Here is a 70101-nt window from a genome sequence, read left to right on the forward strand (position 1 = left end):
AAGGATGGACATAATAATCAAGTTTGTAGTACAAGAAAACTGAGGGACAAGTGACTAATTAAAGGAAGATTTTACAGGAATGTTGTATGTAACACGTTAGTTTAAGGTCTCACATAGTTGTTGAATTCGGTTGATTTTGATGCGTCTACCCAATGGATTACTGGAGGGATGTGGCATTTTCATCCTGAAGGAGACTACAAATTAAAAAAACAAAACAAAAATAAGATGTAACACTTCCCTCCAAGGGAACAAGTGTACCTGAAGTATATCACCAAAATACCCTATAACAGAAACACTGGGTCCTGACACTGTCGGGTTCAAGGGTTTCAGTCTTTCCTTTAATTTGTCACCCATGTTGCATCTATCTACCCATGCGCCCCCGCACACAGATACATATTTAGAGCGAAGCTTCCTTTGTTGCGCACTCACTACATTATTGATGGTTTCCTATTGAAGGAAGCAGAGACTGTAATCTATCAGAGTTTCCTGTGTTCCCTTCAATAAAACCCAGATGTTCAGCTCAGTTCAGAAAACGTACCTGGAGGCACGCACACTGAGGATCTTAGTGGTAAGCAGCTTTATGCGAACAATTTTTCCCCTGTTTTAATGATCTCATAATTACACGTCGCTTTCATTTTATTTTGATATGAATTTCTGCTGGGTCAGTAGATCAGCAGCTTGTTTCACTGGAGACTGACCTGTCAGTGTCAGTTACTTTGACTTAGTGACAGGTCAACTTGGCAGTGATGAGAGCTGAACTACTGAAGCGCAGTGCTGGACGGCTCTTTCATAACATCGCAGCACCATAATTAAAGTGCATTGCTGATCGTTTTACCTGGCATAAAATTAGTTGTGTATTAAGCAGCGGAACATATCCTGTATTTATGCATACTAAAATACATGTTACTACTCGTGGGTAAGTTGATCAGATTTATATTTGTGTCAACTTTTGCTTAATATCTTTTTTCTTTTATTTTGTCTTGTGTTTTTAAAGAGGTATTTAGCATTACTATCAGCTTACTATTTAGGATACATGGATTTTTTTGGTGCTCAATATATCCCCGTCATGAACAAGATTAATGGCTCTTAAAAAGAAACAGCAGCAGATTAGATAGTGGTGGCTGGATTTAGATTTATCATGAGCACAGAGGATGTAGCCAAGGCCAGAAATGGCTCTGACTGGAAGTCACAGATATAGGGACAAACATTCAGGAAATTAGTTGCCCATTGGGACATTTACCATATATCCTAGGCTGACAAGATTGTAAGTATGTGTGTGTGCATGTGTTCCTCACTGATGAAAACCTCAACAAAAACAGGATAATTTTTGAAGACACAAAGGAAAAAGGTGGGGCACATGTTCCATCCATCCCATCCGAACAGCAGGGATAATAATAACACATTATCTGTAGAGTAGCTTTTGTAATGTTGTTTGACTTCAGCTGTGTCAAATATACAGCCTGTGGACCAGGACTGGCCAACAAGCCAGAACTGTCCAGTCAGGTCAGCTGGATGGATTTGCAAAGCGTGAGAGGTGCAGTGCCTGAGGGGGGAGATTTTGCACGATTTTGCATGAGGAAACATTCTGTTGTAAATTAAAGATGGATCAGTCATTAGAGTGGTTGTGGTCGCTGTCAATTTAAACAGCCAGACGTCTGAATCTTCATCGGTTTTACAGCCTTATTACTGATAAAGACATTAACCACCTGTCTCATTATCTTTCCACCAAGTAGAAGCCATGAAACTAAGCGCCAGTAAACTGACTGATAAACATTGCAGATGGTTTTTCATTTGTTTTGTAAATTAATGGTTTGATAATACTGGCATTGGTGCTTTTGCTCACATTAAACTAAACTAAAAGGAGCATGATACCCCTTTTGTATCTAATTTCACTGACGGTTTCCTTCTTTGGCCTAGAGCCTGGAGGAACGGTGTAACCGTATCCTGAGAAACATGGAGGCCTCCCTGACAGCCCGGGATCGCGTTGGCATCCAGGATTTTGTTCTCCTAGACACCTACACGAGTGAGACTGCCTTCCTGGACAACCTGAGGAAAAGGTTCCACGAGAATCTAATTTACGTGAGTCTTTCCTGTGTAGCCTTTCACTTTCTCTTACTCTAATTAAACATTATGCCCTCAACCTTCAACCCCACAACGTCCTAATGCTGCGTTGTCTTCTGCTGAATCGGGCTCTGCGTGTTGCTGAATCAGCAGCTCTGGTTCTTTTCATTTGCAGAGTGAGCACTCTAAAGGTCAGTGCTACCCACTGGGTCATGACAAGTGATTAACTGAACTTATTTCTTTTGCTAAAATTACTTATCATTGTTAAGCTACATGGACAGCACATTGCCGGGAACCTTCTCATAATGTCACGTAATGTTCAAGGAAAACAATCACTATCATCAAAAGCAAGAGTTGCAGACCATAAGTTATTTTCCTTGTCTTTCTCCACAGACTTACATTGGGACTCTTCTCGTCTCAGTCAACCCATATAAAGAGTTAGACATCTACAGCAAGAAGCAAATGGATACCTACATGGGAGTCAACTTCTTTGAGCTGCCGCCTCACATGTAAGAGTTGTTTCTGGCATGTCATTTGTGTAGACTGTACATAAAAGATGTACTTAGTGGTTTGTGTATTAGCACTCTGAAACTTCAGATTGGCATTTTGACCTTTGACAACTTTGACTTGATGATGTTTTAGAGAACAGGGTGGTGTTTAAGGGATCAGCTAACGCTACCTAGTTTGGTTAGCAAGGTGCTTCTGTAGACTGGGTCGTAAACTGATATTGTTTCATTCATCAGAAAGAAAGGAGCACAGACATTTCAAACTGCAATCCATACTATTTATCACATAGTTAAGGTTACAGTTTAGACTCATCCACCCTGGTACTGTATATTCAAAAAGTTATCACAAAACCACAAACACTGCAGTGGTTCAGTAAAGTGGCTCCATTTAGCTGAAGGCAACAGCTAGAAGATATAGTCACTTGTGCTGACATCCACCATCATCCATCCATCTGTTCATCCATCCATCTGTTCATCCATCCATCTGTTCATCCATCCATCCATCCATCCATCCATCCATCCATCCATCCATTTTCTGCCACTTGTCTAGGCCTAGCAGTATAAACAGAGTCCAGACCTCCCTCTTCCTAGCCACAAGAGAGAAACCCAAACCATTTTTTGTTCCAGGCTGTAAACGTGTTTAATTCTGTTCTAAAGCTTCGTGTGAAAATTCAGTTTCTTAATGATCAGATTTATTTGGCATGCCTTTATTCCATATTAAAATATCTCAGCAAATGAAAGAACAGATGGATTCATGATTCCTAGCAAATGAATGAATCCTACTGTCTTTGCAAATCCCTGACCTACCAGTAAATCCTGCAAAGTTGACATTTGGTTGATAGACTTTAACCATCTTGACAATTACCGACTGGACATTGATGGTCCCCAGAAGACTGAACTGGATGATTGTAATACATTAATGTGAGATACAATATGACTAAATCAGCCTCAGTTATTGCATTTTGTGGTGATTAGTAAATACAAGTACGGTAAAATGAAAACTTGAGCACTGTTAACATGTAACTGGTAGAAATACCATGTTAGCAATATGACTGTGAATATGCTGACAATCACAAAAGCATTATAGCTCAGCTTCAAAGAACTCTTTGACTTGATGGATTGCCTCATCTTAAAAATAAAAAAATGTGATTTTGTTGGCCTCTGACCTCTCGCTCTGCTTTCAGTTATGCGCTGGCAGACAATGCCTTTCGCACAATGATGTCTGAGTTCAACAACCACTTCATCCTCATCTCAGGGGAGAGCGGGGCCGGAAAAACAGAGGCCTCAAAGAAAATCCTTCAGTTCTATGCTGTCAGCTGTCCAAGTACCAAAGTCCTCAACAATGTCCGTGACAGACTGCTTCTTTCCAATCCAGTGCTTGAGGTCAGTGTCCTGGATGTGCATGGTAAAGCTTCTGCTATGCAAGATCCTGTGCAGTTTTTTTAAAACACAATTTCTTCCTTGTTTTGTTTTCAAATTTCAGGCTTTTGGAAATGCCAAAACCTTGAAGAATGACAACTCAAGCCGCTTTGGAAAATATATGGACATCCAGTTTGACCACCAGGTAGACAAATCTAAATCATGTTGCAATGACTTCAGGTTTCACCTTAGGCATTTACTACATGTTAAAGATTACCTTTTCACTTTCAGGGTGGTGCAGTTGGGGGTCACATTCTCAGTTACCTTCTGGAGAAGTCCCGCGTGGTCCACCAGAACCACGGAGAAAGAAACTTCCATATATTCTACCAGCTGGTGGAAGGAGGAGAAGAAGATCTGCTCCGCTGGCTTGGTCTAGAGAGAAACTGCAAGCACTACTGCTACTTGGTGCAGGTCAGGGAAATAATGCACTACATTCATGCTGCTTATAACCCCCCCCCCCCCCCCCCCCCCCCCCGACATCTTTACTGAACTTTTTAATTTATTTTTTCAGGGGAATTGTGCCAAAGTCAGCTCTATCAATGATAAAAGTGACTGGAAGACGGTACGGAAGGCCCTGTCTGTTATAGACTTAAGCGAAAGTGACATTGAGGTGAGGATGCACATTAAATCTTTGTGCAGTCTTTGTGTTGGAGATTAATTTAAAACCATTTATCTCTGGATTTCATACAGAACCTCTTTGGAATAATTGCCAGCGTGCTCCACATGGGAAATATAAAGTTCGAGGCGGATGCTCGAGGATACGCCACGCTTAACAACAACCAGGAGATGCAATGGGTGTCAAAGGTAAAATCCAAGAAAACAGCAGGTAGTATAGACAATTTGTCCCCCTTCATGCAACTTTCTGATGATACCGCGAAGAAATTTGATGCCACATGATTTGGTTTTCTTTTCTGGTTGCAGTTGCTGGGGATTCCTAACCAGGTGCTACAACAGGGCTTAACCCACAGAAAGATCGAAGCCAAATCAGAGGAGGTAGCATATACATTAACTTATAAAATAATTTTAATTTGCTTGAAATGCTAAATTACCTTAATTGACATTATTCTGATCTTAAAGGTATTTAGTCCTTTCTCTGTGGACCATGCAGTGTATGCCAGGGACGCCCTTGCCAAAGCCATCTACGGCCGCACTTTCAGCTGGCTAGTCAACAAGATCAATGAGTCGTTAGCTAACATGGTGAGCAACAAAGCAACCCAACTTATTGTTCTCACAGAAAGAGGGAGTGATTTGAGCTAACAAGGTTAGGAAGCAGTCCGGAGGTAGTCTACTGACAGATTTTGAATCTGCAAACATCTGATTTGAATATCTGGCAGTCTTTTTGGGCACAGTGTAATTTTATTGGCTCAAAGTAAAGTCAGCACATGAGCTTGAAATGCTTTAGAAGTGCTTGTCTACAGCAAGTCTGATCTCAGTGTTAAAACCCTGTCCTATTATATGTGCACTTCTATATAAAGGACTCTTCCAGGAAGACCGTGATTGGCCTTCTGGACATCTATGGGTTTGAGGTTTTCAGTGTAAACAGGTGAGATCATTCACAGAGAGACTGATTCTTCAGTAGAAAAGGTGTCAAATTAAAGAAAGTGACAATGACTAATTTCTGTTTTATAGCTTTGAACAGTTTTGCATCAACTACTGCAATGAGAAGCTGCAGCAGCTTTTTATCGAGCTGACCCTGAAATCAGAGCAGGAGGAGTACGAGATGGAAGGAATCGAAGTAATAAGATTATTCAGTCAATTTGCTTCACATATGTGGGCTCAAGAACAGCTGATTTACAAGAAGAAAATAATGTTCTTCTGTTTTTTTTTCTCTCTTTTACACAGTGGGAACCTGTGCCATATTTCAACAACAAGATCATCTGTGATCTCGTGGAGGAGAAATTCAGAGGAATCATTTCTTTACTGGTAAAAAAATGCATCACATCAAATACTGTGCTGATGAACTAAAAGATGCCATAATTCTCGCTGTTCTCTCATAGGATGAGGAATGTTTACGGCCTGGAGAGGCCACAGATCTCACCTTCCTGGAAAAGATGGAGGACAAGATTGGTGGCCACCCTCATTTTGTCACGTGAGTTTTTACAGGTGACGTGGTGAATTAATGTTGCCAACAAACAATCAAACTACAAGTATAATACAAACCTACACTAACTACATTTCCTGCAGACACAAACTTGCAGACCAAAAGACGAGGAAAACTCTGAAAAGAGGAGACTTCCGCCTCCTCCACTATGCCGGGGAAGTTACATACTGTGTTGTTGGTAAGACGTTAAATACTATTGATATTTTTTTCTGTTATAATGCCACTGAATTAGTCAGTGTAACAACAGAAGAATGCTAAAATGTGTCAATAATGTCATAAACCCGGCGAACTGACTACATGCTTACAGACGTACTACAGAGCAAATAGCTTCATTCTTGAAGCTTCTTTTTGTTCTTCAAACTTTCAGGATTCTTGGACAAAAACAATGATCTTTTGTATCGAAATGGGAAAGAGGTAATTTAACTGTTATGTAATTTAACCCAGTAAAGATGACAGTTTGGTGGATGTTGATTCCTCATTACAAAAACGTGACTTCTAATAACCCTATTAAATAATGCAAACAGGAACTGAAATGATGCCTACATATGTGTAACTGCCTAACCTTTTAGATGCTCACAGTTTTCCTGTTCTCCTTAGGTTATGCGGCAGTCCAAGAACGGCATCATCAAACACTGTTTTCCTTCTACTGAACCGGATAGCAAGAGGAGACCTGAAACTGTAAGAGCAATACAAGATATAGAAACTCGGTGTCTCACCAATGTCAGTGAATTTAGCCGTAATCTGCCACTTTCCTGTGACTCCTCAGGTAGTGACTCAGTTTAAGAATAGCCTGGTGGGTCTGACTGAGATCCTAATGATGAAAGAACCCTGGTACGTCCGCTGCATTAAACCCAATGAAGCCAAGCAGCCAGGTGAGGCCTTGAGTATCAAAAATCTGGTATTTCTATAAAGAGACATCCTAGTCAGTCTAGATTTAATCAGCACATGCTGCTGCTGACCTCTTAGTGTTGTGGTGTCTCCTGCAGGACACTTTGATGACGTGTTGGTAAGGCATCAGGTGAAATACCTGGGACTGATGGAACACCTGAGGGTCAGGCGTGCTGGCTTTGCTTATCGTCGCAAATATGAAATCTTTCTCCAGAGGTAGCACGCTGACACTGCTCTAACCTTCAGTTAGTTACGTTAATGTTTTTCATGCAAAATGAAAAACAAAAACAAAAATCAGGATTCTTTTGTCTTTTGCTAACCTTCTGTGCTCAGGTATAAACCTCTGTGTCCTGACACTTGGCCCAACTGGAAAGGAACTGCAACAGAAGGTGTGAGGTGTCTGATCAAACACCTGGGCTATAAATCTGATGAGTACAAGATGGGAAGGTAGGCAGAACGGATGAGTATCATATTTCAGATGGGTACTGCTGACTAACCTGGAAAAAGACATTTTTGGAAATCTCTCTGTTTGCCTTCATCGCAAGGACAAAGATTTTTATCCGCCACCCGAGAACTCTGTTTGCAACAGAAGATGCTTTTCAAGTCTGCAAACACAAGCTGGGTGAGATATTGTGCTGAAATTTATTTTTGTTTCTATAGTAAACATCAACAACCTTTTCAACCTTTTAACCTTTACTGCAGCAACAAGGATTCAGGCAAAGTACAAAGGCTACAAGGTGAAAGGAGGCTATCTAAAACAGAGAGAGGCTGGTAGGCCATGACATTTGTTTATAACCTATTAGTTAATGGTCCAGAACCATCTTGATTTATCAGCTCCTACTACACTTAAAACACGTTAAACAAACAATGTCTTGTCTAATCAAAATAGCCACAAAGATTGAGACCTGCTGGAGAGGAATGATGGCTAGGAGGGAACGTCAGAGGAGAGCATGGGCTGTCAAGGTCATCAAGAAGTAAGTTAACATGTTTGACAGTTAAATGGCTGCTGATGCTTGCAGGTGGGTGTAATGGCTGTGAGAGAGCCATTTGGGAACTTTTATTAAGTGAGGTTACCGATCTATTGATTTGTTCTAGGTTCATTAAAGGTTTCATGAATAGACATCAACCGGCCTGCACTGACAACAGCGAGTACCTGGCCTATGTGAGGCACAGCTACCTCACGCGGCTCAAGGAAAACCTTCCCAAAACCGTCCTGGAAAAAGACTCTTGGCTCAATTCTCCTCCTATATTGCAGGAAGTCAGTGATATTTAAATGTCAGGCTGCATTTTTTGTAATCACATAACAGAGCCCGTTCAACACTCCTGTTCATCCTCCAGGTTTCCCAGGTCTTGAAGAAGATCTACATTCGCCACATGGTGAGGAAGTACGTTCGAGGAATCACTCCCCAAAGGAAAGCACAGGTACAATCCGTTGTACGTGAGCAGGAAGTTCAATAAATGTATAACATAACCTAAACTTGCTCTGCCTATCACCAGTGTTTTTATACCTACATTCTTGATTTCTTGATTTTCTACATATTTGTCACACTTAAATGTTTCAGATCATCAAAGAAATCCTAGTATTAGACAAGCATAACTTGAGTAAATACAATTTTTTTCCATTTATTAGGGCAAAAAATCTCTCCTTAATCCACCTGTCTCTATGTGACACTGCTCCCAAACCTAAAACTGGTTGGATTAAGGTTCAGGCTTTGACTAGACCACTCCAAAACCTTTATCTTGGTTACTTTTCTGAGCCACCCAGAGGTTGACATGCTGGGCAGTGGCTCTCACTGTGGTTCAGTGAAGTCCCAAAGCCAAAAAAATTGCTTTGTAATTCTTTCCAAACTGATACATGTCAATGACTTTGTTTCGCATCTTACATGATGTATTATTTCTGGAAGCAGTTTGTGCAACAGATTTCCAAGGTTGATCTTAAAATACTCTCTGTTTAACATCTTCTTTGCAGCTGCTGTTAAAAGCACAGACCAGCGCCTTGTTCAAAGGGAAAAAAGAAAACTATCCCTTCAGTGTGTGCAGACCATTCGCAGACACCAGGATCTGTAAGACTACAGTACTATTTTCTTAACATAAAGTGGACTTACATGCATAAAATAGATAAGACTACAGTAGTTTATGTGATTTTAAATGGAAGACAGAATATATAACACTAATCTGCTACAGTTTGACAAATGCATGGACTTGTTTCTGAAAACCTCTCCTGCTGCTAAATATATGATGAACTGAGCGATTGCTGTTCTCACTGATTGTTAAAATGTATTAATATTTGTTAAGGTGCAGAAGATATAAGCATCAAGGTGCTTCAGATGATTCAACATGAGAAAGTCAAGGTAAATTATAATATTAGTATTTAGTCAGCACACTGTCTTTGACGTGTGTGGTTGTCTGTTTGTTTGTTTTTTCACCTTCTCTGATCTTTGAGCGGGACCTCCACAGTACAGCGTACCTGTGGTGAAGTATGACAGGAACGGGTTCAGACCTCGACTCCGGCAGCTCATCTTCACCCAGGAAGCTGCCTACCTGGTGGAAGAGGCTAAGATCAAACAGCGGATAGATTACAGCTCACTGAAAGGTAACAAGTGAGGAAATAAAACAAAGAAAACATTGTTATCTGCAGTATATAAACATACAGTTATTTTATCAGTATTTTAAGGTTAACCTTGTTTTTTCAAGGTGTGTCAGTCAGCAACCTCAGTGACAACTTCCTGATTCTTCATGTCACGTGTGATGACAGCAAGCAAAAGGTACCTGCACACCGCTGTCCACAGCCATCTTAAAAGTTTTAACATTATACAGTTTATACTCTACAGATGGGCAACCAATAAAATGAAAAACAAAACTCAAATGTTAAACCCTAAAGTGAGTGGATGTGGAAGATCATGCTGTAGGGAGGGCCAGGGAAGGATTACCACAAATCAGTACAAAGTTGTTCTAAGTGGTCACTGTTATCCTTTGGTTAAACATTTCTGTACTAAAGCAGTGGTCTCTTCCAGCGTGATAATACCTCCAATTAGTAGGACACAAGAGTTCGCTAAATAGCTTAATGAATATGAAAATTATGTGAATCATTTAGTGTCTGGACTTCACAACCGCTGGCACCGTTATTAAAACACCAAGGACATTTAAAAACATTTTGGAGTGTTTTTCTTATAATGATCACTTTCAGGTCTTTAAATTTAAGATGAAAAATATAAACTATATGTACAAAATTACTGAGCTAACTACACATTACAGCTTGAGGGGCCATGGAAACCCTCACCATGAAGCTCCCAGTGCAGTTTTTGTGCTGATGTTAATACCAGAGGAGGTTTGGAGCGTTGCAGCTACTGAGTCAGGAGAACAATGGCAGATTTTATGGAACACGAGCCTCAGCAAACCTGCTCTGTAACTTAGAGGGGGGCCAGAGGGGCCGATGGTGCGATACGGCAGCCTCGCTTCTGTCAGTCTGCCCCAGGGCAGCTGTGGCTACAACTGTAGCTTGCCTCCACCAGTGTATGAATGTGAGAGTGAATGAATAGTGGAATAGTATATAGCGCTTTGGGTGCTTTGAAAAGCGCTATACAAATCCAATCCATTATTATTAATACAGTCTGTCATGGATGAGTCACTGTTGATCCTTATGGAAGCTTGTTTCTTCATCTGAATTTTTTTTTCTTTGACTCAAAAAACATTTTTCCTATCCGTAAGTCATAATTTTGTATTACTATCTCATAATTTTAATGTAAGAAACCCAAATTTTTATGGTTTTTGTCTGCTTTTTGGGGTCAGTTTAAAAAAATTTTCTCAGTAGTTTGAGTTAGTAATTCTCAGCCCAACACTCAGCCTAAATTTGAATTGGTAAGTCAAAATCTTAAAACAACAATCTGAAATTTTGACTTTTCAGTGACAAAAACAAACAGTCATATTTCCTAAACGCTTCCACTTTTGTTTAAATACTTAATAAAGCTGATTTTGGGATATCTAGGAAGAAAGAAATTTCACTACCTGACTTGTTACAATGATTGGGTCCTATTATCACACAAGTGTCACACTTGAATTCAGTGAGCTCTTTATAACAACCTGTTATTTCACAAATGTTTGTAAAAGCTGACTGTGGTAAAGGAACTGAAAACACCTGAATTCAAAGATTAAAAGGTGTGGCCCGGTCCATATAGCGTACGTCAAATATGTCTAAGGACACTGTTGGAGAGACCATAAATTAAAGCAGTTCATGTCTGCCATTTAGATTCCAGAGGAAAAGTCACAACATTTAACAGAGCACTGATTTGTCCTTTCAGGGTGATCTGGTTCTGCAGTGTGACTTCCTGTTTGAAGCCTTGACTAAGCTGAATGTTATTGCTAACAAGCAGAACTGCATCCATGTGGTGCAGGGCAGGTACAGAGTCTGCATCGTGTGTGGCAATATTTGAATTTGAAATGTGAAAGTGGTAAAAATCATAAATAATCATAAATAATTATATATATATATTTTAAATGCAGTGTGCGGTTTGACATTCAGCCGGGCAGAGAGGGGTTTGTCGACTTCAAGAGTGGCCAGGAGTCGATGGTCTACAGGGCAAAGAACGGCCATCTGATGGTGGTGAGTCTCTAATTCAGACAACGACAACTTATTACTGAACACACAAGCAACTGACTGAGCTCTTTGTGTTTTTAGGAGTCAACAAAAACCAAGTCAAGATGAAGATGCCAGTGCTGTGGGATTAATGGTGCTCCTTAAGCCTCAGAGTTGCAACAGCCATGCTTACCCTGTAATCCTGCTCAGTGGCTATTTACATTATTAAAGGCAGCTTTATACTTTTGCATCTTCATTAAAATGTTATACAATGAAGTATATTCTGTTATTACCCAAATGCCGCCAATAACTTAGCTGTAGAACGTTCTTACTTACAATGTCAGCAGCTCTACGTGTTCATGATATTTGGACTTGAAATAATCTCTATGTAAAACAAACAGATTCATGTATGTACACTGTATTATATATACAAAATATTCATAGAATTACTTGATAACAGTAAAGAAATATATGTGTGCAAAGCCATGACTGCAACATTTTTAATACCTCAGTCATGTTGTACCTTTATATTAAAACATCCTTGTTGTGGCAATATTGTCAGATTATGGTTTAGTCTAGCAGAGGAAACTCCAATGAATTGTGCAGATTATGTTTATGTAGTATTTTTTGATGTGGAGGAGAACACATCAAAAAATACCTTTACAGTACATGCTGCTATTACGCAGTTCTGAAGTACATTTACAGCACACTAACTCAGTCAATACAGTCTCACATAAGAATTAAGCCACTCTCTAACTCTCTAACCTGTTTTTCTTAGATATGTTATCAACATAATGATAACATCACGCAGACTGAAGAAGTCTAGGAGGCCACTGGACCAGCTTGACTTCCTGGTCATTAATGTGCGTCAGTGTGATAACTCCAAAGGCCGGAGCTCCCTCTACTGGAGGACTCGTGACCTTACAGCTGTTTTACAGCTACTGCGTTTATAGTGGTCCCTCGCTATAGCGCGGTTCACCTTTCGCGGCCTTGCTGTTTCGCGGATATTTGGTGCGCAATTTTTCATGCTTTTTCTTTCCTTTTCTTTTCTTATTTTACAGCGCATTGTGTTCTGCGTCCTGATTGGCTGTAGACCACTGTCAATCAATCTCGTGCCGCGTCTCCTGTACAGTACAGAATGCGTTCAGCTTGTCAAATTTACATAAATCTTTGATCGTTTTCTCCCCAACAAACACAACAATGTCGATGAAACATTTTGCACCGTCAAAGGCGCCTGCGGGTGTCTTTGGTTTCATTCTATAATACTGGACTTATTTTTCTACAAAGGTTTGAACTTTGAGAGTGTTTAAACGAGAGAGAAAAGCGTGAAAATGTTCATGTCTGTCTGAGAAAAGTGCACAAAGTGTGTAGTGAGGGGTTTTACAGCCTTAAAACATCTATAATAACTGTAAAAAGAATAAAGTTGGCTACTTCGCGGATTTCACCTATCGCGGGTTATTTTTTTAGAACGTAACTCTCGCGATAAACGAGGGCCCGCTGTAAAACTGGCTGTCTGTGAACTGTGGTTCAAGATTCTGGCACATCAGAATGCATGAAACTGTTTTAGTTAGTTAGTAAGTTAGTTTAATTGCAGGCTGTGATACAGGATCTTAATGGGGTTCAGTGGGTTCATGCCCCCAAACCCAATGTTTGTATCAATCATTTGTAAACGTGTAAATATGAAATAAATAGCAAGATACCATTAGCAAACTCTTTGTTTATTCTCCCTCAATCAGTTATTTATTTTACTTTATTTCACGCCCTCTTGCAGAGGCACTTTGCCCCACCACTAGAGGCCTGCACTAGAGAACCACTAACTAAAATACTCTATTGTGTTTTATTGAAGATGGTTAATATTTGTTCTTTTTTTATCCCCATATCTCTAGACGCATTGTATCTTTAGCTAAATGTGACTATAAATCTTTTCAAGTGTGATTAGTGTGACACGAGACATCGTTGAAAGGAGGCACGTGAAGGTTAAGCCTTAAATGTTATCCAGTTGTTGATGATTAAACAGATGCTTGTACACGCAGATTATCAAAGGTCCAAGGTTTAGCAAAATGCTGAGCATATATATATGTGGGACAAAAGTAGAACAGCAGCCAGGAGTGTGTAGTCGAAATCTTGGCTGACAGTTTGGCTCTGTCATGATGGGAAGGTTCACAGCTGTAATAGTTGCCCTTCTGTTTTCATGCATCTCCAGCACATCAGGTAAGTGCACTGTATGATATATTTATAACAACATCCTCAGGAAATGTGCGATCTCTGGTTTTCAATCATGATGTAGTGAGTAGTAAATTTGCAACAACAGTTCTCACAAAAAAGCCTATATATTTTAAATGATACAACTTTACTATAACAAAATAATATAAAACTGATTAAAATATTTCGTGAATCCATCATAATGTTCAATAATGAGCCAAATCAGCTGAATCAACACTTTAATCCACCAGTTAGAGTGGAATATTTTGTCTTTTCTTTCACACAAGACTCCACACCTGAGCTTCTGTCATTTATTTTGAACAGGACAAACATGTGAAAAGAACTGTGGGAAAAACTTGGACTCCTGTTCATGCCACACTACATGCACATCTCTGGCGAACTGTTGCGCAGACTATAAAGAGTACTGCGTGGATATATCTCCATATTCTGGGTCTGTTTTCGGCGGCACAGATTTTATTATGCTTGATGCAAGTTTCGAAACGGCTTCAGAGATTGAATGCAGGTAAGACATCTGTAGTTCTGTAGAGCTTATAAGTGGACACTGAGCTAACATTTTATTCATGTAAAATAACCGAATCCAATGGACTTTCATGGACAACTGTGGTATTTATGTTAACATTAAAGAGTTTAAATACAGATCAGAACCCTGCTAATCATTCTTTTATTATGGCAGGTTCAATGGCAACATTAATACGGTGGGATATGTGGATGACGGAGGGACAGGCCATTGTATCTCCCCACTGTTATCTGAAACAGGATGGATTCCTTTTGAGATTTCATCAGACAATGGCACTACATTCACTAGAGCCGGAACTTGGCTTTCAGGTATAATACCCGCTAGACACTCTTATGGGTGTTATTAGAACCCATCATTTTCCATTTGATATGGAGATCACATTAACCATGATTTTTTGTGCTGTTGCAGTTCATACCGGTAAGCTAGATTCTAAGTTCAAGGCGATTCTCGACAACTCAACAAAATGGCAGTACTATGGCACACCTAATGTTGGAGGCACTCTTGAGATGATGTGGAATACCTCTTTAGTTAGAGCAGAAAAGGTCAATATAGAGCTTTGGGGATACAGGGAGACAGGTTGGTGAAATTCTCTATATACACTTTATAGCTCACATGAGTTTATTGACTGGAGAAATACGTGATTTTAACCACAGTGTTTCTCTGTAGGAGAGCCCTATACAGAGTACTGGCTGGGTGAATGGCAGTATTTATACTCTCTTGCAAAGGATCATCCTAACAATGGCTCCTTCAGCTTTTTGCCCAAACCAGCAGAGAACAGCTTTTCGTCTTGGGAGCTCGGCTCTGTGCGCGTCAGCTCCAGCAGCCATCCTGACGGCATGTGGTACGTGCAAACACTCTCTGTGGTATATAGGCGACTGTTTTAGTGAATAAGGATTTTCATCGTCCAACGATCAATATTTATTAGCATTTAGTATTCCACTGTGTGGCGTATGTGGATAGGTTCCTTTCACCCTCTGTTTCTAAATGTAAAAAAGCCTCTAGTCTTTGGTGTGTGCTTTCTGATATTTCTAAAGTAATGAATACACATATTTTGTTTGATTATACACAAAAGAAATCATACATGGGTATAAATTTCACCTCTGCCAAAAGAATGCCCTAAATCCTACAAGTTGAAGCCTGAAAAACATTTAAGTCTAAAAATTTAATTTCTACATGTAATATCTCTTTTACAATTGAGGTATACAAAAAGTTCTGTTGGTTATGCTCAGGAATGTCCAGGCAGCGTGGACCGAGGATCACGCTCTGGCATGGCATCTGGAGGAGAATTTCAGGAAGGACTCAGCAGGCTGGGCCCTGGAGAAATGTCTGGCATGGGACAAGCTGGAAAATCAGCTGCCCAACTTCCTCAGTGAGATCATAGACTGCCCCTGCACGCTGGCTCAAGCGAGAGCAGACACAGGCAGGTTTCATGTAAGTGAGAGGAGCAGAAAATAAAAACTTGGTTGCACACATTTGCAACAGCAATGCAAAAACTGTACTTTTTAAGTCCAGCTGCTAAGGAAGAAGGGAACAACTACAGACAGTAAAAAGGAAGCACAATGGAGAACGCATGAGAACCTAACAGACAAAACAAAGAACACGGTCAAACTGAGGCTATAAATACACACGAGGTAACGAGCTAAGTGGAAACGGGAGGGAAACTAAACACAGCAAAACACAGTTAATTAAGCTTCTGGACTGGGTTACAACACCTCTACCCATCATCCACAGCACTTGCTATTTTCAAACAGGAAGCTGATCTCCTACTTCAGGTTGCACAATAGAAAGTTATTCACAAACTGCAACATAACATCTCCATTTTTTCAACAATAAGCCGGACATGGGATATGTTTTCAAAGTTACAGTGAACACGTGATCACAGTGAATTGCACATTTGGCTGCCAGGTCACAGACATTTCATCTTTCTCCTCAGACTGACTATGGGTGTGATATAGAGAAAGGGAGTGTGTGCACCTACCATCCTGGGAGTGTTCACTGTGTGAGGGCTATACAAGCCAGGTGAGTCTTCTGGTTAGAGTGGTGCCCAGAGTTCAAGTATTTTAAACCCCACATATGCATTCAAATTAAGAAAATACGTAGCATATGTGCGGAACAAAGTTTTTTTTTCATTTTAAAGTATTTGTTTTAAGTTAAAACAAATCATATAACAAAATAGGGCTCATGTTTTCACTTGTTTATTCTTATATTTGGGCTGATAGTGAGCAGTAGTACACTTTGTACTTTCATTACCATATATCCACTTACTTTCAGGACGCTGCAGTTAAACACCATGCATTACACCAGTTAAGTTTTGATGTAGGTACGAACCATAGCCCATAACCCATAACTATAACTAACTAGCTAAGTGACTAACTATAGTCCTACTCAATAAATACACAATATATTACTGAACACATACCACAAAAGCACCCTCATCTGCAGGCTGCAGAAACTACGCTTTTATAGGACGTCTAAGTTTTGTTGTTTTGTTTTTGTTTTGCTTCATATTTTTAGTTTTTGCAGCTTTGTAACTGTGTTTTTTAGCTTAGTAATATCAGACTAAAATGTACAAACTAGGGCAATACCAAAGTGTAATGATGTGGAACGAAATGCAATAATGGCTATGAAGGAAATTCACTACTGTTCTGGTGTTATTATGATAACCTGTGACGAAGTGAGCACATAGATGTGAGGCTGTGATGGTGTCAAATCAAAAAATCTGCTGTGCTTCCTTCCGTACAATTCAGCTTGTTGAACTGGATGCCAAGATTTAAAGCTAACAAAGATGATCTCGGTTGCTACCTTAAACTTTAGCAAAATAGTTCTTTCCCCAGCCGCCAAAGTTACAGTGGTGCTTTAAACACAAAGTCAAGGTCGGTTATAGAAATGTTGTCTTGCAAATATTAAGTCTTTGAATAACTAAACATAAATGTATTTAACTGCCCAGATGGCCTATCCAGGGTTTTGAAGATAGTGATAAAGCGACGTGTGTTAGGGGGTCAGTAGGTTTTATTGGCCAGTCAAGGATGATGCTATCTGGCAGACACATGAGAGTGTGGTTGGACTCATGTCAAAGCCAAAACCAGTGGTGTAAAAGGCAAATGCTGTGTAACGACTCAGTGGAAGGAACTCTTCATTTAAACTGTTAAAAGCTTTAAAGGTGGTTTAATGGTCAGAAGGAAATGAGAAATATCTGGACTCGTAATTCTAATTATGTTAATGTAATGAAACACACATGTATATCATCCTCGCCAGATACAGTCAGTGTCATGCATTCCGAGAATATAATATTTTCTATAATATCCAGTCTAGCCTATGTCTAGTCTTTGTGGCAAAATCTTTATTTATGAACACACACACACACCTCTGTTGTACAGTAGCTTATTTTTGAGGTTACTGTATTGATCAAACATTGCAAACAAACTCCTACTCACTGTCTAACTTGCACTTGGTTTGTTTGAGTTGAGTTTTTGAGTTTTCAACGTTGGATCAGTTTGTGTCGCTCCTATGCTCCTGTCTCATTAATTAGATTAGTGCAAAGTTTATTTCTGTTCCATGGTTACATCTTTAAGATTGCACCTAAAAATACACAAAACGTTTTGTGTGGTCATTATACTGTATGTATTAGAGAAACATAGTCTTGCATTTGGATTTATAAATACATATTTAGAAAATTCTCAGAATTTCCTTTTTAGCTTATTATTTATTTACGCATGTAAAAAAAGGCCAACACTAGAAAAAAAGTCCGATATGTTAAAAACAGTATCATGCAGTATTATGTTCTTGTTATAAGCTTGTGCTACCCACTAGAATGACTGTGGAGCCTTGTTTAAATTGTTTTTTTTGCCTTTGGCTTTAACAGATCTTACTGACACTGTTTGGGAAATTTATCCACAGTCCCAAGTACGGAGCAGGACAGCAGTGCTGTTACGACAGCACCGGCGCTCAGGTCCTGACAGCAGACTCGATTGGGGGTAGTACTCCAGACCGAGCGCATGACTGGGGTTCACCTCCTTACAAGAAACCTCCTCGAATCCCTGGACTGTCTCACTGGATATACGATGTCCTTAGCTTCTATTACTGCTGCCTCTGGTCTGACAACTGCCATTACTACTTCAAACACCGGTCCTCCAGTGACTGCAGGCGTTACAAGTCCCCCGAGTCAGGTGAGTTAGCCCTGGTAGTACAGCGTGTTTCACAAGATTAGTTTTTAGTGTCTTTATTTTTGTTGTGTGTTTAATGTCAGCTGTGGTCTTTGGAGACCCTCACTTCATAACATTTGACAGCACTAGCTACTCCTTCAACGGCAAAGGGGAATACACTTTGGTGACATCAGCGGAAAAACAGCTGACAATCCAAGGCAGAACAGAGCCTGTGACGGGTGAGCCAGTGAACTTTAACACTACCACTGTGAACAATGCTCCACAAATGCTGTCACTGAAGAAAGAAAACTATTACAGCAGTTTATTTACCTGATTATACCACTCTTAGAAACAACCAACGCCACAAAGCTGTCATCTGTTGCTATGAGAGAAGCGTCCTCTGACATCATCGAGGTACGGCTGGTCAGTGGTAACAGTGACCTCGAAGTGCTGCTCAACCAGAAAACACTCTCATTTACTGAGCAGACCTGGATGGACTTAAATGGTGAGAAACTGATTTATCTTATTCCTCATGATGAAACAAACTGGCTTTATTTGGAACCCTTATTAAAAACTGTATTCACTCCGAACATTTTCTTTGGAAGTGAGTGTACTTGTGGGCTCTCGTACTCTTGTAACATTATGTTTTCTATTGTGCAGCTGATTTTACTTTCAATATCAGTTTGCTAAAAACCCATTTTTACACTTTCTCCTGTAAAGATTTGAATTCACAGGTTTCACAAGGCGAAATCAAAAAGTTCATAGTTGTGTGGAGAAAAAACATCAGCTTCTGTGTTGAAGGCCTTGAGGCCTTGGGTGTACAGCTATGACACTGAGTATTATTAAGAAGGAGCATGAGGTCTAGAGCCTGAGCAGGAGCATCTTCCTTATTATTTCAACATGTACAAGTTTGTGAACAGTGAAACTGCTCCCCATCAGTGCTGACCTCTTCTGCAACGTCTTGACATATGAAGGACAACAGCCAGCCCAAATGTCCTCCACTGTGAGGCAAGCCATTGTGGAGATCTGCAAATGTGCAGTGGCTCGCAGTGCATTGAAACAGCAACGCCAACACAATATTTGCTCAGTAGCTGTCCTTTAAAACTCATGTGACTCCTGTATGAATTTCACTTTGAAAGGTTGGTGTTTGCATGGAGTGACTTAAATCTAAGAGGCTCAAGGCAACCACCTCAAAAGGGATAACAGCCATATACTTATTTCAGGTGCTGTCTTATATGTTATATAAGTAAAGGCTGAGTACTTCTTCCAACACTGCAGAAATCTATAAAGCACTGTTTTAATGGCACAAACTGTCTTTTATTCTCTCGTAGGTGCATTTCTGTTTTCTCCTACGTCTACAAATGTGACTGTGATGTTTCCCTCTGGAGCCGGGGTGGAAGTCCGACAGAGAGAGGGAACCATGACAACCACTGTGCTCCTGCCAGAGGATTTTAAAGACGCCACTCTTGGACTTTTGGGAAAGATGAATGGTGATGCCAAAGATGACCTTGTTTTCAGCAACGGGAGTATTGTGCAGAACTCCAGCAATCCAGAGGAGCTGTTCAGCTTTGGGGCCAGCTGTAAGAAATCACTAAACCTTTACATCACTAATTTGTGGGAAAACTGCTATTGTTACTTAGTTTTTCTGAAGTAAGGGTAACAGTTGACAAATCTAAGATTTGAGGTGGTTGGAAGACAGAACAGTACTGGTACAGGGGTAGAGTGGTTTGCATTGTCGCCTCACAGAATGGAGTCCTGTGCAGGGTTTCCTCTGGGTACTCCAGTTCCTCCCAAAGATATGCATGTTAACGGGTGAATCTGTCCAAGTGGCACCCATGCTCTCAGCCTGTGACAGCGAGACCTTTCCACTGTGATATCACAATAAACATAAACATAAAACCTGAACATATCTTCCAGGTCTGATGAGTGTGATCCGTGTCGAAGTGCTTTAAACTTGCCACAAGGGGGCAATAGCTGTGGTTACAACGATACTTCCTGCCCCTGTAGAAGAATGTGGAGATGAAGCTTACTGTCCTGACCGCTGTAAACACTTTCCTGAGAAGTTTATTGACCCAGTCAGTTTTTGTTAGGCAGGAGTGTAGAGTGCAATGCTAGCTTTCATGAAAACAGCAGAAAGCTTGGTTAGCAAAGTGCATCGCACATAGACAGATACTGACAAAGTAATATAAAAATAAAACTCTAAAATTTCAATCAAGGAAACTGGAACACAGACTTCTTTAACCGTTGGTTAGTGCAGTCAACTAGACACCAACCCTAACGTTTATGTCATTATTTAAAAGAAATTACCCCTGTTGCTTTGATAGCAAAATTAGGCAAAAAGACTAACCTCAAGTGGTCATCCAAGGAACTGCAGTTTTGTGGTAGGTGGTGGTTGGTTTCATTTTTAATCCTCAAAGGATGTCACATGAATTAAATCCATCAGTTTTTTGTGATAATGCTCTCTGTCAGGGGTTGTGTCTGCTTTAATACTAAGAGCATGTTTTTCTATGATATTTGTGGTGGGAAATGAAAGTATAGCTCTGTTTTTGTCTTACAGGGGCAATAGCCAACGAGTCTGCCTTGTTCACCTATGATTCAGAATACTTGTTGGAAACATATTACCATGCCCCCAGACATGACACCAGTTTTATTCCAGTGTTTTTGGTTCCTGAGAGTCCAGATGATCCACTCGCCAATCAGGCAGCAACGATATGCTCCGGAGAAGGCTCTCAATTCTGTAGGTATGAGTGAAAACTTTGATTAGCTTTCTATTATTATAATAACAAACTGAATGTAAGTGTAATGTTTTTATGAAGCATATCTGCTTCAGATATGTCAGTAAATGTTAAACGGTTAAATAAATGTGTGCTAATTTTGCACATAAAGTTTAATTTGGCTACTAACACACTGATGATGTCACACGTACAGTGCATCAATTATATTATCCTCCACTGGGTGTGAAAACTACACATTGACTCTCTGCCACACACAGGAATACATGAGAAATACTGAGTAGCGTTATGGGAAATAATATGGTATATGGCACAACTTGTTAAAAGACATAAAATCTCATTTTCTGATCTTTGCTTGTGTACTGTAGGTATGACATCCTGGTAGGTCGTAGTCCACGACTCGGAAAAGCTACGAGAATGTCTTTCCAGAGTCATGTTTCTCTTGTAGAGGATCTAAAACCAGGTAAAAAGCTTTAAAAATTATCCAAAAGATATCCCATTATTATGTACCACTTGGTATAACATTGTCATACTTTGCAGTATTATCCTGTGGGTGGCTTTCACCACCTGATAATGGGAAAAAGGAGGGAACCACCTACTTACAAGGAGCTAAGGTGCGGCTTTCCTGCAATGAGGGCTACAATCTCAAAGGATCAGCAGTGCGACGATGCCAGGCCGACGGCCAGTGGTCTGGAGAGGAGACACGCTGCGTGGCTTCCAGTATGGACACATTATGACATCAATAAATGATGAAATCAATAAATAGCAAGATTTTGATCTTCAGAAATCAACAGATGATTGGTGACAAATGTGTCCGTCTTTGAGCAGGAGTGTGAAATGCACAAAAATATCATCAAACGACTTTCATACAAGCGTGTCAAATTGGAAAAACAAAGATTTAGCACGAGGATGGATCTGATCAATCATATTACATGGGTAATTTTTAAATTCAGTCTCTCTTTTAGACTTCCCAGAATCAGAAAAAAAGAAGAATTGTGTCACTGGAAAAATACCTCAGAAGAAGTAGCAGCACTCTCACCTTTTTTTTTTTTTTTTTTTTTAACCACGGGCCTCCTTTTTGTTTCTTATTTACTTATTTAGTAGTTACAAACATGCAGTGCAAAGAGATGTTAAGAGACGTGCATCTTCTTACTTCTTCAACTGTAATATATTGCCGGTATTTCTTGTTTGGATTTGTACTATAAACCTTGCGAATAAGCAAAACAAAGCGCAGCTTCAGTGCTCACACTTGCCCTGTAACTTCCCAAGGAAATTTTGAAGGCTTTTAATTGTTACTCATAGGATTAGACATTCAAGATGTGCATTTATCAGCACCCAGTTCAATCAGATAATATGCAGGCAATGACCTAAATTTGATGAAAAACAGAAGTCTTCACAGAAAGGGCAGAATCAAAGAATGGGAAAGATTGTGCATGCATCCCGCTCTCAAAGGAATGAGGACTAAACCGAAAACCTAAATTAACAGCCCAGTTTTTTGCATAGAAAAAGTAAAAGCATCACATCATGATCCTCTTAGAGATACCAGTTTGAATTTTTCTGGTCACAAAAATTAAATATCTGGAAGTGAACTTCTACCATATCAGCCATCAAAGGGGAGGGTGATTCTCCTCATCTGTACAGCAGCAGATAGAATTTTTTTTAGAAGAAAATTAAAAGCTGAGGACGAGCAATAACTCTAGTAACAAAAGAGATTTCACTGAACTCATATAATGCCTGTCAGGAGATTATTTTCTAACCTACAAACTTTCAAGGGCCAAAGGTTTACCAAAGCCATTAGGATTTATTGTCAGGCTGTAGACCTTTCTATTGATAATGACGCATTTGGCCTGCTAATGTTCTTACATGAAAGGTCAGGGTACAGTCAGGATTTCTCATCTGTGACCTGCACATGTCTGTAATAGCAATTTAAAGAATAGTTGCTGAGATGCTTTTGTCTGAACAAAAAAGTAAAAACAACAACAATAGAAAAAAGCAAAGTAGAAAAGTGAAAGAAATTTTGGCCAGTCTAGTGTTCAAGATCATCTTTTCATGCACCGTTGCATCATTTTCCATGCAGTTGCTATTTTTTAGATCTTTCCAAGAAGTCTCGTTGCACTTAATGTGTGCTGGAGAGGACAAAAAAACAAACACACAAATATACAAAATCTGTACTGTGGACATGATACCCTCGTATAAGACTTGCACCCTTTTTTTAAAAAACCATATAAAGATCATGTTTTCTACTTTGTTTTTCAGCTAAATCAAACTCTAAATCATGTGATTCCTGTTTGATTCTTACACACTTAACAATCAAGTCCCATTTTTTTCCCATTTGTCCTGGATAACTTGACTCAGTGGGAAAAGAGTCTCATTTAAATCTCTGCCTTCAGGTAATACCGCAGGGATTGTGGCTGGTTCAGTCATCGGAGCGCTGACGCTAATTGTGATCATAACAGTAATCGTGCTCCACTCCAGAAAACGTAAAAGGTACAGTAAGATATTACTTAATCTTATTAGTGGATGAATAAAGTGATGATATGCACTCATTTTATCAGGATTATGTTATAGTACCTGTTGCTGAGTGAACGTTGAGTTAACTTTTATTTTGTATCCCTTTCAATTTCAGAAAAGATGAACAGTCAGCAGAAACGGAGAGTCATTAGAGCTTAGGGGAGAATCCACAATGACACACCTATAAATGTAGATTAAACATTAATCTAGCTAAACAGGTAATGGGTAAAACATTAATCTAGAAATGGAAGAGGCTATGTCTATTTATTAACAATGTCCAAGACCAAGTCGACTGCATGTGAACTGTTAATACTATAACTGCTAGCTTCTATATTCTTCCAGCCTCCTGTCTACACTAATAAGATGACTGCTGTTGTCGTGATTCTGACTCCCAGGTATTTCATTGCAAACTTTGGACAGTTTAAAGTTTGTCAGTCCTCGGGCGACCAACTCATTGGACCCGGGGCTCCAACAGTTGCTTTGTCTGTTGATTAGCTGCTCCTCTGGGAACAGGTTCCTCTGCACAGTTAATATCTACATACAGTGCAACACATTTAACCTCCCTTTGTGTTGAAAAGTCAAACTGTGTTGCTTTTCTTTTGGGTTTTGTATTGTTTTAATGAAGTCATTCAGTAAAATACAGCACCCAGTTTATTAGATAAACTGATAAACTTCAGCAAATTGCTCCTTGCCACTGCCTAAACACTCCTCTTATGACAATGTCAAAAAACTAATATAAATGTTTGAACTATTGTGTATTTAGAGAAGAAAACGCTGCACTTTCTTGGTTGTGTATTTCTTAAATGTTAATAAATGCTCTTATACAATTGGCTATTGTGGTGTTTTGTTTGTTTGTTTTTAAACTGTATTAAAATATAATATGAGAAGGTGAATCTTATTCTTGAATCAAACTAACCACAGTTTTTTGGCACACACATATGACTCAGACCCAACATCACATTGTTACTGTGAGTTTCTGAGCCTTTTGCAGTGCTGTACATTTACACTGGTATGGTGAAAACAATATTACAACATGTTAAGAGCAACTAAATCCAAGACGTGGCATCTTAAAGCTCAGGTGTATGCCTAAGAATGATTATATTTAGTCCTGATTGTTTTACTCATACCTATATATGAGTACTAATAATAACTTTCTGTATTTATTCTCAGATGATCCATAAATGTAATGTCAACTTTCCAGTCCTTAAAATGCACTTTAACTGCCCTTTGGGGATAATTTGACTTCTTGCTCTTAAAAGATTTCAGATATTTCCTCATTAATAAATTCATTAGTAAAGTTCCACCTCAGATGCCTGGTTGATTTATGAATCTCAAGCTCGCTTCATTATTTGTTCAGCATATCACCCTTGTTGCCCAGATTCATCTGTGCATGTGAAATTCCTCACAACCACTCCACTGCGTCAGTCTCTCAGTCTGTCGCTTTGTCCTGGCTGTAAACACGTCTTTAGTTTGTGGTAAACAACAGTTTGTCCCACACGTTTATCGCGTTATTGTTCTCGATTTGATCTCATCTTTTCAAGTCAATCTTGGGTTCAGAAAGTAACACTGTTGTTTACTGTGTTACTCTGAATGTACGTGCTGTTCCCTCACGCAACCCAAGGCTGTCGTTTCTTTGGACAAAGAGCACCAGTATGTGACAAGACTGCAGAGGCCTCTGCTGAATAACCTTGCTTCCAGAGTCATTCACCAACAACTTGCCACAGACACTCCAGAGATATAAATACAAATGATTAGCATTATCCCCTCCATGTCCCGGGCAACAGAGGAGTAACTCCCAGCTCATCTCATAAATCATTCTCATCTTTTAGATCACTCTTACTGCCACGCAAGTGTTAAAATGACCCACCCGGGTATTTAAAGTGTGAGACTGGACCGTGCAGATGCCAAAGAACGCCTTTGCTTGGACCTCCTGCACACTTTCTGTCGGGCAATAAAAATACAGCTGCTCTGTTGTTTGGATCTTGGTGATCAGACGAGACTTATTTGTCACAGTGGAGTGATACTCTTTGCAGACCTGTTCCTTCATATTGATCTGATTTTCTAGGATATGGGTGAAGAAAATAAAATATTATCCCGTCCAATTTTCCGCAGAGATGTGGAATGGGATCCTTTTCCAAACTGGACACAGCCGAGCCGTATCTTTGCTCAGGATTTTGGTCTTCCACCCTTCCTGGAGCCCGGTGATCTGGACTGGCTAGACTGGGCGAAGAAGAGACTGGCATCTTTCTCATGGCCAGGGTACACACAAAGTCCCCTTCTCCCCCCATTTATTGGTATGCGACCCACAGACCAGAAGGGATTGAGACAACTGACAAGTGGAGTATCAGAGATCCAAACAGGGCCAAACAGCTGGAAGATTAATCTGGATGTTAATCACTTCTCGCCTGAAGAGATCACAATCACAACCAAAGAGGGCTATTTACAAATATCAGGTAGTGTCAGTGTTTTTGATTGATCATAAGAGAGATTTATGATGAAATACGTGATGAAAAGTGTAAAAAGCACTTTTGTTTGCTTGTTTTTCATTTCAAGGAACCCACGAAGAAAGACAGGATGAGCATGGACTGGTTTCAAGGTGCTTCACTCGTAAATACAAGTAGGTTGTCAGAGAACACTATGAGTCATTTCTATTTATCTTTTCTTGGAAATTGGGAAATAGCTGTAGTGATTTACTAATCAATCAATCAAGCCTTTATTTGTCACATGCAATGTTACACATACATGTTACCTGCTGTGAAAACTTTTGTCCTCCAGTTTTTCAATTTCCTCAACTTTTTTAAGGACACACTGCACAGTAGGCTGAGATATACTTAACAAAGGAAAAACTTTGAAAGACCTTCAGAAACTATTGGATAGCTATTGCTCAAGATCACTTTCAGAAATTATAAGAAAATCTGATTCCTTGGAAGGAAAATATAAAGAAATGAGGGGTGGCACAATACTTTTAAACAGTATGTATAGCTTACAGAAGGTGAGAATATCAACACATACACAGATGATTCTGCAGCAATAATAGAGTTCATTGATATATATATAGGTTGTAATCTGTTTAATTAGTCTCTCAAAATGTGTTAAACATATATATGTTACAAATACACTGTTCTGTTAGTTGCTTACCAACTTTCTTTTCATTTCATTAAGGTTGCCACAGGGGGTTGACTTGCAGCAGATCAGTTCATCCCTGTCTACAGATGGAGTCCTGTCTGTAGAGGCCCCCGTGCCAGGGACATCAAGCAGCATCCCAGGCAATGAGATTGTCATACCAGTTCAGATCAGACAGAAGCAGGATGAACAAAAGTGAAACCAGTGAGCAGAACTTGATGTAGCTCAGGTTATGCGTAGCAACCTTTGCAGCACTGACCTAAAGAGAAAGCGTAATTGTTCTAGCATTGCAAATTTACTAACCAGGCTGGTTTATTTCCACTAGAGAACATTTCATACTGTTCAACATAATAATGTGACACTTCATATGTTTTCAGATCAAGATTAGATTTATGAGTTTGACCTGAAACTTGATATGATGATTTCTTGACGAAGCAGCATTATAAAGCTGTCCTGATATCACATAATCCCTAACAAATGAAAATAACAAACAAACATCATCCTCTGTTCATAAATGCATTCTTACTTTGGCAGATTGCAGGATTAAGAGAAATCAGTTTGATCTGTAGTAGCTGTGCTTCTTAAGGTATGCAGAAAAGTCTTGTCAAACAGTCCACAAGAGGGCATTGAAGTTCTACTTAGAGTCACATAAGGGAATTTATTTCCTCCTCATGAGACTTTTTTCATCATGTAGAGATTCATAAACAGCTCTTCTCTAAGACCACCTATTCAGCTTGGGTACGCCTTCCAGGTTAGAAGCTTGTTGCACAGTATTTGTTTTTAAAAAGATTTATAATACATAAAATAACGAGCAAAAGCTACAAATAAAAAATAAAATAAAGCTCTTCATCAACACTAAATGGAAAAAGTGATGTGTAATGTTGCTTTTCTTCTCCAGTCCATTTAAGATAGGGCCATGCCAACTTAGGGTGAGTCAGGCTCCCTCAAACGTAGCCAAGATTTGTCTGCTATCTGAGACTCTTACGGCAATGTGATGGCTCTGTGTGCAATTTGTGAGGCAATCTGTAGGGACATCCCCTAGCTCATACTGTGGAAGGACAGACTTACTTCTCTTTAATGGTCTACAGACCAAAAGGTTCATAGGAGACACGAGCAGTGTTGCTCATAGACTCCATTTAAAATTCTCCATCAGTTCACAGCCTTCAGAACTCGGCAATAATAGATCCCGACAACACGTGTGGTCATTGTCATATTCTTGGTGATGTTGAGCTTGCTACAATAAATATTTCTGCACACATTTGGGTGTGACTTTTTTTTTCCTGAGTAAGAGTTGCACAACACAGTGGCAGTTTCATCTTGGCTTGAAAGTGTCTAAAAAAGTCTGTCCCCATGCTGAAGTCAAGGGTGACATCTACTGTTGAAACAGAATACTACATGACAAATGTTTGGGGTGAAAAATCAGAAGGCACAGTGAAAGTAAGAGATTTTGACATTTTTTGTAAGCGTCATTTGATCAGTAGAAAGCGGCAAATCAAGTGTCACAAAGAAACAGATGAATGGCAGTCAGCATGCTTTTTCTGAAATAGAAAATACTGTTAATTATATGTACTTAAGATACAAATTGTGAAAAGAACTGTACATTTGCAAAGTCCTTTACTACAGAAGCATAGAGCTGCCACCCAGGCAAAAGAAAAATACAAGTGTATCACGTTATAACGTGAAATGTTTATTGTTCTAACAAGATACTTTTCCTGTTTGTACAATATACTATCATGTTTGTACGTTATTACAATATACATAATTATCACGTTCGTACAATATAATATTTATATTGTACGAACGTGATAATTATGTATATTGTAATAACGTTCGTACAATATAATATTTATATTGTACGAACGTGATAATTATGTATATTGTAATAACGTGATATTATGTTGTTCAAACGTGAAAAGTATATTGTACAAACATGATAGTATATTGTATGAACAGGAAAAGTATCTTGTTAGAACAATAAACTTTTCACGTTATAACGTGATACACTTGTATTTTTCTTTTGCCTGGGTGGCAGCTCTATGCTTCCGTACTTTACTAACATTTACTACCAATGTGAAAAGCCAGTTCAAAACTAGAGAAAGTCAGCATTTAAAAATAAAATTGAAATCGGGTGCCACTCATATTTGTTTTTACCATTTTTTAAATACTTGAGTTTGGTTTCTGGAATGACTGCATGTTAACTCCATCATGAGCATATTTGGAGGGAAGCGTAGATCCTGGGATTTACCCAGTGTTAATGCTAACATGTAGCTAATTTGGTAACAAAGTGCATGTGTAATTCAAATATTAAATATGATGCTAACTTTAGCTAGGAAAAAACAAGCTGAAAACAAAATGCACTAACAACTGAAACAAATCAGCCAAATCTTTCGGGTCTTTTCACAATAAACTCTAAAAGTTGTTTCAGCTGCTCCCTTGTCATAGACATGCTTGATTTGGCAGTTTTACACCAGATGTCCTTCCTGACGCAACCCGTTTGGAGTTTCCAAAGTGGAAGTAAACTATTGACCCTTTGCTTTCTAAGCAAATTTATCAACCACTAAACCACTGGAAGCATCTGCAAATGAACAGGAAAAAATGTCTCTCATCTTTCACTACTTTCACACATGGCAGCCGCACCCCTAACAGTGCATAATGCTAGCTAGCTTGATTAGCAAAGTGCATTCATAAACTGTATGGTTACAATGCACAGACACATTAGTGTTTAACAGGCTAATAAAAAGTAAAAACTTCCTGGATGGTCTGTAGCATGTATCAAGCCCTAGTATTAGTATAAAGGTCATAACACCTGCCAGTGTTAGGGCATGTGTCAATCATTTGTTTTAACCCTTTGTTTATTGTTTTTTCAGACCTAGAAGATAAAGGTACGCAAAACCAACTGAACAATGGTCGGAGGCTCACATATAAACTAGGATACATTATTACTTGAATTAAAAGTGTTCATAGTACAACTGTTATTGTTAATATGCAGGACCAAAAAAGATTCAATATAACTTTGCGATTAGACTGATAATTGGTAAGCAAGTTTTCTGAAAGACACCTGCTCTATCTACATCTGCTGTATCTCTAAGTGTATCCCTTTAGCCACCTATTGAATATTGGAGGTGTCTCAGACTTCCAGGATTGTATCAGAATTTTGTTGGTGGCTGACAGCATGATAAGAAAATTACTTCAAAAAGTCTGTCCGTTAGGCTGAACAAACTGCTGAGACAAGGTTCCTAGATTGGTTCAAGATTTCAGACACATAGTTAAAGTGATCATGCCACTATCTCCACACTCTCTATCACCACCCTTAGAGTTGTTATGAGGGGAAAACTACTCACAGAGGCCAAAACTGATCTCTTTACCAGGTGGTAATCATGCCTTTAACTGCTCTAAAGTTGAATATTTTAACACGGGAGCCCATGGGGATCGACTCACTTCTGGAGCCAGCCTCCAGTGGCCACTAGAGGAACTGCAGTTTCTGGCGCCTCTTCTCTGGAAGGTTGCCCCTTCAGCACCACGGAGAGGGACCCCCACCCACCCCCAAATCTATGTCCTCTGTCTCCCTCCAGCATCCACATGGAGTACTGGCAGGAATAATAGCACCCATCAGTGTTTTTCGTTACTCTACCTATACTGCAAATTACAGACAGCTACAGAATTGTTGCAATAATTAACATAATTCATCATTTACTTCCGATGAAATTAAATCAGACAGTTATATTCAAAAGGCGTAAAAGTCATTATAGAATTTTAATGCTGTCTAATGCCCCACTATCTCTTCACTAGGATTTCAAGAAGATGCTCTGATGATAATAACTGATGCGAGTACCTTTACGAACACCTGCATATGCATGTTTGTTTGAACATCTCTTCTTGTGTGAAATGACTTCACCAGTGTTGAGATGTGCCAGTAGTATTGTGGTGTCTCTTTAAAGGAAGGGGGAGTGTAGAAGAGGGACAGAGCAAAGAGATGAATAGAAGGCACCAGAACCACCTACCATGACCAAGTGCGCTGTAAATGTAGGACAGAAATTCGAGTGGAATACAAACGGATCGTCGGGCGACATATTCGAGGGAAAACCATGTTTGGATGTGCCTTATCTGATTCAAAGCATTTCAAATATGGCACTACATGCGACCACAGGAACGCAGGGAAACTATATTTCCTCCCAAACATCTCTGGCATTGTGAAACGGAAAAGAAGAGTGGCTGTAAAAGACATCTCTGTGCCGTCTTTCTCCGATTATCATCAATGGTAGGCATTGCATAATTCACCCGTATCCACCGGAGCCATTCGGTTCCTCCTCTTTGGAAAGAGGGGGACGCCAGAAAAAAAAGAAAAAAAAGAGCGACTTCATCTAGTGGCTGCCTTCTCGGTGCTGCCTGCAATTGTTTGGCAATGCCCTTTTCTCTCTTAGCAAGGACTTGCAGCCAGTAGCGGGGGAACAAGCAGGGGAAGGATGCATTTAAGGCTGGATTTGTGCTGCATTCAGGGCGATTCGGCAGTAATAGCGGCTCTAGCAGAAACAGCGAGTGCGGAGGGCCTGGGAAGTACCCAGCCCCACTATCTCCCCCTTTTCCTCCCTCCCTGCAGGACCATGCTTGCGTGAGGGATGAGGCTGTGCACAGGGACACCAGGCCAGAGCTGCGGCCTACTTCTCGCAAGAGCCGGTCTCTCGACTGCAAGATCTGTGAACACATTGCCACCATCAAATCAGCATCTTTGGTACGCAACTCCCTCTCACCGCCGTTTGCGTAGAGCAAATAATACTGACAATAATAACAATAAAAATCCGTGTGTGTTTGCGCGTGCGTGTGTGCGCTAGCTTGTGTGTGCGTGCTTGGCGGCGCGAGGATGAGGAGGGAGGGAAGGGATGTCTGTGTTCTCAGCTGTACATCTGTAGTCATGGCAACCAGATCCTGTTAATGGATGTCATTTTTTCCATCCTCAGCTTCCCTCTCTGCCCCTGCTTTGAAGTGTGTGTATTGCGTTTATATGTAGTCCATGTAAATGACCGTTTGATGTCTTTTACCAGTGAGATTTAGTTTATTTGCTTTTTTTTCTTGCTGATTGTAAAAGGTTGAATTTTCTCTCAGTCATCTTAGATTGTTGTGCTGATTCCTGAATAGTGGCATCTTACAAATTTCGGATGATTAAACAAACAAACCAAAAAATGTTGTTATGGATTTTTGCTGATCTGGCTTCTGATTGCTTTTTAGTTTGCAGTTTGTATTTTCTGTACGGTGTGTGGCTTCATGTTTCTGGCTGCTTGATTTCTTTCACTTCCTGCTTCCCATATTCTTCCATGTAGGGCATCAGGTAGATCGAGGAGCATGAGCAGGACTTTGAGCTGCGGGTGCAGATGTCTGGGTATAAGCGCATGCGGCGACAGCACCAGAAGCAGCTGATCGCCCTGGAGAACAGGCTAAAGGCCGAGATGGATGAGCATAGGCTCCGGCTGCAGAAGGAATTGGAGACACATGCGAACAACACTTACATTGAGCTGGAAAGACTGGCCAAACGCCATGTTGCTCAAACAGACAAAGAGGTACAGCCTCAGCAGCAGGTGTTATTTGTGAATGAGATGAAAACTAAAGAGTGATGTAACTCACTCTGAGCTGCACTTGTGTCTACGTAAGGAAGGGATTCTATAAAAAGGTGATAATCTGATTATTTGAATGTGTCTTCACAGATGAAGTCAGTTGCAGCAGAAGAGAGGAGGATCCAGCAGCAGATTGTTGCTCAGCAAAAGAAAGAGCTGACTTCTTTCTTAGAAAACCAGAAAAAGGAATACAGGCTTTGCAAAGACAAGATCAAGGAAGTAAATATCATCAACAAATAAGTTTATGAAGTTGCACGCGAAGCATGTGTTCTTTGAGAAAATCTTCACTTTGTCCAAAGTCCATTCACACGGTTTGTGCTGCGTTGCAGGAGATGGACAATGACCCTTGTATACCCAAGGAGGAAAAGCAGGAGCGTCTGTCGAGGCACAAAGAAACAATGCAGCGCTCTCAGGCTGAGGAGGAAGCTCACCTGCTGGCCCAGCAGAGGCTGGTGTACGATCGCAGCTGCAGGGCTCTGAAACGCCGGAGTCTGCTCAGGAAACATGAGTTTGAACAAGAGCAACTGAGAGAGGTACAGTAATACAATATCCTGATGTTACGTAACATTTTGTGCCACCAAGACTGTGAATGAGAGGGAGGATGGTGTAACAGTGAAGCTGCAGAGAGAAGAGCAGAGGGTAGATGAGTGTAAATGCCTGGGGTCAACCATCCAAAGCAACGGACAGAGAGGTGAAGAAGAGAGTGCAAGCAGGGTGGAGTGGGTGGAGATGAGTGTGAGAGGTGATTTGTGACAGAAGGATAGCAGCGAGAAAGAAAAGGAAGGTTTACAAGATGAAAGCACGACTTGCTGTGATGTATGGTTTGGAAACATTGGAGCTGAAGACGTTAAGATTTTCACTGAGAATGACCAAGATGCACAGGATTAGCAATGAGTACATCAGTGGGAACGCTCAGGTTGAGCAGTTTGGAGACAAAGTTAGAGAAGCAGTCAAGCTTGAGAGGGTTTGGACATCACAAACTTGCAATGCAGCAAGAGAGGAAGACCTCAGAGAAGGTCCACAGATGAAGTGAAAGAGGACACGTAAAGGGGTGGTGTGACAGAGGAGGATACCAGGGATCGGGTAGGAAGGAAGACGATCCACTCTGACGACCCTTAAAGGGAGCAGCCGAAAGAAGAAGACTATACCACCATGAAACAGCGTTCACAGTCACCTGCTTTTGGGATGATTGTTTCTGTCTTCAGAACCTTTGTGGACACAACAACTTTTTGTAGCTTGAAGGAAGCAACTAAGAGTTATTTTTACTGTTAGTAATTTCTTGGATAATGTACACTTATTTACATTAATGACAATTATAGATCATAGGATATCATTCATAAAGGGATATATTCTGGTGCACTCACCAACGGTATAAAAACTCTTTTTAACAAAGAATGATAACAACCAAGAAAAGGTTAAAAAACTCAAAAATCTAGGTGTTGTACAGAGTGCAAGGGTTTTTCTTCCACAGTGGAAAAGGGTTTCCCAGCGAAGTACTGGCATTGTAACTGCATGTCACTTACATAGTTTTCATGTATTTCAGCAAAGAGAAACACATGGAGATAAATAGAAGTTTTAACATTAAATCAAAAATAATGAACATTAAAAAAAGAAAAAGAAGAAAACCTGTATTAAGATATATGACAAATTAATACTGTCTTTCAAAATGGTCCATTTTCGTGTCCCAGGAGCTGAACAAGAAGAGGACCCAGAAGGAGATGGAACATGCCCTGATGATCCGGCAGGATGAGTCCACCCAGGACCTGGAGCGCAGGCAGCTGCAGATGCTCCAGAAGCTGCGCATTGAACTCATGCGGCTGCAGCACCAGACAGAGCTTGAAAACCAGGAGGAGTACAATAACCGTCGGCAAAGGGAACTGCACAGAAAACACACTCTGGAGCAACGACAGCAGCCCAGAAACCTCAAGGTGCCCGAGATTTACTCTTTGCTGCTATTCTGTGTGGTGGAGAGTTTATATCCCATGAACATCTACATAATAACCTGATGAAGTCATGCGTTTACGCTGAAGCTCTGCAAGTGCTGTGCAATGCATTCATAGCATTCGACTTGACTGAAATATTTAGCCCGGTAGTCACCTGTAGAAAACCCTTAATCACGTTGCCATGAGAACTGCTTCCTCCAAAACATGCGTGTTCACAAGTTTAAATCTCGTCTCTCTTTAATAGCACTAATAGCACAGTGGTCAGAAGCCCACTTATGGAAATAAATGTTCAAGGGCGCTGCAAACAAATTATTTATTTATTCATACAACTTTATTTTGTATACTTTGAAAGGGTAGACTGAGCAGTCTTCAGGCTTTGAATCCACAAGCCTAATCAATCAGTTGAGTTATGAACAACCAACTGAACCAGTCAGCTTTAACTTTAAATATACCAAGAAAAGAGCACGAGACTAACATTTAATCATTATCTCTGTTGCAGACACTGGAGATGCAGATCAAAAAACAGTTTCAGGACACATGTAAGGTGCAGAATAAGCAGTACAAGGCTCTTAGGAACCATCAGCTAGAGGTGTCTCCCAAAGGTGACCATAAAACCATCCTGAAGGGCCTGAAAGAGGAGCAGACACGCAAGTTGGCCATACTGGCTGAGCAGTACGAGAAGAGCATCAATGAGATGATGGCTTCACAAGCGGTACGCAGGAGTTTGTTATAAACAGTTGAAACGGGGCTCGTTCATCAACACAAGAGCCTGGAATTTCAACAGCGACATTCTCTGATGTTTGTCGTTAACTCCGTCTCCCCGTGTTTCTAGATGCGATTAGAAGCGGAGCAGGAAACGGAGTGCCAAGCTCTGAAGCAGCAGCTGAAGCAAGAGATGGAACTCCTGGACGCTTACCAGAAAAAAACCAAGTCACAGATGGAGACCCAACATGAGCGCGAGCAGCAGAAACTTGAGCAGAAGGTCTCCATACGGAGAGCGCACCTTGAACAGAAGGTACGTTTAGCATCAAAGCTATTCTAAAATAAATCCAGCATGATACCATATTTTATGAAAATGATGCCAGATAGGTAGGTAGATAGATCTGCGTCCAGAGAGACGATTTATCAGCTGACAACAGCATAACAGTGGCGCTCTAGTTTGTAGTCAAGTGCACCGTGGACATAGACAACATGGTAAATATGCTTATTGTTTTATTCATAATAGGAAAACCATGACATGGCAGGGCTCTAATGATGACAGCGTTGTTCTGTTCACCACTTTTGGTTCAAACTGAAAGATCATAAAAAGTAATTTCATAACATCTTGTGGAGATAATTTGGTGGTTGTTTTGAGTCTTCTTCTAATGACACTGTAAAACTGCCTTTATAGTTTTGAATGAAGTACTGTTTTAGATAGTTAAACCTGGATCACACATTCCTGCCTCCTCAGGCCAAGGAGGAAATTCTCTGGTTTTTATTTGTCTGATACTTGAAATGACAAAATGCCACACACTGTATATAAATGACGGCATTTGGATTCTCTTTTTTGCAAACTGAAGTTTGCCATTTTGTCTGTTGGTGTCTTAGTTTTTTGAAAACAGACAACACAAGTGAGCAGCGAAAAGATAAGAAGACACTACACAGACACATGTATCCCCTCCCTTATCATCTATTTTACAATAACTTGGACCATAATTTGTAAAATAACCATCATGCTGAGGTGCAGTCCATTGTTAGGCTGATAAAACAAAATAAATCCATCAAATGGGCCATGATAGAATTATGTTCATGTTTAAGAAAAGAAGTCTTCAGATTACACTTCGCTAAAAAACATCAGAAAGAACCTGCATAGTGCTGAAAATCATTTGAACGGATGAAACCAAGATTAACCTTTACCAGAATGATGGGAAGAGAAAAGTGTGGGTGAGTGAGAGAAACAGCTCATGATTCAAAGCAGTCCACATCTTCTGTCACTCATGGTGAAGCCAGTGTTATAATACGTGCATGTGAGGCTGCGTAGCACTGGGTCACTAGTGTTTATTGATGATGTGACTGCTGATAGAAGTAGCAGAAGGAATTCTGAAATGTCCAGGTCTATACCCAGCGTGGGACCCAGGGTTTCCAGTTTTTGGACCTTTAAGGACCTTCTTGTGTTTTTCTGTTTGCTTCTTAGATTGCTTAATATCTACATTTTGATTTACAAATACTTCCTTACTTTTATGAATCTTCAATTCTGAGTTCCAATATGTTTTTTGTTCCCCCATTGTGCCCTATCTCCTCCTATGCTTTCTTCCCATGTCTAGTTTAATCTAGTTTTACTCATTTTACTTTTTCATTTCCTATGTGTTTTTTATGTGTGATTTGTTTTGTTTTTCTTTCCTCCTTTGGTCGTATTGTCTTGATTGTCTACATTGCCTTCAATGGGCAAGTGTTTTACTACCCAACAGAGCATCGTTTTGTGATATTAAATATGAACCTGAAGCCAAAAATACCCATAAAGACCCAGTTTTTCATCAATAGAATAAAAATATGAATTTTAATGGAAATGTAGTAATAGGTTTTTGCAACATCTTTATATACAGTAAACATGTTGAAATTACTGACAACAATTATGATGCAACAGCTGAATTTTTTGCGGTTGATTCTGATTTCCAGTTTTCCTCCTACTCCTACTTTTTTTCCAATTCAATTTCTTACTAAGAACTATGATTGACGGCATATATGAGGAAAAATAAACTTTTCTTCAGTACAGGATATTGTAATTATAATAATAGAAATAATTACATTTTCCAATTCCCCTCAAAGTCCAGTAAGTTACGGGATCTTCACCTTTACATATTTGACCTTACCAAAAAAAAAAAGCAGATACAGTGGATTTATGTAACAAAACTTACATTATTTTTCACTATGTTTATAACTTAACCAGATACGAGGACGTCGACTTTTTTTCACTCATGGCAGCTTGTTGGATAGCTTTAGCTCCTTTGCATATAGGCAACATTTAACCAGTGCTTGTTGCATCTCCAACCATAATGCCCTTACAGATTAAAAAATAGGTAAAATGAATCTAATTCCATTTAGCATGCTGTGTTTTCATTGCAGATTGAGGAGGAACTGGCTGCACTTCAGAAGGAACGTACCGAACGGATTAAGCACTTGTTGGAACGTCAGGACAGAGAAATTAATGCTTTTGACACAGAAAGTAGAAGCCTCGGCTTTGGAAGCCTGGGATCTATAGACTTCCCCAAAGAAGACAACAGATGAAAGTGGATTTATCTCTAAAGGACAACATATCCGTGCCCTTTTCACGTCCACTTGACCGTTTGTCCCACCCAGGGTGACAAAACTGGATTACTTTTCATTGCTCTTAGATATTGCATCTTTGAATTGGGGTGTTGCGTGCAATGAGAGCCTCTTTTGTGAAACTTTAAAGGAAGGGGGTGGGGGGTAAAACAAAAGAATCTACACAACAACATGTCAATAAAAATCAAACCTAGTCAGTGTAACTCAAAAGCCTATGTGTTTGAAATAAAAGACTCTTTCCTCCATGCCATTTTCTCCTTTTGGTATGAATTGAATAAATCAGGAAATTTTAGTAAAATGGGCACTTTGGTATGTTTAAGTAGAAACCCATCTTGTTCATATGAGGCTTAATGTGTGTTACATGGAGGGACATTGTGGAATGTGAGCTACGGATTCCCCCGTGGTGTTAAGCTGCTTTGTTTCGGTTTTGTTTTCTTTTTGTTTTTTACTAGTTTCATTTCGTTCTCTTTGTTTTATTCTCTGAATGTGAATATTACTGTATGGGGTCACTGGATAGTCAGAGTTTTTTTTTAATTTTTATTTTCCAGTCATACTTCCATTTTGTGCTTATGCATACAGTATACTGTGGACCCTCACTTTTCTAGGCAGTTCTGATCTTTTCTTTCATTTGATATGTAGACTCGATTGGCATAAGCTTGATCAGCCCATTTATCTTATCACAACTCAAGATCCCACTTGGTAAAACTGCTTATTATTGCATGCACTTTAAGGACAAATTCAGGTTGTGAAGTGAAGCATGAATCTGTCAGAGATTTTAGCTGTTTGTAAATAAAAGTGGTCATAGCATTTTTTTAGGCCTATGGATACTGGACATAAGCGCCATATTTGATATGATAATTTTCACAAATGCCTTTATTTAAGTTGTGCCTGAAGCAGATTTTAGTTACATGTTTGTTATATCTATATTTTACCTACTGAGGCCGGCACCATTTTTGTTTTTGAGTTCATCTAAACTTGTGAATCATTTAATGTTCACTAATCAAAGTTCTTGTAAAGGAAAATGGTGAGAATTGTGCTGTATAATTTTTGATATCAATATTTGTACATGAGAACATAGCTAGAATATACAGAGACACTCGTCTGTTACTGATAACAGAGTCTAATGATAAAGATTTTGCTTAGTTTTCTTTCGTTTTATAATATAGAGAAATGGTCATACAATAGCTCAATATATTGCTAAGTCAAATCACTAGACTTTGAGATTGTAAAGATGGAGGTGAATGGAACCACAGACTTCTTATATCAGTATCAGCGACGCCACAACAGCATGTGGGTCCGGATTGCATTCTCCTTATTACTGTCTAATGATAAGATTTACATCTTTTTTGCCATCTTTGTTATGGTCATTGAACAGGTTGCACAATTATTCCATTTCTACTGAATGGAAGGGTAATTGTTTGGTGCTTAATTTCTAATGCCACTTTTAGCCTTGTGGGTTTTGTCTCGGAGAGACGATTGATTTTTACAAAATGTAAAACATTTTGAACCCCACCCCCGCCCCCACTCTGAGTCAAAACACTACTATGTTTTTCAAACACTCATGACATATTTAGAGTACCCCATGCAGTGAAACCCTCTTAAAAGAAAATTAAGTATATGTATGGAAAAATAAATGCTATTTTATCATGGGACAGTTTTTGGAACATTGTTTAATGTGGTGGTGTTGAATGCAACCCTGTTACATTTTTTCTTTTCTTTTCACGTCAGAGCCACAACTTGTATTAATGTTTGGTTATGTTCCTCACAGGGCTGAACGCTAGAAGACGCGCCCCGGGGTACAGCAGACGAACGCGATGGCATTCAGCGTCGGAACGCAATAGCACTTAAATGCTCTTGTTTTACACCTAAATTCGGAATTTGTTTTCTAAGGTCGAACGGCTCCACTAAGATTTACAGTCTTTGACGTTTTCATGAACTTTCTGAAATTTGATGACAGCATTTCTCATATGCAGTAAGGCCTTTTGTCTTGGTCACGTGTAACTGAAAGCCTTGTGGACACAATTTTTTAAAAAAGTGCTGTTGGGGTGCTTGAATAAGTTTGTTTGTGAGCTGCAAAACAATTACAATTTGTGTGACTTTTATGTTACTAGAAAGATGTATTTAGTTAGAATAAAGGGGACTTTCCTAAAGAACTTTATTCACCATTTCCTGTGCAGTTCAAAGACAAAAATAAAAGAGATTCTGTTGAAAACAAGGACTCTCAATTATCATCCTGCATCTCATGTCAGAGTGCATTTCTTATCATTTGTGGTTAAATTTTCTTGTAAAGCTTTGTCATGTGGTGCAAATCGTCTCACTTTTGCTTTTCTTAGTGCATTATAACCGCAGTGACCTACATCAAATCAAATAAAACGCTGTTTATCATAATTTACTGTAGGTTGCAAGCACGCAAACACACATTTGTTAACTTGTGAAAACAGAACCCTGAAGTTGGAGCAAGAAGTGAGAGGGGAGTTACACTGTAGAGCGTCCAGGTTCCTCACGTTTCAGGGAAAGCCTGCTTGATTTAGGTACTGAGTGTGGTTTATTTTTTAGCATGTCTCTACTTTATATGTGAGCAGAAATCTCACTGTAGTTTCCTTGAATTGCTGACATCTGTTGCAGCAGTTGCCAGCCTCGCCGCAACCCCTCTTTAATCCCCTGGGGTAACTGGAAACCCCCTGAAGGTGGCAAAAGAGTGGTTAGATTTTACCTGAAGTAGTGCTGACAGGGATGTGGCGCATTGAGTTCCCCCTCATTTTTCTCAAGTAGTCAGTAATTCAGCGACAATACATCTAAGGTATTGAAACCAAAATGTGATAATCAAGAGAAAACAAAGAGATGGTGCCAGCTCATAATGACGTTTTTTCACTTTCAGTGAAAAGTTTACCTGTTGCTTTTACCTCAGAGGAGATTGCCACTTTTCTGTCCTGCAGACGTGCAGTTTGACCTGCAGTCTGACCTAAAATTAACCCTAGTGATGCAGATAGTGAGCCAAAAAGACGTCATCGGGTGTCTCCAAGCAGAAGTGTTGGGGGATGTCTGTAAGATTAGCAACAACAACAACAACAAAAAAAGCCCAGTTTATGTTATTTTCATATTTTCCCATCCTGCAAGATGTCTAATGTTTACTCATAAATCTCTGGAAGACACGCCACACTAGTGAGATCATCCAGTGTTAAAGTCAGCCCATGCAACAGATCACATGCTTTACCTAAGCAGGCCCAGTCCTTTTACGCACTCAGAAAATTTGTGATTGAGAAATGTGACCTGTTTCCTGTGACCCTGCCAGCTTCCTGTGCAAACACCCGCTTGAAAACAATGTTGCAAAAAGACACGTGGTCTTAGGAGGGGATTTAGGAGTAAGAGATGAAATTCGGGAGAACTTTTTACCAAATTTAACAGAAGGTAGAAAAAAAACAATATGAAACAGCTTTCAAAATCCCCCCCTCACATTTGTGGTCCAAACAAAAATAACACTCAGCACTTACCTTAGAATTTGTTGGTTATGTCAGAGTGAACTTTGCCAGGTAGCAGCAGGACACTTTAGTTATGTGGTTTTGTTTTTGAATCATTGGGGTCATGCCTACGCCAGCGAAGCCACTGACAGCTAAACACAAACTGAAAGATCCTGAGTAATATCAGACTCCTCCTGCGTGAATGCCTATACATAGAAAATAAGAAACTTTAACAGTTTCTTTTCAGATCTATAAAACAAACAGACAAACAAAAAAATTATCAACACCCAGCTTTGCACAGACAGTGATGAGCTCACTTTTACCTCCACGCACAGACAAGTTTCTCACCCTTGCTATTTAAAGAGTGGTAGGAAGCAATTTGGTGAGCATGTGTGAAAAGTGTAGGTTGACCTCAGTCCTGATATGATTTTCATTCATGTATGACACGGTTTTCTAAATTCTGCAGGTTACTCTTTCAGTTTTCTTGAAATATATAAATATAAGTGTTTATATTCCATGCACAAAAAAGGAAGTCCTATTTTAAATGCCACAACCCTATGTCCATACATGTCCTAACGAGCAGACAATGCCCCAACATGCCTATTAAGGGAGCAGGCATTTAGATACATTGCCCACTTTGCTTGTTATAGGCGTAAAAAAAAAAATGCACATGTGAACGAAAGGAGGAAATTCTGGGAAATTTGGTTGCCTCAGAAGTGCACGTCATTTCCTCCTATGACAAATGTGCGGTTTCTGTCTTTAAAAAGTTTTAAAGCAGTGTGATTATGACAAGTCCGCACAATTTGCTTGTGATACCGAGAGGAGAATGAATGGTCATGTAAAGAATATGCATTTTCAGCAGTTCATGGAAACAGCAGCAAGTAAGTTTGATTGTTTTTTGTCTCCTTTTTGTGCTTTAAATATAAAGCACTGAACACTTTTGCATCTTTTCTTGCCAATAGGGATGTGGTTATTTTTAGCGATTTACAGCTGTTGTGAAACTAAGAGCAGTTTGCCGTTTTCTGCGTCAGTAAAGGAAATTACAACACTTATTAGTTTCTTAACACAATGCTACATAAAATATTGGAAATGGCACCGTAAGCTTTTACTTGCCACATAAATCTCTTTTTTGGCACTTGTGGTTTTTATACAAAGATCCCCTTAAACCCACCAATGTGATGAAGGATAACCATAACTGACTAGCTCATTTCTCCTCAGCATTACTGTCTCTCTTGCTGCTTATGACTGTTGATTCAACAAAAACTGTGGCAGTAAGCACGAATCAGCAGTGTGGGAATCTCCTGCAGCAGACTTTGAAGATCACCAGAATTGTACACAAGGAATCTGGTGACCTAATCAAGACATATGTGAGTAGACTACAGGCACAAAACTGCTCTACTTTACCAGTATACTGGCAGATATACTTGTACTTATAAGCTATGTAGGCTGATTCCTTTCCTTTTTTCCCTTGTTTGCAGAAAGCCGCTCAAGGGGAAATGTCAGAGCTCTTCTGCAAGGTGTCGGTGAACGACATCCCTGATCCCAACATCTCTGGGCTGGATCCCCCAGCAAGGATAGCAAGCATCTACACGCATCTCCAAGCTTTCCTCCCACATTTTAAACGTGTATACAAGCAGCAGACAGACTTACAATCACCTGGCAGCCCTCTCCTGAAAGAGCTCACCAGAGTCTGGGATCGCACCGAGAGTCTGGCCAGTTTCATAAACACATTTTATCAGAGCCTCTTCCCAAACCTGCCCATACCTGAGCCGGCAGGTGGGCCGACAACACTACCACCAGCTCAGAACGTCTTCCAGCAGAAGGTGTACGGCTGCGTGGTCCTGAAGACCTACAAGGATTTCATGTCAAACGTTTCCAAAGAACTGAGGAATATAAAAAGCAAAGTGTGCACGAAGAGGACACCAATCAATGCATTCTGAAGATGACCAGAAGGTGGCCTTACACAGTCAGTTTCCTGAGAAAAACAAATGTAAGTTTAAAAGTGGCTGGAGTGTCAATGCAAGCTTATTTATGGTATTTAATATTTATTTTCTTTTGTGTTAATTGTCATGCTGTTAAAGACATGTTATGTCCATGCAATATGTATTTAATTTGCAAAATGCCATTGGAAAAGTCCTGTGTTGCTCATGTAAACTTATTTGTGCTACACACAACAATTAAAAGAATACTTTGCATCTGTACTATGTGGTCAGCATCCATTTAATCATTTTTGTCAGAGACCATCTGAAAAAAAAAAAAGCATGGAGTTTAATACAATACTGGTGCCTACTTAATGGCAACAATTTAAGATAAAATGATGTTTCTACAATAATAATTCTTCTTCCTTTGCTTCTGACAAGTTAAGATGGAAACAAAAAACATTGCAGCTTGTGATCTGGACAGAATCAGTCCATCCAGAGGGGTTAAAAGAAAATCAGGAAGCTGCTGAGACGCTGACTGAGTGATATCAACTCTGAATGACGCATGTGTTCAAAACAAGGCTGCATCAGATAGGAAAGATTTCATGAAACTGGCGGGCTGTCTGGCTAGTCACAAGGTGTGGGTGTGTGTGGTTCAGATAATAGTTGTGCACTACATTAATAGTGTGTGCTGTGTATCTTTGTGTGCCTTAAAAAGAAGAAACTGCAGCTACAAAAAGGAAATGTGTAAGTATACACCCATTGAACCCCCCCCCCCCAAAAAAAACAAACAAACAAAAAAAAAAAAACACCACACAGATAATGAACAGGCTCTCCAGAGATGTCACCTCTGTACACAGTGACAAGAAGGATATTTGCTGGAGTGAAGTAATTCTTAGCTAAACTTTCCTCAGGTCACAAGCTGTCGGGAAACTGGAAGCAGAAGGGGGATTCACTCTGGGTCATGAATCAAGTTCCCTCTTATAACTCTGGCTTATTTAAGGCACATACACAGAGGGTACCTCAGGGCAACAGTCATTCTCCAGTCTACATTGTAGTCAAGTTGTTCCGAAAATATCTCTTGAATCCCCCCTGATTAACCCACGGCTACTGCCTACTGGGTGGAAATCAGTAGTGTCTGTTATTTCACCGACACACAGGTCATGCTCAGCAGACATGGTGACGACATGGTGGGACCACTAAAACGCTGAAGCCTTCTTAAATTAGACGTCACCAAACATAAGCGACAAGTATTATCAGTGTGCAGCTTTGTGAAATTAAAGGCCAAAGTTGCACAGTGACATATGCTTCTGTGGCAGATCAGTGAATCTACCTGAGTAATGATAGTTTTATTATCTGAAGCATCTTCTATAGATGAAGACACAAGTTACCACAAGAGAAGCAGGTGCACGGCCATGATCATTTTATATGCTTTGACATGGTTTGACCTGTGGGGGGCAGTATGAACCAAGGGTTCAAGTCATTATTTAAAGTCATGATGCACCACTGCAAAAACATTTCCAAGACTAACATCCATTCATGTTAACCAACTAGGGTTGTTGTTTTTTAAAAGGTATTTCAGTTATTTTTCATATTTTAAGCCCTTTCGGTGTCGTGACAGTAGAGCTACAGACACGTGGGGAGAAAACAGGATGAGATAAATCAAAAGAGGTCATTTTTCAGCTACACTTAAAATAGGGATACTTTGGTTATTGTATGTGGTTTATACTGTAAACACTCAGCTACCAGGAAACATCTGACTTCCTATTTTATGCTTTCCACTTTCCTAAGTTGCCAGCCATTTTTTAAAAAAGTCTTGTTTTCTAGGATTGCAAACATAAGATTTTATTCCCCGATTTTAAGTTCTTCGTTAATGAGTAAAGCTGTAAAATGATGCTTTTGTACATCAGAACGTCACAGTCTCACACAAAGCCCATTAGCTTACAGACACCAAACACGGCTTCTCTTTGATCTCTGACTAACCTTGTGTTGTGACATCTTTTCATCATTAAAGACAAGTTGCCGAGTATAAGTATCGGAAGGAAATTCTATACCACAGACAAAGCAATTAATGAAAACCATTTCTATGAGTCATCCATTCTCAGGGTACGTTGACTTTTCTGAGAAATCCTGTGATCACTTTAGTTCCAACATTTAATGTAACCAGACTGTTTCCCTCTACAGCCAGTTACCATAAAAGGGAGTAATGACCTCTGCATGACGAAGCAGAACTGACATGAAAAGGGGTTTGACTTAAATAAAATTCATATCATGACTTTCTTCTTAAATGTTAAACCGATTCTGCCGTGAAGCATTTCTTCATGCAGAACAGCACTCCCATTTCCTGTTATCAAGTATCCACATCATGAACTGAAGTCAGGACAGTTTCATTGGGTCATTTATTGTGCAAATACAACGTGAAGAGCATGCACCAAGAGGGTTCATGTTTGTGACATTAATAAAAGGCTCTTGTCTTAATAGAGACGTATCCAGATACATTTAAAGACAGATCTTTATATCCCTGACTACTGAGACTTATTGATTTATGGCAATAACATTTTTAGATGTTTATCAAGCATCCATACTTGCATGCATAGAGTCATATCGTTGGTTAGCTAGCACTGGATATTTGATTAATATTGCTTTGTCCAACTGCTAGAAGTGCGTAGTAATTATCTCAAGTATTGCTGACAGTCAGATTACTTCAAATACATCCAGCATATGTATATATATAGTCTTAGGATTTGCATAGTTATTCAAACATGAATAAGGCATATATTCAGGCGAGCAATAAACTTAAACACACAATACAGTGAAAACGTCATTTTGCACCTCATGGTTCAGCATACCGACCTCACTTACACAAGGTTGTCGTGTCCATATTCAAAAAGCGAATGGTCATTCTCGATTCAATTTCAAATCCGTCCAGCAACTGCAAAACACAGTTTTACATTCAAACCTCAGTTATTTAGTACCAGTTTCCAATTTAAATGCAAACCGATCAGTTAAAAGAAAGTTAAAGCGTACACATACACTCAGGAGCCACTTTTTTAAGGCACACCTGATCAAATGCTCGTAATAACTATGGCAGCACCTCGGTGCTTTTAGGCATGTAGATATGGTCTACAGATTGCATGGATTCACCAAAAACCAGACAAAGGAGGACTGGAAAAACGTTGCCCGGTCTGTTAAGCCTAGATTTTGTCCATGACATAGATGGTGAGGTCAAAATTTGGTATCAATAACATGAACTGCCTCGTACTGACAGTTCAAGCCTCTGACGGTGGAACAATGTTGTTGTGGGTATTTTCTTGGCACATTTTGGTTCCCTTCGTCGCACCACAGAGCCCCTGAGTATTGTTGCTGACCATATCTACCATGGTGTACCCATCTTTCAGTTCTTTTCAGACTGGTTTCCTGAACGTGACAATAAGTTCACTGTACTCAGATGGCCTCCATGTCTCAGACATGTTTCCAGCACCTTATTGCATCTATGCCACAAAGAGTTAAGGCCATCCTTAAGGCAAACCAAACAGAAAACTAGCGAAGTGTAACTAACAAAGTGACCAACGAGTGCATATTGTTTAATAATGTGCATTATGTGTACAAACCTTGAGGAAGTGCTCAAATGTGATGCCCTCATAGAATTCATCAGGCTCCTGTGTGCCAGAAAGTGAAGTTGTTGACTTTATCCAGACACCTTAATGTTATCTTGAGACGCTTTAGCTTACATACCATGTGACCCACTGAAATACTGGCCACCTCCAACATGGCTGCATCAGCAATGCATTTGGCTGTTTCCTTCTCCAGTGTCCCACTCCGAGATAACAGCTCCTCCACCACCTGAACAGACGTGAACAACAGCTGAAGTAAGATATCACTTCTGTAATGCTGTAATCGCATCATCCTGTCTGTTACTGGCAGCCAACCAGTTGCGTTGGAGGAAATTGAGCTAATAACCCCAGCACTAGAGTTACATGTAAAACACAAAGATAATTTACTTTTACAGTCAGTATTTTTAAACAGCTTAAAAACTCAGTTGAGAATGATCATAAACTTAAGGGGACTGTGCGCGATCATTTCTTCCCCCGAGCTTACATGTCTGTATTCCTCTAGAGTTATTGTCCCATCGTTGTCTGTATCGTGCATGTTGAATAAAACTGCAGAAAAACAAACAAACGCAGGTTTGACTTTGTGTCATCTTCAGGTAAAAGCCAAGCAGTCGAGTTCATGCGATCTATACTGAGACGTACATCTCAGTTTCTCTCTCCTGGTCTTTCCACGCTGCTCTTCTGTCATGTGCGCCGATGGCGGCCTAAAATGGGACATGACCACCACGAACTCTTCAAAGCCAATCTCCTGAACTTTTCCCTCGCCATTCTGATGGAAGTTTCTGAAGAAAACAGCAAATCAGATGCTTTCAAATTAACTGACAACAACTGATACATTAAATCTACAATTTCTTCCATCATTTTTCATCTTAAATGTAAGAATTGTTTATGATTTTGAAAAATAAAAGTAAAATGATTAAAGGCAATGAATAATTACTGTACCTTCTGTCAAAAAACGCCTCTATGATCTGTGCGCGGATGGGATTGAATGCTAGGTCGTCGATTTCATTGAAATTATCTCTCCTGAGGGTTTAAAACAGACTTTCAGGAGTAGCTCATTCATAAGAGACACAATCGTAGAATCCTGTAGAGCAGGTTTCCCACTCCAAAGAATATTTGTTTCAAGAACAAATGAAATATCAGCTTACCGTAGAGTCTCTTCATTGTGACTCAGCTGCTTAAATCTTTTATGCAGAACTCCAATCTGTTCAAATGAAACTGAGAAATAAGACGGAAACTTTAGGACAAACTACCTGTAAAGATTGCACACCAAGATTAAGTTCCACTAAAATGCCAGTTCAGCTGTCCACTTTCAGCTTTCAAGGCAGCTAATTTGGATATTCACGTTTCATGTAAAACAGTTTGGTTTGCCTCTCATCTCTCACACTCACCTGTTTAGAACATACTACAGGTGAAACCATAAGGTCATTTAGAAAAGTAGAAAACTGGAGTTTCAGCTTTTAGGTGTTTACTGTAAATGGCTGCTGTCAAAGCTTTCAATAGAGTCCGATCTATTATTAACAACACCTCTCTTTGCAAACCGGGTAAAGTTCCACTTCCATTCACTTGCACTTTAAATTATTCATCTGTAATGCACCACAGCTACTGGTTTATCTTATACACAGTGATGACTAACAGGTAACTGAATGGAAACACCAAATGTTGAGCATTACGTTGACATGGACGTATTTCCCCTTTAAGACTGCCTAAAAGTAAGAATTAATTAAAATGTTATTTCCGCCGCAGTGAGTTCCTGTTCTTGTTTTGCTTTTTTTTTTTTTTTACGCAGGCTGATTCTACACGTCTGATTGAAAATGAAGCATTTTCAAGTAATGCAAACAACAGCCCGGTGATGACTACTCACAGCCCGTCTTTTCCGCCAGATCACTATATTCTGGCCGTCCGGGTGAGGACTGTAGTGCACCCATTGCTCCAAAAAAGGTCTTCCCTGGTCAGCCCGCTTTTAAAGGGAGCACAGAGGAGTCTCACATGAACTCAAAGCGATTCAAAGCGGATTTCGTGCTTCCAGATGATCCATATCCACCTGTGTGTTTCTGTGACAGAGCCTGCTCATCTGACGGCTCTTTTCCCCCTGCGTGCTCGCCAAGCAGGTTTCATCCTCTGCAAACAGCGCATGCCACTTCCGCAACGATCGTCTCGATGACGACACACTCTTAGGAACAACAGGGTGCACTTTAAATGACCAGTTTTACATATTCAGAGGCCGCGTGTGAGGGTTTGCCATGAAGTGCAAAGTAAGAAAAAAATGCACAAGTAGCCTTCACATATGGTAACGATTTTTTAAATATATTTCCAGACAGGCTTTCTTTACTTTTAAATACTACTGTACATCTGCCCTTTGCACAGGTGGATGGATCCACATGTATAAACCCACCTGTTGCAACCAGAGCAGCCTTCAGAACATAGTTGCACACCCAGCCTAATTTTAAATATTTCCATAATCATGAGCATAACATTTATTGTGTTAAACTACCAGCAACATCCCACTTTAGGAACCTGAGTTACAAGCAAATCAGCTCTAGAGAGAAATCTGCTTTAAGTCACTTTCAGGAAAAAGTTTAAAATAACCTACTTCAAACTGGGAGTAAATGGCTGTGTGCACAATTATTAGGCAAGCTAATTATTAGGCAAGCAGGATTCAAAATGTTAATTAAAATCCAACATGGATACCCCATCTCAATTGTTTATTTTCATTAGTTGAAGTGAGAATAATAAAAACAAAAAACTCTAAATTTACAAATAAACATTTCTGATATTAAAAAAGATTTCAGTGGGGGCTGTTTTAGCTCAGTGGGTGGGCAGGCGACCACATGCCACATGGTCAGAAAGCAGTGGCCCTTTGCTACATGTCTTCTTCGCTATAATAAACCCAAAAATGCAAAAAAAAAAAAAAAAAAAAATAATAATAATAATAAGAATGATATTTAGAAAAAAGTCCATCAGTTTGTTGATCTATTGAAAATCAACCTGTTTGTGCCACAGCAGCAACAGCCTCCCAGACACGTTTAAAGCCGTGTGCTGTGTTCCTTTACTCTAACGCTCCTGTTTAGGAAGGGCCCACAAGTTCTCAGTACGGTTTAGCTCAGGTGAGGAAGGGCTAAATCAAAATTATGGTCTTCTTGAAAGTTGCAGACGTTTTCCTGTATTGCTGTTTACAGAATGTGTGCTCTAAAATCTGGCAGCAGCTTTGGGAGTTTTTTGAGTCCATCTTCAACCCCTAAAAGGCTCAACTAGCTCATGTTTATTAACACCAGCCCACACCTGGTATCTGATTCAAAGTGGAGCTCTGTGCCCATTACTACGAATCCAGCAACGCACACATTCGTCTGGTCTGTCAAGAGTCACACTCATCTCAGCAGTCCATAAAACCTTTAAAAAAATCTGTTATTATTGATTTCCTGGCCCAGTCTTGATGCTTCAACTTATGTGTCTTGTTCAGTGGTGATTGTGTTTTAGCCTTCCTTGTCTTGGCCATATCTGTGAGCACTGAATCTACCACTCCAGCTAGGGTCTAATTCTGGAATATGATAGCTTCACGTTTGATTGTTCTCAAAACTTGGGTGTTTCTTGCAACTCTGTTGACTGTTTGCACCAAAATGTTTGATGGTTCTGTCATCGCACCCCACTATCTTTGCACTTTCAGGAGTGCTGCATCCTTCTGAAAGACTTCTGACATTTTTTGCCATTTTACTGTCAGTTAGATCTTCCTCTTTTCTTTTTTTTAAGTCCATTTTGTCTGAGAAAAAGAAGCCGCTTAATAATTATGCACCCCTTGATATGAGGTGTTGGTCTCCTTAGGCAGTACTCTCCGTCATTAGACAAATACACATCTCCTGATGTGCTTAAATCTAATAAATGTTCATGTTTATACAGCTTAGAGTATGAAAATATGCATAAAAATTGTCAAAAGATATGTGCAAAATACTCACTTGTCTAATAATTGTGCACAGTGTGTAGACCTGTGACAGCTGGGACAGGCTCCAGCTCCCCACAACTGTGACCAAGAGAAGCGGTCACGAAAATCCAACATCAGGTGATTTTTCTACTGGAATTCCCCTCGTGTTCATACAAAAGGCTATTCAAAGGATTGGTGGGAGGAATATCAAGGTCTATGCAGGGATATTACACCAACTGGGGTTGCTCAGCTTCTTAAATAACATGGTCCAACTTCTCTGAACAGTTAATGTCTGTCACAGTTCACGAAAAGGAGTCAGAGGCAGGACACACCTAATACAGTTTCAGAAGGTTTTAATGAGCAACTCGTGATCTCACAACAAAAATTAATAAAAGATCTTGTTTTTAACTGAATGTTCACTGAACACTGGGTCAAAGTTTAGTTGCTAAAGCAGTTACGAAGGCAGGATTTCTTCAGAAGCAGAATATTCAACTCTAGCTTGTTATTTAATAAAGATAAGTCTTCCGAAATTGTCTCAAAGGCAGAGTTTTCATTCAGGTAAGCAGCTAGTTAGTTAACACTGAAACACCAAGGGTATCATATTTTATTCATGACTTTTGGAGACCTCTACATCATCAGTGTGATTTTGTTTTTAACCCTGACCCCCATACAGTGGGGCAAAAAAGTATTTAGTCAGCCACCGATTGTGCAAGTTCCCCCACTTAAAATGATGACAGAGGTCAGTAATTTGCACCAGAGGTACACTTCAACTGTGAGAGACAGAATGTGAAAAAAAAATCCATGAATTCACATGGTAGGATTTGTAAAGAATTTATTCGTAAATCAGGGTGGAAAATAAGTATTTGGTCACCTCAAACAAGGAAAATCCCTGGCTCTCACAGACCTGTAACGTCTTCTTTAAGAAGCTTTTCTGTCCCCCACTCATTACCTGTATGAATGGCACCTGTTTGACCTCATCATCTGTATAAAAGACACCTGTCCACAGCCTCAACCAGTCAGACTCCAAACTCCGCCATGGCCAAGACCAAAGAGCTTTCAAAGGACACCAGGAAAAGAATTGTAGACCTGCACCAGACTGGGAAGAGTGAATCTACAATAGGCAAGCAGTTTGGTGTGAAAAAATCAACTGTGGGAGCAATCATCAGAAAATGGAAGACATACAAGACCACTGATAATCTCCCTCGATCTGGGGCTCCACGCAAGATCTCATCCCGTGGGGTCAAAATGATCATGAGAACGGTGAGCAAAGATCCCAGAACCACATGGGGGGACCTGGTGAATGACCTGCAGAGAGCTGGGACCAAAGTAACAAAGGTCACCATCAGTAACACACTACAACGGCAGGGAATCAAATCCCGCAGTGCCAGACGTGTTCTGCTGCTGAAGCCAGTGCATGTCCAGGCCCGTCTGAAGTTTGCCAGAGAGCACATGGATGATACAGCAGAGGATTGGGAGAATGTCATGTGGTCAGATGAAACCAAAGTAGAACTTTTTGGTATAAACTCAACTCGTCGTGTTTGGAGGAAGAAGAATACTGAGTTGCATCCCAAGAACACCATACCTACTGTGAAGCATGGGGGTGGAAACATCATGCTATGGGGCTGTTTTTCTGCCAAGGGGACAGGACGACTGATCTGTGTTAAGGACAGAATGAATGGGGCCAAGTATCGTGAGATTTTGAGCCAAAACCTCCTTCCATCAGTGAGAACTTTGAAGATGAAACGAGGCTGGGTCTTCCAACATGACAATGATCCAAAACACACCGCCCGGGCAACAAAGGAGTGGCTCCGTAAGAAGCATTTGAAAGTCCTGGAGTGGCCTAGCCAGTCTCCAGACCTCAACCCCATAGAAAATCTGTGGCGGGAGTTGAAAGTCCGTGTTGCTCGGCGACAGCCCCAAAACATCACTGCTCTTGAGAAGATCTGCATGGAGGAATGGGCCAAAATACCAGCTACTGTGTGTGCAAACCTGGTAAAGACCTATAGTAAACGTTTGACCTCTGTTATTGCCAACAAAGGTTATGTTACAAAGTATTGAGTTGTATTTTTGTTATTGACCAAATACTTATTTTCCACCCTGATTTACGAATAAATTCTTTACAAATCCTACCATGTGAATTCATGGATTTTTTTTTTTTTTCACATTCTGTCTCTCACAGTTGAAGTGTACCTCTGGTGCAAATTACTGACCTCTGTCATCATTTTAAATGGGGGAACTTGCACAATCGGTGGCTGACTAAATACTTTTTTGCCCCACTGTATGTGTTATCGCTTGTTTGAGATTAACAAATCTTGAGCATAAATTAGACAGAAATACCATATTTGCAGAAATGACTCAAAAACTCATATATACAAATTGATCCTTTGACACAGGATCTACTTTTGTTTGTTTCCAGAGTGTGCGTGAGAGAGATGGTCAGAACAGTACAAGAGGAAGAGACAGATTCTTGGAAGACTCCTGAGATCTGAACTGGTCTCAAAGAAAAAAATTCATCTGTGCTTTTCACAATGTCATAATGCATTTACGTGGTCATATCATTTTGGTTCAGTCAGTTTCTGTAGCTCTGTAAAGTAACTCAATTACTTGAAACACTTCACAGGCATAAACATAGTTTACCTGACAGTAAGTTACTGCCAAACTGATTTAAGCACATGTAGTTAATTACTTGTCAACAATGAATACATGTCAGGCTGACCTGTAGAAATATGTCACGTCTTTTTCCAGTTTCTTGTAACTGTCTAGTCATGTTGACTTCAAAGGACCAGAACAACCTCTCAATTTAACACTAGAATCAGAATCAGAATCAGAATCAGAATTTATTTGTCACATACAGGTTGCCCCGCAGTAAAATGAGACACCCCCCCCGACCTTACACACATAACACAGACATTACATGGGGGGTTACAAGTCGGAGATCGGCAGTTACAGAAAAAAACACTGAAATGTACACACAATGGGAAGGTACAAGAGGAAAAAAAGAGACCCCTACTCATGCTGTGCTTCCATGGTAGGACAGCACGAGAACAGGAAACAAAAAAACTCCTCTGCACAAAAAAAGCACATGAATGTTCACAGCACAACATTATGAAGACATAACAAGCCACAGGGTTGGGTAGGGGATGAGGAGTAATCCCAGGCAACACACCAGCCATCCTGCACTAGTACCATAGCCTTCACTTATATTTCACATTACACTTTTTAAATAGAAGCAGAATGATTTCCAAACAGTTTTGGGTTTTTTCTTTTGCTCTTTAAGGACTTTCTTGTCCATGTTGTTACAAAAACCTGATACCCAGAGTTGACTCTTGATCTTGAGAAGACCGAAAACCACAGAAAAGTTGCTAAATAAACTTTGAGGTGTGGCTTCTGTTTAAAACTGTTGCGTCCTGCGTCAGTTCTAAACTGGTTGAAATATGTTTACAGTTTGAATTCAGAGCCGAGTGGTGATTGCCACATGTGATGAGCCAACTTTGATAACAACGAAAGAGCTGATAATCTGCATCCACTGTCAGATCCAAAAGACTCCCTCCAGCACTTCTAATGGTTTCTTTGAACAACACCTGAAACAGAAACAAACATGACTGTATACTTACTGCATTGCATGTCTATATTACTGTTAGTAGCATGCTACGCAAGAATGTCGTGAATCGAGCCACTCCTATCTGGCAAAACAGCTGCTGTGTGATCTTCCTGTCTGTGGTCATGTTTGAATGTTGCTAACCACAGATCATTCAACAATCAGCAATGATTTCCTGCCCTGTGTGAGTCAGTAGAAGAGTGTGAACTCATGCTCAGGCATGTAGGGAGTCTTATTTATGCATCCTTCATAAGAAGCTGGGAGGAGTTCCAGGTTATTACAAGGGAAAATCTTTCCATAACCCACATGATCTTGAAGGGCTCAGTCAGTAACTGTGAAGAAACAGAAGTCTTTTGTTTTGTTTTGTTTCATGGAAGTGTGTTGTGAAAACAATGCAGTGCAGTGGGAAAATGCACTCATACATCTGGTTTCTGGCACGCTAGATTTATAATGTATCTGCTTTGATAGAAAAAATAATGTTCATTTTCACATCATCATGACAGGTTGTTGATTAAAAACATGCAGTACTAACATGCACCATGTGGTGGCAGCCTTTTGCTAGCAATGGACTAAACTCTTGATTCCTGTGATTGTCCCCCCCCCCCCCCCCCCCCTCACACACACACACACACACACAATCACTGTAAAGGTTGATTTTATTTACATATTGTGTATTTCAGCATTAAGTGCATTTATGTCACACAGTGTTTACTCTTTATGTAAATTTGAGGCTTTTTCACTCACTCATATCTTCATATCTTGTCGTTCACTCTGCATTAAATACACTGACTGCTTTGTTAATCACAGGCTACCCGTTTATTTTCTCTAATGTGTCAGCAAGTTGTTTTGCAGCTGTCGAGCCGTGAACTGTTGCGTCCTCGAGTCATGAACAAAAGCTGTCACTGCTGATGGTGAATCAATGGGCATCAAATGGACAAGAGCAACACAACTGAACTACCAGACAAAAAATGGCCATATTCTGATATTTCTTGCTGCTAGCCTCTGTGCTACACTGGTCTTCTGCTTGTTTTCTGACAGTGATGCAAACTGGAGGTGGTTCTGTCCTCATTTTTCTACATTATTCAGACTGGTCTCATAAATTCACTACATCTGTATTTCTCACAGCATCAAATGTCATCAAGTGTCTTCACAATAGGGAACCTTTTAATTTTTTTAAGCCCCTATACTAAGTTATTAAATTACTGAAGGTTTAGTAGTATTGAAAGATTGAATGATACCATAGCATGAACACTGGGTATTTATCAGATCCTAGAAAATGTCATCAGCTCCTTGTCACAGGACTCAAGGCCAAGTGTGTGATTCATAAAATGCAAACAACAACAAATGTGCTCAGATTGATCAGTCTGGGGTTGCTAGGAGATCATTTGCTGACTGTATGTATGTGAAGCCACTTGCTATTCTGGTTTATGGCTCAATCTCACTAAAGTAAAAATAAATAAATAAATCTGTGGTTTCCAGGTGATTACACTGGATTTTCTCGCTGTCAGGGACTGATTGCAAGTAGGGTGTTGTGTGCTCAGTTGTTTGATCGCCAGGTGATTGCACAGGTTGGAGGGTAACCTGTCTCCAAACAGTCTCTGGTCTAACAGATTGTCAAAGATTTGCAATTATTTGTGTCTAACTTGTAAACGCAAACAGATTGCGATGCATCTCTTTACAATAATGGACTCGACTCACCTTGTTGCCACATGTTTATGTTCTGGTTATATTGCTGCATAAAAACAAGGTTGCCAAATACTGCCGATTTTCCGCCAAACTGCCTTTCAACAGCAGCTGTGTCACTACTTATGGAGGAATTTCTGTTTCAGACATATTTTGTTTTTGCTGATTTATCACAGTTCTTCCCTGTATTATTACAAACAAATTGGACACAATTGCCAACTTGACCAAACTCAATCACAAACTGATAGCAGACTGCCTCTGTCTTACTCACTTTTGAAGATCTGAGCTAACTGAGTTTATTTTTCTACAAAAGTGACAATAATTTTGGATTAGCCATGGTCTCAAACCACCGTTTCCCCTGGTGTGACTGTAGTGTTAAAAAGTTGCTCTATACATGAAGGTTATCATTATTTCTTCTTATAAAATTCAGCTTGTATTAACAGGGTAGGCAGAAAACCATTTCTCTGGTGGAGGCCTGTATAATCAGAAGAAGTTAGAAGTTATTTGCCCACAAGTAACCATTCCCATAGTTTTTAAGTCTGTTGATTTAGCTATGGCCTGTTTCAATTAATAGTAATAAAGTCCTTAAAAATCCTGAAGTTTAATTCTCTAGTCATCGGTGATGTTTGACAGCAGACAGTAAAATTGGATGTTACGGGTTTACCAAGAGAATAAATGAATGTGTTCATTTTGAATGAATGTGTTCATAAATGAATGTGTTCATTTATTCTCCCTGTGCAGGGGAGTTGATGCATCTCATAGCGAACAATCAATCAGGTTTGGAGAACAAACAAAACAATACATTGTTTTTTTTTATCAGTCTCTGCCCTTGAAATGTTCTTTCCTATGAAATTGTCTCACTTGCTGTCTGCTGTGTTTGTGTGTCTTGTAAGTATTACCGAGCACACTACGTTTGATGGCTTGAAATTGATTTGAATAAAGTCGGGGGGGGGAAGGGGCGGGAAAGCATGGCCAAGGAGAGAGGGCAGGCTGCTCCTGCTTTGCATGCACGGGGGCTTCTGTGGGAGAAGGAGTTGACAGGGCGCCGCAGTGCTGCTTCCAGCTCTCAGACAACAGCTGCTCAGAAAGAGGAGACGTCCTGAGGGTGATGCGACATGTCTCGCTCTTTTTCCATCTCTCTTTTCACCTGTCTGCCTCTCCCTTTCACCAAACAGACATGCGCCAGACATGCGTGCAACACACTGTCTTCCCGACATTCACACAAATACGTCGTCACGGTCGTGAGATTCATAAGAAATTGGCAGGGTGCCTACGCACACACAAAACCCCCAAAATAAACCAGATACAGCCGAGTTTTGATGGAATATGTTATTTGTTCCTCTCACTTGGACAGGTGCTTATGAAGAAAAATCATCAGCTCTTTAATGGAAATTAAACCGTCCTCCTCAACCGATTACCAATTGCGGCTGATCACAGATATTCAACATGACAAGCTGTTCAATGAGCATCACAAATCCATGTTTTGTATTTATTGATCTTATTTGGTTACTTGACAGCTTTTGATCATTTCCCACCAGCAAGGAAAGGCAAAACAATTCCTGCGGAGTGATTTTTCCACATAGCACAACACTCTTATCCCTGTTGTCACCTTCCGACCTTTTCCACCCTGTGCAGACAAAAGCTCACTAAACACAAAATATTCTTGTGAAATCTTTGGTTGCCTTAAAACAAAAGAAATTAATTTCATGTAATTGAGTGCAAGACATTTATATATATAAATAAATGTGTGTGTGTGTGTGTGTGTGTGTGTGTGTGTGAAGCTGGCTGCACATTGCACATTAATATAAATGGATGTGAAACAAGAGTGTGTATGCATTTTTTTTCTTTGGGTACCTTTTAATTACTTTCATATCTTTGGAGGTGACCCAGTTCTAAAATCAAAACGGGCTAGTTGGGTGGGGTGCTGTGAATTGATTCAGGAATAATTAAAGTATCTAATGAGAAGGATACTAACAGAAAACTCTCCTGTTTCTGTGGCAGGAAACATTCATCGCATTTCTTTTACCAAATCCAAGATTCTGTGTCCAGTGTGGGAATGATAATGCTTCTGTTGCTGCTTTATTACTCCTTCCAGTAAAGCCGGAAAGTAATTTCGTGGCTGTTTTTTGTGTTACTTTGGAATTGATAGCACATAAAAGGACAGAGAGATGTGCTCCCCCCCACCCCTTTTCTTTTTCTTTTTTGCCCTTGGTTTGTCAATAAAGAAAAGGAGCAGGGATTGCAGAGGTGTGGACAGGGCATGCTCTGATCTCCAGACAGAAAGAAATCAATTTCAGAGTACAAGCTGTTCGGAGACAGACGAAGATGACAGTAAAGTCACACTTGTCCAACGGTAAGGTTGTAGAAGTTTGACAGTAAAGTTTAAGTCATTACTTCTTGATCAAAAAGATTTAAAATAGGAATTGTATCCATCTAACTTCTTATCCATCTTAGCACTGAAGCTAATTAGGAATTTAAAACAGAAAATTGAAAAGGATCTTTCTAAGTGAACACAAATGGTCTTTTCCCTCATCTTACTCGGGTCAGAGAGAAGAAACAAGCACTTAAGTGTCTGTTCTGGGTCGTCCACCCAGTTGGTCATGCCTGAGGACACCTCCAAAGCGAACTTGGCATTTTCATTTGTTACCTGAACCACCTTCATGTGTAGCTCCTCGCAATGCAAAGCAGGAGTGGGTTGGCGCTGAGGTTTTTGCAGAACCACTGAGATCTCTTTGAGGAGAACCAGTCACCCGGTGGAGAAAACTCATTACGGCTGTTTGTATCTGCAATCTCAGTCTTACTGTCACTTTTCAAAGCTTGTGAACACAGGTGAGCATTTGAATGAAGGCCGACTAATAAATGACATATATTACATTTATAGCTCAGCGCTATCGCCTCACTTCCTCATTCTCATACAAAGCCTGGCAGCAGTGCCCCCTAACTGATCATCAATCTCACAATCCTTTGTACCATAACTCTACAATACTTCACCTGAGCTCCTCCACTTGTGGCAGCTGCTCCTTTCTTGTCTAGAATTAGAAAAAAAATCTGTCCTTTATCACATTCAGCTTCATATTTCTCTGTCACTCCAACAAAACCCAAAGGGAAAGATCATCCCTAAAAAGTAGAAAATGCAATTAAAGTGTCAACAAATGCCAAGTGTCCCACATTTGCATTTAATTTGCATTTGTTTGCACTTTTTAAATAAATGTTTTTAATCTTCTAATCAAATTGTTCCTTTCTACCAACTGTAAAGAAAAAGTTTCAGCCCTTACCTGTCACGCTTTCTATAGTTGCAGATTTAGCCCTCAAAGGTTGACTTTGTCAGATGAAGCGACAGCTGTCTGATTTTATCGTGCCTTAGCTACGTTAGATTAAAAACAATAACACGGGTCTTCTTCCCCATTTAAACCTAATCAAATCTTCAGCATCTGACAATCTCCATCACAGGGGGACAGCGGTGCATTATTTACAGAGGAGAGATGCAGTCCTAGTATTGTAAGGAGAATATTAGACCAGACTTTCATTGAAAGAATCGATAAATGTATCACTAGTAGCATGCAAACACACTTTTAAACATAAAGATAAACCCAAATTTTGCAGTTATATATTGTGATAAAACACTACCTCACATGTATCTCCAGACTTTCCTTGAAGTAGCAGCAAGAAATAAGGGTGCTGCATTTATTCTGATGCTAATTGTTTCAAATGTGCTACTTATTATTTATGGGTCACCGTTTACAAAGTGTTTTGGTCTCCTGTGGTAATGTGATTGCTCTATGATGGATAACCTCATTGGCTGCCATTTCTCTCCTAAAATATTTATTGGCAATAGAAAAACTGGCCTTGTTGTTAAGGAGACAGCTCGTGGCTGGTGTGTAAAAATTATGCTGAGGGCTTTAACTTATATAGGCTAATGTCTTATTTGTCAGTTTAATAAACACCAAGTTCAGCGAATGATATTTACTGCCATATAAGGAGCAATAAATATTGAGCCCCTGCCTTACTGAAAGGCAAAAGTAGAAGGTTTTTAATTTGGATACATCCAGCTTAAACTAGATACATGAATTAAATTACTACTTATTCTTCAACATACAAAACTGAAAAATGACTCCCCAAAAACACTGGTAATTGTGTTATAAGTAGTTTCCACTTCCTTTTTGTAGCTGTATTGTTTTACCTTGTGTTAGTTTCCATCATATTCCCTCAAAATCTGCACAGCTTGTGATTTTGGCAGAAAAAAGACAGCGGCAGGTTAATCTGCTTTTGACTCATCGTGACAGCTTTCCTGCTTTCTTCACAACTGTTGGATGAAAGCCAGGGTTTAGAAAAGTGTCCCGTAGTTGTGACTTTTGAAAATCAGAACAAAGTGATATCTGGGAAGCTGCGCTACATTATATGTTTGACGAGGAATAAAAATTGTGTGCAGCGCTACATAAAGACATTTTTCATCCTACGTGTGAGATAACAAAATTGTTTCATTAAAAACGTTGCAGTTACAGTTTTAAGGGTTCAAGTCAGTTACTATGACATTACACGCGCGTATAATCACTGGGTTTTAAATGGCAACATATTAGCTGGTTTGCTTAGAAATGAATTTAGGACTTTATCATGATTTGACATAATTAACATTAACACATTTTATGCTACTTTTTTTAACCCAAATAGCAAAAAAAAATCATCATCTCAAATGGCTGTGATGCAAAATATTTCCTCAATATTAATATTACAACAAATCAAAATATGCATCTATCAGAATGAATGGTGGGAAAGTAACATCTTAGATTTCAGTATTTCCCTCTGTATATGCAGTATGCCATATGCATATATTTTAATATCAAAAGCAAGGACAGCTGTTCAAGCTCTAAGAGAGAGAATACTGAGTAGATGTGGGCTGTCACAGAGGTGGCGGACTGTATACTGCAGATAAATATGTGATGATTGGATGGAGCGCAGAAACCTGTAATAATAAATTACAGCCAACTCATCTGGATCAGGTTGTACCCTGAGTGTCCACATTTGAATGCTGATTTTGTTGTGACTTTTATTTTAATGTCCAGATTAGCCCCCTCTGGTTTGAGTTGACCTCCAAAATTAATTCTTGAACTCTTGAAACTTTTGAGGCCAGTTTCCCTAAATAAAAATCAATCTGCTGTGTCATTTCTGTTGTCATTATTTTGAAAGAAGAAAGACTTCAGATCTGATCATAAAGACTTACAAGGATGACCAAAAGCATTAAAGCCACCTGCCTGATGATGTATATCTTCCCTTATGTCAGAAATAAATAACAAGCCAGTGGGATACATGGTCCTGCTGGCCACTGCCTTCAGGCCATGATGTTTCCAGAGGGAGTTGCTTGGTCCTGCAAGCAAGGTGGGTAATATGTGTGAAATAACATCCACCAACATACCAGGACACAACAGAATATTGTGTTATTATTGTGTTGTGATAAATAGACCATAAGACCATTTTTCACCTCATTCATCTGTGCTTTTAAAATTTGTGGACCAAAGATCTGTCTAAAGACTTTAACATCACTCTCTGACACTGTTTATCATCTGTCTTCATCCTGCAGAAATCCAGCTTGTCAGTCTTGGAATTAAAAACACGCTCTGCATCTAAATAGCATAAATACCAGTGTCGAGACTATGCTGCATTATTTAGATCTTACCAAAGGCACCCCCTTGGACACCTCCAGCACCATTAGCTGGAGTGAAAACAAAACAGAGCTGCAGGATATTAAGCTCAGCACTGAGAACTGCTGTTAGGTGTTGTAGTTGATAGGGTTGTTTACAACACATTATATATATATATATATATATATATATATATATATATATATATATATATATATATATATATATATATATATATATATATATATCTTGTTTTTGTCCACCCTTTTATTTTTTGTACTTGCTCCACGCGATAAGCTGTGATTACTTTTTAATCCCCAGCAGAAGAATCTGCTGTTAATTGATTAATTTTCTGAAAATTGCAGCATACGAAGACAATGGTGTTGTAATTATTTATTGGTCTGGCTTCTCTTTGATATTCTAATAAATATAACGCACAAAAACATATTCAAACATGGAATGATCAGTATGAGAGTAATGTCCAATGAGATCCAGTTTTACCTTCTCCTTTTCTTTTTATCTGACCTCAGAAAGTAACCGCGTACTCATGTAAGCCTACATCCAAATGCATCATCATAAGCCAAGGTCAACAAACAGTGACAGTTCCTCACAGCCACACCTGTCACTGAATAGACACTATTTATCTGTATTTTTGTAGGAATGTAAACTGAAAGGTGTGGTATGAAAAACCTGACACAAAAACAGTTTTCAGTGCAGATAAAACATCTAAAATTAAAACGCTTCATCATTTTGACATCAATATTTATTTAAATGAGGAATATTTTTCTGACCATGACTCATCAGTGTAATTTATTCTTTGCCGTTACTAAAGCAGATTCGACCGAGGTTTATTGTCTGTCTTTTTCCGGCAGAATTCCAGCATGTGGGAATTCCTCGGAGCAGTCAGGAGGAGCTTCAAAAGCGCTTTGGCCATTAGGGTTTTCAGCTGGTTTCATCTTTGTCTTCCTCTTGCTCGGTTTTTGTTGCACGTGGGACGAGACACACTCACCAGGGTGGGAAGATTTTTCGTTTTAACGGATGCTGGTTAATCAGGAGATATATATTATATGTAATACTAAAATGAGTCACAACATTGAAGCCACATGCCCATTACTGTGCTGGTCCTCCTCATGTAATTGAAACCGTTCTAACTTGTCAGGGGGAGAGACACAGGACCTCTGGGATACCCTGTGGTGAGGTTTTGGTGGCACTGATCATGACCTGTTTCGTTGCATCCCATGGATGCCTGATTGGACTGGGATCTTGGGAGTCTGAAGGCCAGGCCTTGGGCTTGGTGTCCTTGGGGATTGGTGCATGTCAATTTAGCATTCACATGAATGTCTGGACCTGAGATTCATTTTATAAGAAGCTGATGGCTGTTATTCACTCCACCTGACAACGGTTTTAATGTTATACTGGCTGGTGTGTGTCCTGTTAGCTCGGGCAGTAAGTATAACCTACCTTTAGAGTTTCAGAAGCTTAGCTCTACCTTGCTCTGACTATTTGTGTGGTGTAAGAGGGCCGTCCTCTGATGTGTGTCCATTTAATGCATCTTTACAGAACAGATGTGGTTTTGTAATTGCTGGACTGGCTTCAGTCAGAGAATTGGTTCAACTGAAAGATGCTGACTCTCATTTGAACAGCCCTCCATCCCTCCTGTACAGCATTTCATTTCTGTTTGTGACCTGCGTCTCCTCCTTATTCACCTTCCTGCGCTGTGCGAAAGGATTGACATTCAGCGCTTCAGCAGGAAGGATGGGCTCTTGAGCAGCTGTATTAGGTTATCTTCGGCTCAGTCTCTCCCCAGGTCCCTGCTTAGTACTCAGAAAAGACCTGTTGTGTTGAGATACCGGCTTGTGTCACGCTGTGCTGTGGCACCGAGGTGATCAGCTGTATATTTACCTGCTGCATTGCAGTCAAGGTCAGTGGATTATGATGGCTGTAGCCCAATTCATGAGCATCAGGAGAGACCTGTGCGAGGTGAGGAGGTGTTGAGTGTTTATTTTACAGAGATCGGCTTTTGTCTGCGATGTCTGCCTTCCTGAACTGTAGACTGAGACAGATGGGGATTTAGTGATGGTTTTGAGCAAGTCTGCTGCAGAGTGACCATCCGTCAGGCTTGACAGGAAGTGTGTGTTGCTACAGTGATGATCAGCTCCCATGAGTCCTCTTGGCAGTTGTGATTGCCAATATTGTGCTTAAAACCCACAGGGCAGCTCTGGTAAGAAAGGATTTCTGAGTTAAATAGGAGGTTACATATTTAATAAGACTTGACTGAGAGTCTATGGATGACCAAATTTTAGTTTGCTAAAAGATGGATTAGAAAAGAAAGAAAAGGTCAACTGTTTATAGACTGTGCTTGATAGACCAGGGGTAACCTTTGATGTCATTGCTGACGTCTGTGGTGTTCTTGCTCCGTTCTTGCTCCAAATCAAGATTTTAATTGTTTATCGGGGTCGTTGTTATTCAGTCACAGTCTGCGATGCTAGATCCATATTAAAGTGGCAGTAGGGTAATCAATCAAAGTGTGTCGGGCAGCAGCATTTGACACGTGACATCCAAAAACCAAAACGTGACAGCAGCATATACAGCCCTGTGCTGCTTAAAAGGTTTTTCAAATTAGTTTCAAGAAGAGGCTTCAAGGAGAAAATTGTAGTGAACGTTCAGCTCTCTTGCATATGGCTTTACATCTGGCCAATCGGATTTGGCCAGCAGACGCATGCAGCTGATCCAATGAACAGCAGCTTGATGTTTCTCCCCTCATAATTTTAAAGATCTCCCTAAAATGATCCAGAGTGTAAATCTGTTTCTTTCTTTCTGACTAAGCCTGTTTTTCACCTGTATCTACAATCAGACAATTTAATATGCTCCAGGTGAGAGAAGTCTTTATGCAAATATGATGCCATCTGTTCTTGTTTTACTTTCTTTCCTTGGATGAAGTATTTAACTGGTACCACACAGACCAAGTTAAAACCCCTCAAACAGAAATAATACTAACTATAGTAGAAATTTATTGAAACTTGCAAAATCATTACATGATTTCATCTTTATGGTCTATGGTCTTAAAAATTGACTTGCTCAGATAATGATTTTCTACTCAATTTGAGGACTCAGTCACACAAACTTAGTCCTTTTAACCAAACACACACTCGGACTTTGATGGATGCATTGAAAAAATCTGGGTTCAATATCTTCACCGAGTATTCTTCGGCAATTTGCTAAACTCCTGTTTATGTGATATCTTTCACTTGACTTTTTCAAGGTTATTTCACTGCAGGCTCCATCCAGATATCTTGCTTTTAATTGCATCTTGTAAGTCAGTCATGGTCATGTGTCACTGTCTCAGTGTCTAAGGCTGGTAGTGCTAAATGAGACCTGCGATGCTCTAAGATTAAATATCCTTGTCTGCAAGTAATGTTGATGCACAATGAATATTGTTGGAGAACCATGTAATATTTAGTGGGACGTTTGGGATGTTCATACAAGGTTTTGTAGCAATGCACTGACTGGAATGATCACCAAATTTTGCAAAATCTGCTCCAAACTTACATAAGCTAATATCTATTTTGTGTTTGTCTTTGTTTGATGTGAAGCAACTTGTGATTTGTATCTTGATAGATGCTTTATAAATGCACTTACTTACTCCCTGTAGTTAGTTGACTTTCAGTTTCCGAACGCAAAATAAAAACTTCTCTGTCTTGATAAGGCAGAACTGCAGGACACACTTGCTCCCACTTGTCCATCATGTGATCACATGACTTCACTTCTATTTGAAATCCAGTCAAATAGATGTTGCAACTGTACCCATAAAAACAGAGACTTCCTTCATTTAAATATATAAATATGCATATATACTGACTTTGATAAGAAGAAAAAAGACTACTCTGATCTCCACTTATTGTTATTATTTCTTACTTTTGCCATCAATTTCCCTCTTTATTGCTTCCAGGCCAAACACTTGTAGCCATCTCGTCCTGGGTGCATGAACACAAATGAACAGAAAACACTGTGAGAAATGCGACTCTTAAATTCAGTAAGTTTGATGAGTGTTTATTTGTTTTCTTCATGTTCACGCTTTGTGACCTTTACTTTCATTTTAATTCTGTTATAGAAAACCAGCTGACATTTGATTTGATTTGGATTGCATTTGTTGATTTTGTTGCTTGTGCACCTTAACCTTAAATATGGATAATTAAACCACAACACTGTATGAATATTACAAATAAACCTATCCGTGATTGCAAAACACTATTTTTTTTTTGTAATTAAATTTTTTAACCACACATTTTTAAAAGTAAGTGTAATGCAATATTAAGACACTCAGTACACCCCCAAAAAATTCAAGCTAAAACAAATAACCAACATAAATCTGGGAACACTTATTTTACCAACAAGTACAACAGAAAGAAATCTTTAAAAAATCAACATAATGAATGCAAATAACATGGGGACATAAACATATTAATATGTTTAGCATACAGTGCTCGACAAATGTAGTAGACAACCTGCCACAACAAAAGAAAAAACAAATATTTTAGAAGTTTGTCAAAATCTTGTTTAAAACTACAAAAATGTATTCATGAGGCAAAACTGGATTCATATTTTATGCCTTAATTTGAGATGACACACTGAACCGCTATAACTAATTTTCTATTTTCTAAAGTAAATAACTGTAATTATGAAAAAATAATTACGTGATTTACTAATTTTTCAGCTTTTTTCTAAAACATTAATTTTAAAAATTCATGGATAACTATACAACAAAATAATAAACAATTACATTTTAGCATAAAAATGTCATTTTGATTAAACAGCTGGTGCATAATGGTGGATTAACCATTACAGACATGATTTTGGTAATCATTAAAACTCTTAATGATAGGGCACCTCTGGCATAAACCTAAAAAAATAGGACAGCAAACTTTTTTCGACAAGGAAAACGAATCTGGGGTTGAATTATTTCACAGTGTTACAAACTTTGACGATTAGCATGCAATGCCTTCAAACTTTTGGCAGCTGCTTTTGATCACAAAGAAATTCCAAGGGCTCCTGGTGGGAGGAACTTCCAATCACCTTCACACAGATTGGTGAAGTGTTGCACATAACTGTTGTCTAATTTATATGCACAGAAAAACTCGTAGCAATTAATCTGAGTGTTCACCGATGAACTCATCTGTGAGGTGTCTCTTTGCAGCTGGAGACTCGACTCAGGTGGTTGCTAGCTGGTTGTATTCTGGTTATATTTCTGTATTAAAGTAAGGTTGCAGTTAAATTGTCATCCTGTAGCAACTACGTCATTGAATTTCTGAATTTTTAATTTAGATCGGTGACATTCTGCCTGGATTCTGAGTAGTAAATGTGAGTTTCTATTTATGGCTACAGATTTTAGCTGTTCACATATACATCACTGTTAATCGCTGTATTATCAAAAAGGTGTACGTGTTTGCCAGCTGGACTCCATATAACTAACAGCAGGTTGATAGGAGACCGATGCCATCTTATGGATGTTTTTTCACTGTTTTTATTCACCAGAGTTGCTTTGAAGACAGTTGTGAGTGGTCACAGTCTCAGATATTCAAGCAATCATGCAAATAATTTTGATTGTGCCGCTGTTTTCCCCAGTGTGAATGCACCGTTATGTGCTTCAGGAAGTCCATCTTACCATGCTAATTATAACTATTTATTATTAATTATAAGTATTCCACAAACTCCCTGCTAGAGCAAGTCTGCATTTTTGTACATCTGATGGTAGAACAGACCGGTGTCCTGCTAAGCACAGCTAGGAAGATTTTGATTGACGCTTACCCAGAGAGTGGCTGATATTTTTAATTACTTGTTTCCAAAAAGGAGAAACAATAAGATGCTCTCGTAATCAATACAAAAATCCACCTGTTTTTTTGCACACTTCCAGCAGTTTTTGAAGTTCTTTTGAAGTTTAACTGGTGTAATATGAATAAATGTCGATCATTTTATGGTGTCTAAATTGACTGACATTCCAACTAATTCAATTTATTTGGTCCTATGTTTAATTTAAGATGTCTATCCCCTATCGTCTAGTAAATTTTCACAGTTACCACTCAGAGTGTTTGTTTTCATTTTATAAAAGACCTGATGCTGATTGCACACCCCTGTTAAACTAGGGATGCAATGCATTTTCTTTCTCTCTCTGTTATCCCTGAAACTCTACGCAGTTCTTTCATGCAGCTCTTCTCTGCTAAACAACAGTCCTCTTTAAGCTCTTGAAAGGATTGAAAAGTGCACATAACTCCAATCTTAACCTAACTTTAGTTCACCCCTTACCCCCAACACTTCACAAGGATGACAGAAATGACATTTTGTCTCATTAAGACTGACTTTCGTCCCCTGTGAGTACTGGACCGTGCTCGACACGCATCCACAGACTTACCGGTTAACTCATTCACTGTTCGTTATCTTGTCCCCCTTTTGTAGTGTTCTTGTAGTGCTGCCCAATCAATCGACTGAAAACATGCCACAACCTACCCTGAAAACAGTCTCTAACCAAGATATATCTGTTTCATGAGACAAAAAAAGTGTCTCGTGTCTCGAGGAAAATGATGTCAGTGGTGTCTGGATTTATTTTTAAAGTTTCCATTGTATACACTGTTCTTATCGTGCTCTGTACATAGACTTCCTCATAGTGAATGAAAACAATCAGAAGAGATGAGTAAAAAGAACAGCGCTGGCAATATTTTACAGGAAACTCAAACATCATGTCAGGTTATGTGTCACTGGAGACTTGTTATGCACAAGTACTTTGTCACTGGATGAGAAGCTTTGTTTACACACAGTTTATGATATACAGCTGCAAAAGATCACACAAATACACAGCACTCCCCACAACCTAATGCCTGTTATCTGCAGGCAACAGCTTGAAAGTTTGATCCCTGCGATTCTGCGTGACATCAAAGAGGAGTAAATAAAGGGAAATCACGGGTGGTGGCTTATTTATTAGATATGTCGTTCTGCGGTGTTTACTGTTCAGTCAAGAGTGTTCTCCTGACTGTGTCATCCTGCTTTTAGTTTTCTAAGCAAGGCTTCAAGGATGGCCCTTCAACTATACACGAGGAAAATCCACAGTGTGTGTGTGTCTGTGTGTGAGTAGGTAGAAGCACAGCAGGTTCTTTTATACATCAGGTTTCAATCTGGATTAAAAGCCCTCGCTGAAAAAGGATGATGGGTCTTTTTTTGGCATATTTAATGCGTTTCATGAATAATTTCTCATTTTTCTTTAGGTGAGGAATACTTTTAGATAAAGCACTAAGGGAGAAAAATAAGAAACTTCTTTGTCATCAAAATTAGAAATGCTGTGTTGGCCAAAGCAATTTAGTTTACACTAGATGGGATTTACCTCGGGTAAAGTGAAATCAGTTGGAAGGATGTAATTTTTCACAAACAGCTCACACAGTAGCACACCAACAAAAATACTGGATATTTCTCTGTGCACCTTCTGCATTAAAATGAATAACACGGTTATCACTGAGATTTCCTGTCTGTATCACAAAGCATTATCTAAAGAAAACCCACATAGGCACACTTAACAAACACAACTAAAACTCCTTCAGCGTTTGCTCATTAATTCACTTTAGCATCTGATGGTAAGACCAACGTAACCCACGGTTACAGAAAGAGGCAAATATGAAATGAAGGGAAGTGCTTTTCTATTAAAGCCTGCATGTGTCCTAATAACATTAACTGTTGCCAGTTCTTGCCATAAATAGAAAAAGTCATAGAAGAAAAAATTTTATACGTGAAATATTTCTTTTTATATGACCATTTAATGGACAGCTCCACTCTTGTTTCATCTGTCCAAACGACATTGTTCCAGACGTCTTGTGGTTTGTTCAGATCCAACTTTGCGAACCTAAGAGGAAAAGTGGCTTTCTCCTGTCAGCCCTTCCAAACAATCTAAACTTGTTTGGTCTTTTTCTAATCATGCTGCCATGAAGTTTAATAATGAGTCTGAGGTGGAGCTCTTGGGTTTTTTGCAGTTTCTCTGAGTATTGGACAGTCTGACCTTGGGGTGAATTTGCTGGCATGTCCAATCCTAGGAAGACTGGCAGCAGTCTTGAATGTTTTCCACTGGTGAATAATCTTTCTCAGACCTCTCTCAGTGTGGAAATAATTTGGAAATGACCCCATGACCCCACGATCAGCAACAACTTCTTCTCTAGGATCATCTCAGCGTCTTTGCTCCTTAGCTTTGTGTTAACACCTGAATGCTCCAGACTGGCAAACTGTCAAAACTTCAGTTTTTATAGAGGCGCTCATGTTGATGATCTGTAATCAGGCACATTTCACTAGCTGGGCCCACGTCCTCATTTTAGGTTTGACAGCATTTTAGTAGGTAAAGGTGAATGCTTGGACATGACTTGAGCTGCGGTTTGGGGAAGGCCTCGAAGGGGACTGGCAATGGCTCCCGGGCCTGGCAGATCCCCATGTACTAAATAGAAGCAAAGAAGTTAAATAATTGAAAATGGGAGGGCAGTTGGGGCACATAAACGAGAATGAGAGCTTGCAGAACTGGGGGAACCTATATAGATGAGAACCGGAAGGAGCGTGTTTGGAGGCGTGGCCCCGCTCCTGAAATTCCGATACATAATCTCCAATTGTT

The 70101-nt window shown here is 39.6% G+C and overlaps 6 protein-coding genes across 6 annotated transcripts; 5 read left to right on the forward strand and 1 right to left on the reverse strand.

Annotated features, from left to right (window-relative positions):
* Window positions 1-511: 511 nt before the first annotated feature.
* On the forward strand, window positions 512-11926 carry myo1hb (myosin IHb). The gene is made up of 32 exons (XM_087844475.1): window positions 512-568; window positions 1918-2079; window positions 2455-2570; window positions 3752-3950; window positions 4051-4131; window positions 4218-4397; window positions 4498-4596; window positions 4677-4790; window positions 4908-4979; window positions 5064-5183; window positions 5462-5529; window positions 5616-5721; window positions 5829-5909; window positions 5984-6075; window positions 6171-6265; window positions 6455-6501; window positions 6685-6765; window positions 6854-6959; window positions 7074-7191; window positions 7309-7422; window positions 7521-7597; window positions 7678-7746; window positions 7865-7949; window positions 8071-8233; window positions 8314-8397; window positions 8945-9038; window positions 9271-9326; window positions 9433-9568; window positions 9670-9740; window positions 11274-11371; window positions 11476-11575; window positions 11651-11926. The coding sequence occupies exons 1-32, from the start codon at window positions 512-514 to the stop codon at window positions 11675-11677; spliced, it is 3168 nt and encodes a 1055-aa protein (XP_087700601.1). The 3' UTR covers window positions 11678-11926.
* A 1716-nt stretch (window positions 11927-13642) lies between these two features.
* On the forward strand, window positions 13643-24445 carry LOC102786960 (sushi domain-containing protein 2-like). The gene is made up of 16 exons (XM_006788874.3): window positions 13643-13759; window positions 14075-14273; window positions 14445-14596; window positions 14697-14864; window positions 14955-15129; window positions 15518-15719; window positions 16222-16307; window positions 18186-18454; window positions 18535-18669; window positions 18780-18935; window positions 19762-20010; window positions 20988-21171; window positions 21531-21625; window positions 21703-21882; window positions 23553-23649; window positions 23789-24445. Exons 1-16 carry the CDS (start codon window positions 13696-13698, stop codon window positions 23823-23825), a joined length of 2448 nt encoding a protein of 815 aa, XP_006788937.2. The 5' UTR covers window positions 13643-13695; the 3' UTR covers window positions 23826-24445.
* A 1012-nt stretch (window positions 24446-25457) lies between these two features.
* Window positions 25458-28115, forward strand: LOC102787252 (heat shock protein beta-1-like). The gene is made up of 3 exons (XM_006788875.2): window positions 25458-26126; window positions 26227-26290; window positions 26836-28115. The coding sequence occupies exons 1-3, from the start codon at window positions 25742-25744 to the stop codon at window positions 26993-26995; spliced, it is 609 nt and encodes a 202-aa protein (XP_006788938.1). The 5' UTR covers window positions 25458-25741; the 3' UTR covers window positions 26996-28115.
* Window positions 28116-30743: 2628 nt separating this feature from the next.
* On the forward strand, window positions 30744-37894 carry taok3b (TAO kinase 3b). Its single transcript, XM_035906866.2, has 8 exons — window positions 30744-31525; window positions 32112-32348; window positions 32493-32621; window positions 32732-32935; window positions 34091-34330; window positions 34845-35057; window positions 35178-35360; window positions 37448-37894. The coding sequence occupies exons 2-8, from the start codon at window positions 32163-32165 to the stop codon at window positions 37607-37609; spliced, it is 1317 nt and encodes a 438-aa protein (XP_035762759.1). The 5' UTR covers window positions 30744-31525; window positions 32112-32162; the 3' UTR covers window positions 37610-37894.
* A 4017-nt stretch (window positions 37895-41911) lies between these two features.
* On the forward strand, window positions 41912-43086 carry m17 (IL-6 subfamily cytokine M17). The gene is made up of 3 exons (XM_006788876.2): window positions 41912-41987; window positions 42325-42473; window positions 42585-43086. The coding sequence occupies exons 1-3, from the start codon at window positions 41933-41935 to the stop codon at window positions 43044-43046; spliced, it is 666 nt and encodes a 221-aa protein (XP_006788939.2). The 5' UTR covers window positions 41912-41932; the 3' UTR covers window positions 43047-43086.
* A 2295-nt stretch (window positions 43087-45381) lies between these two features.
* tescb (tescalcin b) lies at window positions 45382-48764 on the reverse strand. The gene is made up of 8 exons (XM_006788877.2): window positions 48501-48764; window positions 47785-47854; window positions 47579-47659; window positions 47279-47418; window positions 47124-47185; window positions 46761-46868; window positions 46637-46684; window positions 45382-45957 (listed from the first exon to the last, which is right to left on the reverse strand). The coding sequence occupies exons 1-8, from the start codon at window positions 48562-48564 to the stop codon at window positions 45880-45882; spliced, it is 651 nt and encodes a 216-aa protein (XP_006788940.1). The 5' UTR covers window positions 48565-48764; the 3' UTR covers window positions 45382-45879.
* Window positions 48765-70101: the final 21337 nt, after the last annotated feature.

Source organism: Neolamprologus brichardi, chromosome 7, assembly GCF_056152115.1.
Source record: "Neolamprologus brichardi isolate AB-2024 chromosome 7, ASM5615211v1, whole genome shotgun sequence".
Lineage (NCBI taxonomy): Eukaryota > Metazoa > Chordata > Actinopteri > Cichliformes > Cichlidae > Neolamprologus > Neolamprologus brichardi.

Excerpts from the sequence above, each read along its gene's own strand:
- myo1hb (XM_087844475.1), top strand. The coding sequence starts at position 512 with ATGTTCAGCTCAGTTCAGAAAACGTACCTGGAGGCACGCACACTGAGG. Across the intron at positions 4,132-4,217 it reads ACATCCAGTTTGACCACCAG|GGTGGTGCAGTTGGGGGTCA; the intron begins GTAGACAAATCT and ends TTTCACTTTCAG. Across the intron at positions 6,766-6,853 it reads GCAAGAGGAGACCTGAAACT|GTAGTGACTCAGTTTAAGAA; the intron begins GTAAGAGCAATA and ends GTGACTCCTCAG.
- LOC102786960 (XM_006788874.3), top strand. The coding sequence starts at position 13,696 with ATGATGGGAAGGTTCACAGCTGTAATAGTTGCCCTTCTGTTTTCATGC. Across the intron at positions 15,720-16,221 it reads CAGACACAGGCAGGTTTCAT|ACTGACTATGGGTGTGATAT; the intron begins GTAAGTGAGAGG and ends CTTTCTCCTCAG. Across the intron at positions 21,883-23,552 it reads GACACGCTGCGTGGCTTCCA|GTAATACCGCAGGGATTGTG; the intron begins GTATGGACACAT and ends CTCTGCCTTCAG.
- LOC102787252 (XM_006788875.2), top strand. The coding sequence starts at position 25,742 with ATGGGTGAAGAAAATAAAATATTATCCCGTCCAATTTTCCGCAGAGAT. Across the intron at positions 26,127-26,226 it reads GGGCTATTTACAAATATCAG|GAACCCACGAAGAAAGACAG; the intron begins GTAGTGTCAGTG and ends TTTCATTTCAAG. Across the intron at positions 26,291-26,835 it reads TGCTTCACTCGTAAATACAA|GTTGCCACAGGGGGTTGACT; the intron begins GTAGGTTGTCAG and ends CATTTCATTAAG.
- taok3b (XM_035906866.2), top strand. The coding sequence starts at position 32,163 with ATGTCTGGGTATAAGCGCATGCGGCGACAGCACCAGAAGCAGCTGATC. Across the intron at positions 34,331-34,844 it reads AGCAGCCCAGAAACCTCAAG|ACACTGGAGATGCAGATCAA; the intron begins GTGCCCGAGATT and ends TCTCTGTTGCAG. Across the intron at positions 35,058-35,177 it reads AGATGATGGCTTCACAAGCG|ATGCGATTAGAAGCGGAGCA; the intron begins GTACGCAGGAGT and ends CCGTGTTTCTAG.
- m17 (XM_006788876.2), top strand. The coding sequence starts at position 41,933 with ATGAATGGTCATGTAAAGAATATGCATTTTCAGCAGTTCATGGAAACA. Across the intron at positions 41,988-42,324 it reads GTTCATGGAAACAGCAGCAA|CATTACTGTCTCTCTTGCTG; the intron begins GTAAGTTTGATT and ends ATTTCTCCTCAG. Across the intron at positions 42,474-42,584 it reads GTGACCTAATCAAGACATAT|AAAGCCGCTCAAGGGGAAAT; the intron begins GTGAGTAGACTA and ends CCTTGTTTGCAG.
- tescb (XM_006788877.2), bottom strand. The coding sequence starts at position 48,564 with ATGGGTGCACTACAGTCCTCACCCGGACGGCCAGAATATAGTGATCTG. Across the intron at positions 47,419-47,578 it reads GAGGCGTTTTTTGACAGAAG|AAACTTCCATCAGAATGGCG; the intron begins GTACAGTAATTA and ends TGTTTTCTTCAG. Across the intron at positions 46,869-47,123 it reads CTCTAGAGGAATACAGACAT|GTGGTGGAGGAGCTGTTATC; the intron begins GTAAGCTCGGGG and ends ACGTCTGTTCAG.